General features: G+C 41.0%; 1 protein-coding gene and 1 long non-coding RNA gene across 19 annotated transcripts; one reads left to right on the top strand and one right to left on the bottom strand.

Moving 5' to 3' along the window:
- Window positions 1–20,232: 20,232 nt before the first annotated feature.
- On the bottom strand, window positions 20,233–21,540 carry LOC123577088. The gene is made up of 2 exons (XR_006701706.1): window positions 21,348–21,540; window positions 20,233–20,528 (listed from the first exon to the last, which is right to left on the bottom strand). It is a non-coding gene; the product is annotated as an uncharacterized LOC123577088 (long non-coding RNA).
- Window positions 21,541–39,978: 18,438 nt separating this feature from the next.
- Window positions 39,979–71,164, top strand: ZNF131 (zinc finger protein 131). 18 transcript variants are annotated; one of them, XM_045438903.1, is made up of 9 exons: window positions 39,979–40,227; window positions 40,450–40,611; window positions 41,136–41,274; window positions 42,289–42,390; window positions 49,077–49,221; window positions 60,120–60,480; window positions 60,583–60,805; window positions 68,416–68,546; window positions 69,245–71,164. In XM_045438903.1, the coding sequence occupies exons 3-9, from the start codon at window positions 41,151–41,153 to the stop codon at window positions 69,929–69,931; spliced, it is 1,773 nt and encodes a 590-aa protein (XP_045294859.1). In that variant the 5' UTR covers window positions 39,979–40,227; window positions 40,450–40,611; window positions 41,136–41,150; the 3' UTR covers window positions 69,932–71,164. The 18 variants fall into 18 exon arrangements, with proteins under 18 accessions (XP_045294859.1, XP_045294801.1, XP_045294909.1 ...); XM_045438897.1 differs by having other exon boundaries at window positions 39,992–40,227; window positions 40,474–40,611; XM_045438920.1 differs by having other exon boundaries at window positions 39,992–40,227; window positions 40,474–40,651.
- Window positions 71,165–72,089: the final 925 nt, after the last annotated feature.

Raw genomic sequence — 72,089 nt, 5'->3', positions numbered from 1 at the left:
TTAAGAGACAAATAAAAGGATTCTAATGCCCATTTACTTTACCTTTAAATTATAATAGCTAATATTTACTAAGAAATTACTATATGAGAGGCATTATATTAAGAGGTTTTATTATCCTATTTAATTAGGTGCTGTTATTAAGTGCATTTGACAGGTAAAAAATGTAGAGGTGAAAAATTTAAGTAATATTTCAGCATGAGGAACTGCCAAGCAAATGTTTGGCTGAGTAATGCGCATCCCCATTGGGAAATCCCCCCTCTGTGTGCTGTAGTCACCCAGGCACTGTCTACTCTCTACAACGCAGGTGTTCACACATTCTTGACGTCTGGAGACACACATTCAAAGTCACATGGCTAATGAGTGCCTATGCAATCTATTTAACTTCCCTTTTTTTCAATAAGGAAGGATTAAAATGATGCACATTTCTTTTTTTAATTTATGTTTTAGTTCATATATAGTGCAATTTTGGTTTCAGAAGTAGAATTCAGTGATTCATCACTTACCTACAACACCCAAACATACAACATCACAAGAAGTGCCCTTCTTGGGGCATCTGGGGGGCTCAGTCGGTTAAGCACCCGACTTTGGCTCAGGGCATGATCTCACAGTTCATAATTTCGAGACCCTAGCTGGGCTCTGTGCTGACAGCTCAGAGCCTGGAGCCTACTTGGGATTCTGTTTTTCCTCTCTCACTGCCCCTCCCCTGCTCACACTGTGTGTGTATCTCTCTCTCTCTCTCAAAAATAAATAAACATTAAAAAATCTTTTTAAAAAATAAGTGCCCTTCTCAATACCCATCACCGTAAATGATGCACATTTCTTATAAGATATCAGGAAAATAATGGGAACTTTTACAACCAGAAATGGAAAGTATCCCTGTAAATGGACTCTAGGTGTCTAGATAAAGGGTCCTGAGAGCAGGAACAGCCTCAACTGGCAAGTTATCATCTACTTCAGCAGTGATCCCCAAAAGCAGGCTTCAGCTTTCTGTGTCAGATAGCAGGGATATATCTATCCAGGTGTGAACCGTGAGTGGATGCTTGTGTTGTAGAGAGAAAAAGGGGCCTGGGTGGCTATCACTCATAAGAGTGGGGTTTCCCAATGGGAAGCTCCATTACCCAGGCGAAGACCTAATGAGCAGCCCACAAGTTCACATGCCTCTCCCTCCAAACTGCACCAAATAGGGCACCGTTCTTCTTAACTCTCCTAGGCAGAAACTGCTAAGACAGAGGATAATTTGTTAGGGGATCTGGAATTTACACCATCTAAATTTACAATGTTACTTTTAAATCAAAATTCTATGGGTCTCTAGTGCCAGGAAAGGCTTCTTGAATAGCCACTTATAACACTTTTTTTTTTTAGCACTTTTTTTTAATACTCTCTTTATTTTATATTCTACCTGGGAAGTATAGTGTCACAATACCTAAAAACTACAAAGCTCAGCGGATGTGTGTGTGTGTGTGGGGGGGGGGGGGGGTCATATAATCTGACCAAATGAAGAAAAAAAAAAAAATGTGAACACACTTTCCAACACTATCAGATCTCTCTTATCAATCCTTTGGTTATATTTCTGATCAATTTCATAATTTATTAGGTCAATATCATATATTTGAGCAGTGTTATTATCAATAATTAAATCTTTCAATCAAAATGAACTCAAAAATTTGATCCTTCTTTTAATTTTTTTTTTTCAACGTTTATTTATTTTTGGGACAGAGAGAGACAGAGCATGAACGGGGGAGGGGCAGAGAGAGAGGGAGACACAGAATCGGAAACAGGCTCCAGGCTCTGAGCCATCAGCCCAGAGCCCGACGCGGGGCTCGAACTCACGGACCGCGAGATCGTGACCTGGCTGAAGTCGGACGCTTAACCGACTGCGCCACCCAGGCACCCCTGATCCTTCTTTTAAATTATCTATCAAGTATGACTATGCAAGTAGGTCCTCTTGGATAGAGGACTCTGAGATTGTTATGGTCCATATAGATCCTATTTGGGCCACAGAAAGTCACCATTTGCCTGCCCTCTGTCCATGACTTTATTAATCTTGTTCTAGACTCAGAGTCCTTAAATTTGATGTTCTCTCTTGATAACTGCTCCCTCAGATTTTGTGTCGCGTTTTCATCACATTATTCTGATTTAACTTGAAAAGACACTCCCATATCTCTAATAATTCTATTTTGACTCTCCAAGGTAACATGGCACCCTCCCTGTTACCTTCTTTTCAATGGATTTGTAGAACATTCTTGATAGCACTTATTATACTAAAATAGTCTAATGCATTTATTTGCTGGCATGCTTACTATCTGTTCCTTCGAACAGAGGAAAAGTAGATGTCACTGAAAAAAAGAGAAAAATACCTTTCCTGGAAGGTTTTTTTTTTTTCTTTTCCATTTTGCTTCTCTGAAAACACTAGTAAGCTTGCTATGACCACCTAAATGCTAGCACAACCCAATCAGCAGACTCAACCAAAACCACACTCAACGCAGTTCTGATTAATGTCATTCAGGAAGAGCATGTTTATGTATCTCCTCTCACCAAGCCAGGCTTCCTGAAACAATCTGCACTGAAGGTTAACACCAACATCTGTTTTCAGCACCTTGTTTTCTAACGACTAAACGTCCTAGGCTAGAAGACTGCTGCCTCCTTCTCATCTCTCTTGGCCTCTTGGCCCCGACATATTGTTTTACCATCTACAAGCCTGAGGGATTGGAGCTTCACCTGTTGTCGTGCTGCAAGGGTTTGGCTGTCTGCCTGCAGGAGGCAGGAGCCCTGCCTACTGCCTGCCCTGCACACCACAGAAGCCCGGGACTGGGCCACCTCCAGCAGCTGAGAGGAGGCTCGGGGGAATGGCACACCTCCTGCAATGAGAACTGCCGGGACAGGGGGGAAAATGATGGGGACTCAGAGATTTTGTGCAGTGAGAAGCTGGAAAGCTACCAGACTGGCCTGCCTTAGAGCTGATACTTGGGTTCCTCTGTTCCAGCATTAGCCTCATGGAGCCTAATACTGGAGGTCAGGGGCTGAATTAGACCCAGAAAACACCAGGGCAGGTGGTTGTGGAGAGAACTGCAAGAGGGTATCCACATAGGGAAGAGTCCCCAGACTTTGCCCTTCTCTAAGCCTACCTGGGTGGCTGAGCCTCAGTGCTTCCCTCCCGACCTGGGTTAGAATAATACCCGCTTAGCCCCATTGCTAGTCACTGCCTTCCCAGGATTCAGAGGCCCGGAGCCTATTTAGCCTCTGGGATGGCTTTTCAAAATCATGCTTTCCATTTTATTTCTAAGGGCTGCATAGTTTGGGATTGTACAGATGTACGATGATTTTTTTTCTAATCTTTTACTGCAAAGCACCCTTGTTTTTATTCTTTTTTTAATTTAAATTTTAGTTAGCATACAGTGCAATATTGGTTTCATGAGTAGACTTCAGTGATTCTTCACTTACATACAACACTGTGCTTATCATAACAAGTGCCCTCTTTAATGCCCATCACCCATCTAGCGCATCCCATCTCCCTCTGTCAACCCTCAGTTTGTTCTCTATGGTTAAGAGTCTTTGTGGTTTGTTTTCCTCTCTTCTCTTTTTTCCCCCTTCCCATATGTTCATCTGTTTTGTTTCTTAAATTCCACATATGAGTGAAATCATATGGTATTTGTCTTTCTCTGGTTGACTTATTTTGCTTAGCATAACATTCTAGCTCCATCCATGTCATTGCAAATGGCAAGATTTCATTCTTTTTGATGGCTGAGTAGTATTCCATTGTGTGTATATATGCCATATCTTCATTTGGGCTCTTTCCATAGTTTGGCTATTGTTGATAGTGCTTCTGTAAACATTGGGGTGCATTTACCCCTTCAAATCTCTATTTTTATGTCCTTTGGGTATCTCTAGTAGTGCAATTATTGGATCATAGGGTAGTCTTATTTTACTTTTTCAAGGAACTTCCATACTGTTCTCCAGAGTGGCTACACCAGTTTGCATTCCCTCCAACAGTGCAAAAGGGTTCCCCTTCTTCTGAATCCTCGCCAACACCTGTTTTTTCCTGTATTGTTAATTTTAGCCATTCTGACAGGTGTGAGTTGGTATCTTATTATGGTTTTGATTTGTGTTTGCCTGATGATGACTGATGTTGAGCACCTTTTCATGTGTCTGTTAGCCATCCAGATGTCTTCTTTGGAAAAGTGTCTATTCATGTCTTCTGCCCATTTCTTCATTGGATTCTTTGTTTTTCAGGTGTTGAGTTTGGTAAGTTCTTTATAGATTTTGGATACTAACCCTTCATCTGATATGTAATTTGCAAATATCTTTTCCCATTCCATCGGTTGCCTTTTAGTTGTGTCAGTTGTTTCCTTCACTGTGTAGAAACTTTATATCTTGATGAGGTCCCAATGGTTCATCTTTGCTTTTATTTCCCTTGCCTCCAGAGACATGTCTAGTAAGAAGTTGCTGCAGCCGAGGTCAGAGACATTGCTGCCTGTGTTCTCCTCTAGGACTCTGATGATTTCCTGTCTCGTAGTTAGGTCGTTCATCCATTTGGAATTTATTTTTGTGTATGGTGTAAGAAAGTGGTCCAGTTTCATTCTTCTGCTTGTTGCTGTCCAATTTTCCCAACACCATTTGTTGAAGAAACTGTCTTTTTCTATTGGGTCCTCTTTCCTGCTTTGTCAAAGAATAGTTGACCATATAGTTGTTGGTCCAGTTCTGGGTTTTCTATTCTATTACATTAATCTCTGTGTCTGTTTTTGTGCCAGAACCATATTGTCTTGATGACTACAGCTTTGTAATATAGCTTGAATTCTGGACTCAGGATGCCTTCAGTTGTTTTTTTCTTTTTCAGAATTGCTTTGGCTATTCAGGGTCTTTTGTGGTTTCATACAAATTTTAGAATTGTTTCTTCTAGCTCTGCAAAAAATGCTGGTGTTATTTTGATAGGGATTACATTAAATATGTAGATTGCTTTGGGTAGTATCGACATTTTAACAATGTTTGTTCTTCCAATCCATGGGCACGGAATGCTTTTCCACTTCTTTGTATCCACTTCAATTTCTTTCATACATGCTCTGTAGTTTTCAGAGTACAGATCTTTTACCTCTTTGGTTAGGTTTATTCTTATGTATCTAATTGTTTTTCATGCAATTGCAAATGGGATCGATTTTTTAATTTCTTTTTCTGCTTGCTTCATTATTGGTGTATAGAAATGCAAAAGATTTCTCCACACTGATATTATATCCTGTGACTTTGCTGAATTCATGTATTAGTTCTAGCAATTTTTTGGTGGAGTCTTTCACGTTTTCTGCATAGAGTATCAGGTTGTGTGAAAATAGTGAAAGCTTGGCTTCTTCCTTGCCAATTTGGATACCTTTTATTTCTTTTTGTTGTCTGATTGTTGAGGCTAAGACTTCCAGTATATGTTGAATAGGAATTGTGAGAGTGGTCATCCTTGTTTTGTTCCTGACTATGGGGAAAGTTTTTCCCCATTGGAGATGACATTAGTTGTGGGTCTTTTGTATATGGCCTTTATAATGTTAAGATATGTTCCATCTATCCCTATACTTAGTTAAGGGTTTTTATCAAGAATGGGTGCTGTGTTTTGTCAAATGCTTTTTCTGCATCTATTGACAGGATCATCTGGTCCTCATTCTTTCTTTTGTTAATGTGCTGTATCATGTTAATTGATTTGCAAATATTGAATCAACCCTGCATCCGAGAAATAAATCCCACTTGACCAAGGTGAATAATTCTTTTAATATAGTATTGAATTTTATTTGCTAGTGTTTTATTGAGAATTCTTGCATCCATGTTCATCAGGGACTTAGGCTTGTTATTCTCCTTTTTAGTGCGGTCTTTGGTTTTGGAATCAAGGTAATGCTGGCTTCATAGAATGAGTTTGGAAGTTTTCCTTCCATTTCTATTTTTTGGACAAATAGAGAAGAATGGGTATTCATTCTTCTTTAAACTTCTAATAGAATTCCCCTGAGAAGCCATCTGGCTGAGGACTTTTGTTTGTTAGTAGATTTTTTATTGCTATTTCAATTTCTTTGAATTTCTTTCTTTCAATTTCTTTCAATTTTTATTTTTCTTCCTGTTTCAGTTTTGGCAGTTTGTAAGCTTCTAGAAATTTGTCCATTTCTTCCAGATCGCCCAGTATGTTCGCATGTAATTTTTCATAGTATTCTAATTGCTTTTATTTCTGTAATGCTGGTTGTGATCTCCCCTCTTTCATTCATGATTTTATCTATGTGGGCCCTTTCTCTCTTCTTTCTGATAGGTCTGGCTAGCGGTTATCCATTTTATCAATACTTTCAAAGAACCAGTTTAGTTTTTAGTTTCGTTGATCTGTTCTACTCCTTTTTGTTTGTTTCTATATCATTTATTTCTGTTCTAATCTTTATTATTTCCCTTCTTCTGCTGGCCTTCTTTAGGCTTTATTTGCTGTTCCTTTTCTCCCAGCTTAAGGTGTAAGGTTAGGTTGTGTATTGGGAACCCTTCTTGCTTCTTGAGATAGGCCCGAATTGCAATACACTTCCCTCTTAGGATTGTCTTTGCTGCATCCCAAAAGTTTTGGAATGTTGTGTTTTAATTTTCATTTGCTTCCATGTATATTTTTATTTCTTCTTTACTTTTCTGGTTAACCCATTCATTCTTTAGTAGGATGTTCTGTAACCTCCATGTATTTGAGGGCTTTCCAAGTTTTTTCGTGTGGTTGACTTCAGGTTTCATAGTGTTGTGGTCTGAAAATATGCATGGTATGATCTCAGTCCTTTTGTCCTTGTTGAGGACTGATTAGTGACCGGATGTGTGATCTCTTCTGGAGAATGTTCCATGTGCACTGGAGAAAAGTGTGTATTCTGTGCTTTAGGATGAAGTATTCTGAATATATCTGTTAAGTCCATCTGGTCCAGTGTGTCATTCAAAGCCATTTTCTGCTTAAATACTCTGTCCATTGTTGTAAGTGGGGTATTAACATCCCCACTACTGTTGTATTATTATCATTGAGTTTCTTTTCGTTTGTTATTAATTGATTTATATATTTGGGTGCTCCAAGTTGGGGAAATACATATTTACAATTGTTAGAATCTTGATGGATAGACCCCTTAATTATGATACAAGGTTCTTCTTCATCTCTTGTTACAGTCTGTTGAAAATCTAGTTTGTCTTATATAAATATGGATATTTTGGCTTTCTTTGATATCCATTATACAAAATGATATAATGGATAATGATATCCATTATAATGGATATCCTTGATATCCATTAACATGATAGATGGTTCTCCATCTCCTCACTTCCAATCTGCAGGTGTCTGTAGTTCTAAAATGAGTCTCTTGCAGGCAGCATACAGACAGATCTTGTTTTTTTATCCATTCTGATACCCTATGTCTTTTGATTGGAACATTTAGTTCATTTACATTCAGAGTGATTATTAAAAGATATGAATTTAGTGCCATTGTGTTACCTGTAGATTTGGTGCTTCTGGTGATGTTCTCTGTTCCTTTCTTGTCCTTATTGCTTTTGGTCTTTTTTTCTCCCCTCAAGGAGTCCTCTTAAGATTTCTTGCAGGGCTGGTTTAGTGGTCACTCACTCCTTCAGTTTTTGTTTGTCTGGAAAACTGTTTATCTCTTCTTCTATTCTGAATGACAGCCTTGCTGGATAAAGAATTCTTGGCTGCATATGTTTGCCATTCAGTATGTTGAATATATCCTGCCACTCCTGTCTGGCCTGCCAAGTTTCTGTGGACAGATCTCCTGTAAACCTGATCTGTCTTCCCTTGTAGCTTAAGGACTTTTTTCCCTTGCTGCTTTCAAGATTCTTTCCTTGTCTGTGTATTTTGTGAATTTGACTATGATATGCCTTGGTGATGGTCAACTTTTATTGGATCTAATGGGAGTTCTCTGGGCTTTTTTTAATTTGATATCTGTGTCCTTCCCCAAATTAGGGAACTTTTCAACTATACTTTGTTTGAATAAACCTTCTGCCCCTTTTTCTCTCTCTTCTCTTCTGAGACTCCTATGATAGGAATGTTATTCCATTTTAATAAGTCACTTAGTTCCATAAGTCTGCCTTGGGGATTTATTACCTTTATTTCTTTCTTTCTTTCTTTTTTTTTTTTCAGCTTCATCTCCCCCCCCCCCCCCCCATAATTGTATCTTCTTTTTTACTGATTCTCTCCTATGCAAATCTTCTTATCTATCCTCTTTTGTATGGCCTCCATTTGGGTTTACATCTCAGTTTCAGTATTTTTAATTTCAACCTGACTAGATTTTAGTTCTTTTATCTCTGCATAAAGGGATTCTCTAGTGTCTTCTATGCTTTTTTCAAGCCCAGCTAGTATCTTCACAATCATTGTTTTCTATTCTAGTTCAGACATCATACTTATATCTGTACTGATTAAATCCCTGGCTGTGAGATTAACTTCCTGTTCTTTCTTTTGAGGTGAATTTGTACGTCTCCTCATTTTGTCCAGAAAAGAAGAAGGGAAAAAAACAAAAAGGAAAAAAGAAAAATTTTAAAAAACCTAGATCTTGGGTGTGTGTGGTCTGTGTGTTAAATGAATCTAGATCTGAAATAAAATAAAAATATATAGGGGCACCTGGGTGGCGCAGTCGGTTAAGCGTCCGACTTCAGCCAGGTCACGATCTCGCGGTCCGTGAGTTCGAGCCCCGCGTCAGGCTCTGGGCTGATGGCTCAGAGCCTGGAGCCTGTTTCCGATTCTGTGTCTCCCTCTCTCTCTGCCCCTCCCCCGTTCATGCTCTGTCTCTCTCTGTCCCAAAAATAAGTAAACGTTGAAAAAAAAATTTTTTTAAAAAATAAAAATATATATAAGAATTAAAAATAATAAAGAAAATAAAAAAGGGATTGAAAAAAAAGAAAGGAAATAAAAAACCCATAATAAAAAATCACAGAATAAAAGTGAAAAGGAAGCTAGATCCTATTTACCCTAGAGCGGAGGTTTTGCAGCACTCTGTGATCAGTAGACTCGGTGCAAGCACGTTGTTTGTGCTGGTCTCTAGAGGAGGGGCCTGTTGCACTGATTCTCAGGTGGACTTGCCCTAGTGGAGATTCACCTGTGGGGTGGGGAGTTTGGTGTAAGCGGCTCTGGCCTCCACTAGGTGCCGCTGTTTTGCTTCCTGAAGGTTTCAGCGCCGAGGGGTGCGATGAACGTGGCGGGACCGCTCTCTAGCCCCAGAGCTCAAAGTTTCCGCACCCCCAACGTTTCGGGAACCCTCACAGAAGAGCAACCAATCACGCCTCTTGTGTCCCTGATTTCGGTCAGAACCCTGCATTCACCCTGCCTATGTTCTGAGCTTTTTTATCTCAGGCGCGGGACTGGGTTTCAAAACACCCCATCTTAGGGACAGCCCCGGCCTCGACCTGTGTGACCTGTGTTCCCCTGGAGGAGGGTATCACCCTGTTTTTGCTGCTTGCCGGGTGTGCAAGGAAGACGGTCCCACGACCAAGCAGCAGTTCGGAACTTACGGCAAAACAGAGCAGAGAGCAGACACCCCAGCTCACTGCTCTCCGCCCGAGTCCCTGCTCCGATGCCTTGGAACAGCGCGGCACATTGGAGCCACCCTTTCTTCTTGTGACCCAGGGGATCCTCAGGCCATGCTGGCACTCCTGGGACTCCATGCCGCTTTGCCACCTGAGCACGTTTGAGCCAGGCATGTCCTCACAGGAACCGACTTCCCAAAGTTGAGATTTTGTGTTCCACGGCTTGTGATGGTTGGCGGTGGCTTCCCTCCTTTCCTGCAGCCACACCCAGTGCTCTGTCTCCACCAAGCAACCCTCTCCACCTCCTCCCTTCCAAACCAAGGACCCTTTTCTACTGGTAGACTTGCAGTTTTTGTTCTCTCAGACCTCTGATTGGTTTCTTGGGTCTTCTGAATGATTTGATAACCATCCAGCTGTCTTCAAGGAAGGAGACAAGCTTAGAGTCCCCCTCCACCATCTTAACTCCTCCAGCAGGCTTGTCTTTATAATTTCTTGCTTGTAAGAAGTAGAATTTCTGGGCCCAATTAATGCTCATTGAGATGTTTAATATAAATTTGCCAGATTGCCTTCCCAAAGAGCTTTTCAAATTCATTCCCAAAGTGAGTAACTGAGAATTACTTCTTTCTATATGTTTACCAACATTGGATAAATTCTCCACATTACTCAGTGCTCCTTGCTATAAATGAACTCAATCTCCTTCACCTATTTCACCCATTATCCCCCCTCCCCTCTGGTATTCATTGTTTTAATTTGCATTTCTTTGATTTTAATGAGCTCCCACCAGCCTTTCAGCCCCGAACCCACCACTCCCTTCGGGTCCTGACCACACCCGCCCAAAATTAAATCCACAGGCTGAGAATAAGGGGAAAAGGCTTTAATTGTCGTGTGGAACTCGAGTAAGATTAGAATTTGTGTCGATTCTCAGTAGCTCTAGAAGTTTTTCAAGATACTGATTCCATGAAGAATGTTTTCTAATGTAAAAACCTGTAGGTAATTGAGTACAGGTAAAGTAAATAAGGAAGGTTCTCCACCAGAGACCTCAAGGTTCATCTCGGTCCGGCCAGTCCAGCGAGGAGAAGTCCACACAGACAGAATGAGGGCCCCATAGGGTGTCTCGGGCTCCTTCCAGCGCATCAGTTGAAGGGGCGCTGTGGGCCCCGACGACGATGCTGGAATTCTTTCCCTCTCCGGATTCCACCTTGCTTTGAGCCACGGTTTTCAGCAGCTTCCGGGGACGGCCTGGGCTCCTGGAGGCGGTCTGGCCGTGGGTCTGTCCACCTCCGCTGGCGCTGGCATCTCCTGGCCGGTTCAGGGTCCATCGGGCAACACGGTCTGTCGCATGTGCCTCTCGTGGAGGTGACTGTAGCTCCATCGCGGTCTCAGCCGGGACGTGAGGGTCTCGGCAGCGTTTCTGGCCCCTCTCAAGCCGGGGACCATCTCCGTGCCAAGGGCAAGCGTGGCTCAGCCTCCCGCACGCACCGGGGTTCCAGTCCCCGCACAACTGGGGGCGTTGGCAGGAGGGGCGGCTCAGCGCCGGGAAGTTATCCAGCGCCCAGGCCCAGGCCTGTTCTCGGTTCAGGCCCGGGGGCATGAGGGGCTCCGGACGTGCCCACCTGCAAGACGGCCCTAACAGCGTGGGCAGATGGGGGTCCATGGCTTCAGCCTCTGACCAGGCCGAGACGTGCAGCCAGTCTGGGAGAAAGAAGATGCATCCAGCGCTGGGTGTGCCCTTTTATAGAGCTCTGTCGCGTGTAGGATCTCAGAAAGGACTGTCCTGATACTTGGGGCTGATCCTCATTAGCCTTGCAAATTACCTCGGAGCCGGATAAGATTAAGGAGAAAACTGCATCATTGTGGGAGGAGCTTTTGAGAGTTTGAAGGGTTTCAGTGATGGACTTAAGGGAGGAGCAGGGAGAAGGAAGGTCTTTGGGGAGAGAAGTCAAGTTCCTGGCTGTTTACAGTCGCTGTAGAAAGCCTCTCTCCTTGTCAGGCACACGTAGACAAATCACACTTCTCCTGTCCCTTCTTTTAGAGTATCAGAGACGATTGCCTGGTGTTAGAGATGAGACCCTGAGCATTAGATGAAAACAAGATCATAAACGTAGTTTATGCTGGAGCTGAACTGAGAGTATATGCAGGTCAACGAGTAAAGAAGTAATTCTTAGAGGTGGGAAAAGGAAAGTCCCATGCCTTCCTTAAAATTGTAATTTTTTAGTATTTTCCGTTCATTTGCAAGTTTATAAAATTGTGACATGTACATTTCTGTCTTATTTTTTCTTTGTAAGTAGGCTTCACGCACAGAGCAGAGCCCAGTGCAGGGCTTGAAACCACACCGTCAAGATCTAGACCTGAGCCTAGATCAAGAGTTGGACACATGTAACCGACTGAGCCACCCAGGTGCCCTACATTTCTCTTTTTTAAAATGTTTTTAGGGGCGCCTGGGTGGCTTAGTCAGTTAAGTGTCCGACTTCGGCTCAGGTCATGATCTCGTGGTCCACAAGTTCGATCCCCGCGTCGGGCTCTGTGCTGACAGCTCGGAGCCTGCTTCCGATTCTGTGTCTCCCTCTCTCTCTGACCCTCCCCCCATTCATGCTCTGTCTCTCTCTGTCTCAAAAATAAATAAACGTCTCAAAAATAAATAAAACGTTTTTATTTAAAAAAATGTTTTTAAGTTTATTTATTTATTTATTTTTAGTAATCTCTACACCCAGCATGGGGCTTGAACTCATTACCCCACGATCAAGAGTCACATGCTCTTTGGACTGACCCAGCTAGACACCTCTGTTACATGTACATTTCATCTGTGGTTTCCACTGCTGACATACTAACCTCCCATGAGCCCCTGCCACATTTTACCTATCTGCTGCCCCACGGTAGACACTCAGAACGTCAATTACCCAACTTCACCACATATGATAGTCCTTGTGAGAGAATTTCTCTAAAATATATACCCATGAACAGAGTTATGCCATGAAAAAGTGCAAAAACCTGAATTCGTTGAGTAATGCCATATTCTTCAGGAGACAGGCAACACGTACCCTCCAACAATAATGCCTGAGGATTACTCCATGCATACATGCCGCACAAACACTTGGAATGACCCAGTATGCTAACACTTGCCAGGGATTTGGTGATTCTGAACAGATCAACAGTGGTAGTAGTTGTGGATTTGTGTTTTCTGATTACTCTTTGGGACCCACTTTGCTCTGTGGTTCTAAAAGCCATTACTGTTGTTCAGTCTAAACTATGTCCTCATTATTCCATTAAATTAAAAAAAAATTATCCCCTAATAAGTTATTTGATGCTTCAACTATTTGAGCATATTTCATTTCTGTTCCTAAAAAGCATAAAAAGAATACAACAGTGATATCACATTCAACATTATATTTACTTATTATAATCTTTTCCTTTTAACCATCTTAGAAGAATGATTTAGACTTCCTTAATAACGTGTAAATATTGGAAGTTTTTCTTTCGGTTTTCAGAGTATTTTAAGAATGTTTGTTTTATATTGATTGTGATTTTTTAGATGAAACCATAAACTTTAAAGAAGAAAAATTTCTCTCAATATTTCATCTTGAAACCTGACATCTTTCCTTTCTTACACATCCTTCCATCAAGAATGAAATAAGCCATTTTAGGGGTGCCTGGGTGGCTCAGTTGGTTAAGCATCCGACCTCAGCTGAGGTGATGATCTCCTGGTTCGTGAGTTCAAGCCCCTCATTGGGATCTGCACTGACAGCTTGGAGCCTGCTTCAGAATGTGTCTCCCTCTCTCTCTCCCTCCCCAGCTTGTGCACGCGCGCTCTCTCTCTCTTTCTCTCAAAAATAAATAAACATTAAAAAAAAGAAATAAGTCATTTTAATTAAGAATTTGAATCCCTTCTTTATGTGTTCATTTTCTTAGCATAGGGGTCCTGGGACAGGAACAAGGAGCTTCTCCAATCCCCTTTGGCACAAAGTAGTCCAAAGATGGAATCATGCAGAGTCCGATGTGGTTAGGAGCTGAGACTGGTGCTGCTGGTAAGGGTGGAGAGTTGAGAGGACCCTGAAACTAAAGACCAAAGTGTAGCTCCCTAGCTAGAGCAAGCAAGAAAATTATCCAGGAGAAAGACTCCATGCTTAACCTGACTCCTGCCTCAGCCTGCTCACACGGCCTCTCCCGGACTTCTCTCTGGGGCAGGATCTCTTGTGACCAGCCGACCTCTGCAGGAGCCCACTTGGCAAGGAACTCAGGGCAGCTTCCAGCCAATATCGCTCAGGGAACTTAAACTTCATCTCAAACAAGTAAAACTTAGTTCCTCAGTTTTGTTGAAAGCAAAATACCATTCATATTACATAATTTTCTTATTTTAAAAAAGTTTATTAAACGAGGTTCAAACTCCTAAAAACAAAAAACACAGACATTGAAACAAGAGCACGTATCTTTCGCCTACCAAATTGAAAAGATATTTATTACCCATTGATATTACCAATGACTGTCACATTGTAGGGTAATACATATTTCTTACACTGCAGTTAGGACTGTATTTGGTAGAGTAACACAGTGATGAAATTTACAAAGCACATATTCTCACACATATTCTCGAAAAACAAAACAAGTGGCAGTCTGTTACACACAGTGCACGAACAAGCACACATCTCCCCCTAGCACACACGCAATCTGCCCACAAGATCGGCATGTTTATAGTCAAAACTAAGAACTGGGAAAAGCAATAGGAAGTACGAAGTAAGTCGTTGTAAACCCCCAAAGAAATGTATCTAGGGTAAATGAAATTGAGAAAGTTCATTTTGTAGGCAAAGCTGGCTACATAAAGATATGTATATTATTGTTCAATTTCTGTGCTACATACTTACATACAGATATACTGTAACTAGAAAATTGACAGGTTCACAATAGCTTCTCAGAAACCTTGGGGGTGGGGCAGATGCGTGTTAGAATTCATCTAGTTGGGGAATTCTAAAGTGGCCGCACCTGCTGAGCCCGACACTCTTGCCTTATTGTTCGGTATTGTTCTCAAGGGAGAGTTCCCTCCCACCTGCAGGATGGAGTCCCTTCGGTGTTGGGAGTTAAGGCACCTTGAGAAAGTCACCTCGCAGAGACGCAGATTGCAAATGAGCACTCCCGCTCCACGACCTCCAACCCTCCTTGACCTCAAACCCTCCGGTCTCAGCAGGGGGGCCGGTTTCTCAGGTCACGTGTCCAGGTCACGACGTCCATCACCTTGCACCTCAGCGACCTTGAGGCAGGTCAGCTCGGGGGACACTGGCAGGCGCTAGGCAAAAAGGCTGCAGAGAGTCGAGGGATAAGGGGCACTCGTTGGGCTCTGGCCGGCGCCTGAGGGCCCCTGAACTTCTGGGGGAGTTAGGAGAGGGGTTGGGGGAGTGCGGTGGTGGCGGGGGCAGAGACACGTGCGGATGCCCGAGGGCTTCTGAGACAGATCCCAGCTCCGAGCGGCCAGGGCCCTGCGGCGGGGGCGTTCCCCGGCTGAGCGGAGTCCTGGAGGCCGCCGGCCGCCTGCCTGCTGTTCCAGGAGCCATCGTTTGCTGGACCTACCAAGCGCCACGCTGTACTCCTGGCCGCCCCCGCTGCACCCCAATGCACCGCAGACCCCACCGCCTTCCCCGCGCGCAGCAGAGCCCGCCGGCCGAGGGTCGGGCGCGGGAACCGTCACCGGCCACCCGCACCCCTGCGCCTCGTCGCTCCCTGGCAGACGAACCGGGGACACGAGGGAGAAATAAAGACTTTGGCGTTGTTCTTGGTCAGTGAGTAGCGGAAAGAAAATTGTCTACGGACTCCGAAGACAAGACTGCTTCCGTGGTTATCCTGCAAACGCACAGGTGTCACCGTAACGCCTTCCGTGCGCGGAGGATGGTGAGCGGAGAAGAGTCTCGGCAGAAATCTCAGGGCTCCTTGGTGGCCAGGGGCGTCTGGGCCACAGCGCTTCGGATCCAGTGCCTTGGGACGTGCGGTGGTGGCTCCTGGGGTCAGGAACAGGGCGACCCTCTGAAGGGTCCCCACCGTCAGAGGCCTCGGGCTCCTCTCGTGGGTCCCGGAGAGAGGCGACCGCGCCGCGGGAGGCTGCGGGGGCCGGCGGCGGCCTGGCTCCTGGCTGGCGTCCGGCTGACGCGGGGCGCCTCTGGCTCCTAGGGGGTTTCCTGGTGGGGCGCGGACGTCCTGGGTCATGTCTTCCAGGCTCTGCAAGTGTCGGTTACCGGAGCAGCGCCAGCGCAGAAGCCCACGGGGACTGGAAAGCGTTTTTCCCAGGGGAAGTCTTGGCGGTCCCATGAGAGCCCTCCCAGGTCCCGAGAGAAGGGAGCGGCTGAGCTCAGGGTGGTGGTGCACTCAGCTCACACCAGATAATTGCATCAAAAGACCTGATGATATTCATACAAAACCCAATCACCTTGGGTGAAATTATCCGGGGTCAAATTCTCTTCGCGATAGATTGAATTGGGTTTGACAATAAGAAGGACTAGTGCACCTGAGAAAACTGGGGGGGACATTGGTTTGTAGTGTTGGAACGGACACAGAAACCTAGGTTTCCAGGCTGAACACTCTGAATGGGGGGAGCGACAAGGGAATTTGTGACGTGAAGGAGGTTGCAAGGGTGGTGAGCCAGTTCTTACATTGGACTTTCACTTCCCAGTGTTGCCTTCTCCTGGTGATTGCTCAATTCCAAGGACCTCAGACTGTGTTTGGACCAGTGTTTCTCCCAGAAGCTGCAGAAACTGGACGGCTTGGGTGAAGGGGAAGTTCTCCTCAGCAGATTATCTCACCTCTCTAGGCCTCCTTTGGTCATCTGTGAAATGGGGACAAATCACCTCTCCTTACAAGGTAGCTGGAGCAGTGCAAGCGTGCACGTCCATGAATTTAATTTGCTCAATTATTACTGTGATTATCATCATTCTCAATATTGTCATGGGTAGAATTATAATCTTAATGAGAACAAATGTTAAATACTGCCTCTGGGGGAATTTTCTTTCTCTAAATGGATTATGTTTTTCCTTAGTATATCATGTCTATGGTGTATTGCATTGTAATACATTCCTCTTCATCTGTGTCTAACAACCTGTTGACAAAAGCATCTGTGAATACATTATAGGTTTCCTCAACTAGATATTCATCTTACTGTAATAAAGTCTAGTTATCCCCAACACTTAGGAAGCAAATTTTGATATCCTTCTGTGTTCCGGGTGCTGTAAGGGGAGCCACCCAACACAAAGACAACTGGCTGTAGCTTTCAGACCCTACCTTCTAGGGAGAGAGCAAAGACACAGTCAAGAGAACACAGCCAATGCTGTGAGCATCACCAGACGTATATTCCAAACATGATACCTCCCTTTAAAGTGAGACTTGTATTGTTTGTTTAATTGCAGGGGGGGGAAATAGGCTACAGTAGAATAATAAATGAGAAATAACAAAACAGGAAAATCGAACAATAGACAGTAAAGATGGCATATTGAAAGCTGTAGCTAGTTGAAAGGTTTATGAAGCAATTTCGGATTCTCATAGCTGAGGTGAAGATCAGAACAAAGATACACAGAATAGGAGAGCTCAGCCTGGGTTCTTAGAAGGGGGAGGCCAAGTCAGAATTGTCTGAACCCAGTGACTGCTGAAATCCAAGGGAGAAGGAAGGCATAGCTGGCCCGTGTTACGGGTGCACCAGAAAGAAGTCGCTACAGAGAGAACCAGCAATGGCGTCCCTCTGCTCCGCATCCATTACCAACAAGGTACAATGGCAAAATGCATGATAATATTTCAGGGCCGGAACAAAGAGGTATCTGGGCTCTCATACTGGGTTGTAAACATTGACCTCCCTTTCGAATTCAGATGAATAGTACGTGCATATCATGTTAGAGATTTGCTGAATCTGACATTGGGAGGTCAACCAATTTTTAAACATATTTGGAATGTATCTTTTACATACACACAGATAAACTGTGTCATCAAGTTTTGAATTACTTATATTTATATATCTTGGACACCTTTTGATATGGTTCTAAGTTTAAAAATTTCATTTCAAATGTTTATTATGGAGAAATCCAAATATACCCATGGAGAAAAATAGTTTAATGAACCTTAATGTATCCGTCAACCAAGTTTTAACTATTTTTCAACGTTTGGCAATCTTATTTCACCTGTCCCTCACATTTTTCCCCCAGAGTATTCTAAAGCAAATAATAGACATCGTATCATTCACTCTGTCACTACTACAGCATCTATCTAAAATACACCAGGACTTTCTTCATAATCGTGTTGCTACTATTACATTTTATAGTTCTAACAATAATTTTAGTATTATATAATCAGTATGTGTTCAAATTGCCCCCAGTCTTAAAAATGTCCTTTTTTCACCTGATTTCTTTAAATCGGGATTCAAAGAAGATCCACACATTACAACACATGTAGTTGATTTGCCTCATAAATATTTTTTATTTGTGGCAATTTACCAAGGCCTTTTTTCTTGCCTTTTATTGTTGAAAATGTAGGTAATTTATCCTGTAGAATTTTCCACTTCCTGGATTTGACTGATCTCTTCCGGTGTTAATTGTTCTTTTCTTATTCATAACTATAAGAACATAAGATCTTGATATTTGTTAGATTTAGTTTGAATTTTATAGGCAAAAATACTTCATAAGTGATGCTGTTTACCTGTTAATTAAAAGGTATATAATATCTTACAGTGAGATTAAGAATTATAGCTGGATTTAGGCGATATATGTTTGATCCCTCAGTTACATATTCTCCCATTAATGTGTTAATTAGTGTCATTAGCATCTGTTAATGATTATTACCTAGATCCATTATATCATGGGGGTTGGGGACGTGTTACAAAATGATGATTACTTCATCCTATCTTTCACCTTCATGTATTAATAGATGTCTACTATAAATATGTACTTTCTCTTACTAATTGTTTTCTTAGACTAAGATGCAATTCATATGGCAATGACTGAATAAATGCTTAATTCTTTTCCTTTATCAATTTGCAGAGAAAAGGTATGTCATAGCAACATCCAATGGTGATTAATAAATGTTCTGTTAGTTTATATATAGTTTATATAGTTTATAGTTCTGTTAGTTTTTAATGTTTTTATTTATTTTTGAGACAGAGAAAGAGCATGAGCAGGGGAGAGGCAGAGAGAGAGGGAGACACAGAATCCGAAGCAGGTTCCAGGCTGTGAGCTGTCAGCACAGAGCCCGACACGGGGCTCGAATTCACAGAGTGTGAGATCATGACCTGAGTTAAAAGTCGGATGCTTAACTGACTGAGCCACCAGGGCGCCCAGTTCAGTTAGTTTTAAGTATCAGTATGAACACTGGTTTTCTGGTATATTTGATGAGTTTGATACTTACTGTTCAGTTCTCCCCTGAATAAAAAGACTCGATGCCCAGCTGTGAGGAGCATAGCTATCTGACAAACCTCCAGCTCTCAGCTTCAGCAGAGACTGACTCAGCTTTTGAATCTACCCAGCTATATTTGGAAGAAAATCACCAGGTCCAGCCCACCTCAACAGAAGATGAAAAGACAGACATGAATACTAGGAGATAGTGATCATTAAGGCCTGGCTTAAAGGCTACCTGCCCACTGGGAGAGGTTCTGAGCTCAAGTGGTGTGAAAAGAACATCCATTCATGAAAGCAATTAGGGTGTGAAGGTGGGGGGTGTGGGGGGGTAGGAACTGGGAGGGACTGGGAGTGCCATAGATTAGGCATTGATTATATGCAGAGGAACTCTAAAATTTTTCTTATTTTAACATATTGGGAATCAGGATAGGTCTCACAAATAGTGCTGTTTCTAGTCTATGAGACATGTGGTGTCCAGATTGTGCAGAGCTGTTTTTAGGCTCAATATTATGTTCCATTGGTCTGTTGGTCATGTCTCTCCATTTACATCACTGTAAATGGCATTTATATCATGGAATCTATTCTTTTCCATAACAGTGGACTCAGGTGTATCTGTGAGGGGCAGAGAGAAATGATAAAGAGAACAGGGTAGAATATGGGCTCATTTTATTATTTTTTTAAATATTTAAAGTTTATTTATTTTGAGAGAGAGGAAGTGGGGCGCCTGGGTGGCGCAGTCGGTTGAGCGTCCGACTTCAGCCAGGTCACGATCTCGCGGTCCGTGAGTTCGAGCCCCGCGTCGGGCTCTGGGCTGATGGCTCAGAGCCTGGAGCCTGTTTCCGATTCTGTGTCTCCCTCTCTCTCTGCCCCTCCCCCGTTCATGCTCTGTCTCTCTCTGTCCCAAAAATAAATAAACGTTGAGAGAGAGGAAGTGTGCATGCACAAGTGGGGCAGGAGCGAGAGAGAGAGAGAGAGAGAGAGAGAGAGAGAGAATCCTAAGCAGGTTTTGTGCTGTTAGCATGGAGCATGATGGGGGGGGGGGTGAGGGGGGGCTCCATAAGATAGATCATGACCTGAGCCAAAATCAAGAGTCAGACACTTAACTGACTGAGCCACCCAGGTGCCTCCATGGGCTCATCTTGAATACACCTGCATTTATGCCACAACCCTTCAAGGCTGCACGAGTCTTGGTTCTAGACTTGGAAAAGAAGATGGCACCGAGGCTTAGAGCTATCAGAGCAGGTGAATCGAGGGAGAAAAATAAGGTGAAAAAAAAAATGGGAGAGAAGGAAACCATAAGCGGGGTACAGGGGTGCAAGAGCACCTGGCTCGGGGGCCCCAAACAGACCAGGTTTGGCCACACTGACAAAATCCAAAGGCAGAGAGACCAGCAGTGGTGAAACAAGAAAGGAATGTATTTCAGTGAGGCCAGCACTGGGACAACAGTGGACTAATGTCACACAGCCTGTCCAAAGTGCTGGAAATACTTCTAGGTTTATATAAGGAAAATGTGAGACGAAGTTGCTGGGTATGTGCAGGTGGGCAGTAAAGGTCAGATCGGTCATCATCTTGGGATCGATCACGGGGTCTTGCTGGCACAGGGCAGTGCTTATTGCTTGAAGGGGTAATTTCGGTTCCCACCACAGGATGCTCTATCCATAGGGTCTTTTGTCTAAGTTAAGAGATACGCTGGAAAGAACTTAATCAATTAGAAAGTACAGACTGGGGTCAAAATGGGGGTAGTGGAAGTCCTCTTTCAAAACCTAGGGCTGGGAAGCAAAACCAAATAAACAAACAAACAACCCCAGACTAAAACAACCAAAACACCTGTAGAATTGAAAGGCGAACTAGAGGGGCGCCTGGGTGGCGCAGTCGGTTAGGTGTCTGACTTCAGCCAGGTCACGATCTCGCGGTCCGTGAGTTCGAGCCCCGCATCAGGCTCTGGGCGGATGGCTCAGAGCCTGGAGCCTGTTTCCGATTCTGTGTCTCCCTCTCTCTCTGCCCCTCCCCCGTTCATGCTCTGTCTCTCTCTGTCCCAAAAATAAATAAACGTTGAAAAAAAAAATTTTTTTTAAAGAAAGGCGAACTAGAGTGTGACGCACGTGTCACTTTTGATCCGTTAGAGACACCCGCCCCCGCAAACCAACAGTCACCTGAATTCATTTGGAAAAAAAAGAAAAAGACCATTTGGCCCTGGGTCACTGCGAGCAGATGCGCTCCGTCCTCTTTCTGAGTCGTGTTCATTTTGCATACACACAAGTAGGGGAGTGGCACCGACAGATCCTGCAGCTCCCCCGAAGAACCATATGTCAGCCCTCTTCCCAGTGCAGGCCCGGACGATTCCTCCTGCCTGACTCCAACATCTCCCGAGGCTTGAAGGGAGGATGGTGGACTGTGGCTGGTTTCAATAGCCCAGCCAATTTCAACGTTTGCTAACTTTCTGCCTGGAAGTTTCGCATCCCCTCCAGCCTTAGAGAAAAGCTGTGAGGCCTGTGCCTGCTCACTCACCACTAGGGGGCAGCAGCAGGGAGGGCTTCAAGCGGGACCTCTTGGTTCCCTGGAGAACCTGGGACTTGCAGGGGCCTAATGCTACGCAGTCTTGAAGATTGATCAACGTTGCCATTCTTGACATAGCCACTAGGAGGCGATGCTGCCTTCCCCCCAAAAAAGTGGAATTGAAAACTCGTTTTGTTTTGGTTTTTCCAGCTTTACTGAGCTGTAATTGACATATAACATTGTGTCAGTTTAAGGTGTACAAGGTATTGATTTGACTTATATATTGCAAAATGATTATTACCATAGCCTCAATTAACAGTTCCATTACATTGTATGATTACCATTTCTTTTTCGTGGTGAGAACATTTAAGATTTACTCTCTTAGCAACTTTCAGTACATAATATAGTGTTGTTAACTATAGTCACCATGCTGTAGATTAGATTCCCAGAACTTTTTCATTTCTAACTGGACACTTGTACCTTTTGACTGACATCTCTGTATGTCTCCCTGCCCCCCAGGCCCTAGCAACCACCATTCTACTCCGTGTCTTTTTTAGATTCTACATGTAGAATCTACCAAACAATATTTATCTTCTCCACCTGACTTATTTCTCTTATATAATGTCCTCATGGGGCTCCTGAGTAGCTCAGTCGGTTAAGTGTCCAACTTTGGCTCAAGTCATGATCTCACGGTTCAGGAGTTTGGGCCCAGCATTGGGCTGTCTGCTTCCTGTTGACTGGGAACCTACTTCTCATATTCTCTCTCTCTCTCCCTTCCTCTCTCCCTTCCCTTGCCCCACTTGTGCCCTCTCTGTCTCAAAAATAAACATTAAAGAATACTTTAAAAATAATATAATGCCCTTAAGTTCCATTTATGTTGTTGCAAATGGCAGGATTTCCTTCTTTTTCATGGCTGAATGGTATTCATATATGACACGCACACACCATATCTTATCCACTCACCTTTTGAAGGACACTTAAGTTATTTCCATAGCTTGGCTATTGTGAACAATGCTGCAATGAACATGGGAGTGCGGATATCTTTTTGAGGTCCTGATTTCATTTGCTTTGGATGTATACCCGGAAGTGAGATTGATAAATCATATGATAGTTCTAGTTCTAGTTTTTTTAGAAATCTCCATACCATTTTTTATAATGGCTGTACTAATTTACATTCCCACCACGAGTGCACATCCACATCCTTAGTAACACTTATCTCTTGTTTTCTGATGACAGCCACTCTAAGAGCTGTAAGGCAGTATCTCACTGTGGTTTGGTTTGCATTTCCCTGACGATTAATAATGGAGTATCTTTTCGTGCACCTATTGGCCATTTGTATGTCTTCTTGTTCAGTTCCTATGAACATTTTTTAATGAGTTTTTTTTTCCATTGTGTTGTAAGAGTTCTTTATATATTTGGATGTTATCCCCTTATAAGACCTATAATTTGCTAATATTTTCTTAGATTCTGTAGGTTACCTTTCATTTTGTTGGTTGTTTCCTTGGCTATGCAGAAGCCTTTTATCAGATATACTCCTACTTACTAATTTTTGCTTTTGTTACTTGTGCTTCTGGTGCCATATCCAAAAAATCATTGACAAGACCAAAGTTAAGATTTTCCCCTATAGCTTTTCCTATTTTCCTCTGGAAGCTTTAAGGTTTCAGGTCTTATGTTTAAGTCTTTCATCCATTTCGAGTTAATTTTTGTGAGGGGTGTAAGATAGGGATCCCATTTCATTCTTCTGAACGTGCTTTTCTTTAGACATAACACATATATAATATTTATATATTTATTTTATATTTATTATATATGTTTATAACATTACATATATATGTATATATACACACACATATATATATAATCATCTGTAAACAAAGACAGTTTTATTCTTCCTTTCATATTTAGATGCCCTTTATTTCTTTCTCTTGCCTCATTATTCTGGCTAGGACTTCCACTACTATGTTAATACGAGTGGTAGGAGTGAGCACCCTGTCTTCTTCCTGATCTTACAGTAAAAGGTTTCAAACTTTCACCATTATCATATTGGCATGGGCTTGTCATATGTGGCCTTTATTATGTTGAGGTATGTTCCTTCTACACCCAATTTGTTAGCAGTTTTTATCATGAAAGTATTTTTCTCACATGCTTTTTCTGCATCTACTAAGATTATAATAATTTTTACCTTCCATTCAATTAATGTGGTATATTACATTTATTAATTTGTGTATATTGAGCCATCCTTGTATCCCAGGGATAAATCCCACTTGATCATGGTGTATGATCCTCTTAATGTGCTGTTGAATTCCGTTTGCTAGAATTTTGTTGAGAATTTTTGCATCTGATTTATCAGGAATATTGGCCTGTAGTTTTCTCATGTTGTTCTTATCTGGCTTTGGTATCAGGGTAATACTGACCTCTTAAAGTGAGTTTGGGAATGTTTCCTCCTTTTCAATTTTTTTTTTTTTTTTTTGAAAGAGTGAGAAGGATTTATGTTAAATCTTCTTAAACATTTGGTGGAATTCACCAGTGAACCATCTGGTCTTGGGCTTTTCTTTGTTGAGAGGTTTATGATTACTGATTCCATCTCCCTACTCATTATTTGTTCAAATTTTTAACTTCCTAATTCAGTCTTGGTAAACTTTATGTGTCTAGGAATTTATCCATTTCTTCTAGTTTATCCAATATATTGGCGTACAACTCTTCACAGTAATTTTTTATGATCCTTTCTATTTCTGTGGTATTCATTATAATGTTTCCTTTTCATTTCTGGTTTTATTTATTTGAGTGTTCTTTTTTTCTTGGTTAATCTAGCTAAAAGTTTGTCAATTTTGTTTAACTTTAAAAACAAAATCTGCTCTCATCAGGCACCTGGGTGGCTCATTCGGTTGGGCATCCGACTTAGGCTCAGGTCATGATTCAGAGCTCGTGGGTTTGAGCCCAGTGTCGGGCTCTGTGCTGACAGTGCAGAGCCTGGAGTCTGCCTCAGGTTCTGTGTCTCCCTCTCTCTCTGCCCCTCTCCTATTCATGCCGTCTCTCAAAAATAAATAAAAAGTTAAAAACAAAATCTGCTTTCAATTTCGTTGATTCCTTTTGTTGTTTTTCTGGTCTCTATTTCATTCTTTCTGCTCCGTTTGTTACTTCCTTCCTTTGCTAGCATGGGCTTAGTTTGTTCTTCGAGTTCCTTAAGATATGAGTTAGATTGCTTATTTGATAGATTTATTTTTTCTTAATGTAGAAGTTTATTTGTCACTGTAAACTTCCCCTAATATGGGATGTCTGGGTGGCTCAGTTGGTTAAGTGTCTGACTCTTGATTTCGGCTCAGGTGGTTCCTGGGATTGAGCCCCGCATCAGGCTCTGCACTGAGTATGGAGTCTGCTTAGGATTCTCTCTCTCCCTCCCTCTGCTCCTTCCCAGCTTGCACTCAGGCATGCGCAATCTCTCTCTCTCAGAATAAATAAATAAACTTAACAAAAAGAGAGAGTCTGTTTCTTGGTTTCCATCTCTTTATAAATTAAAAAAAGAAAAAGAAAAAGAAAAAACTTCCCTCAGAACTGCTTTTGCTGCATCCTACAAATTTTGGTGTGCTGTGTTTAATTTTTGTTTCAAGATTTTTTTTCTAATTTCCCTTTTAATATCTTCTTTGATGTGTTGGTTGTTTAGCTGTGGAATGTTTAATTTCCACATATTTGGTAAGTTTCCCGTTTTCATCCTGTTATTGATTTCTAGTTTCATAGCATGTGGTTGGGAAAGATATTTAGTATGACTTCAATCTTCTTAAATTTGCTAAGACTTGTTTTGTAACCTATCATATGGTCTATGCTTGGTATAGATCTTGTATTTTGGTGTATCCAAAATACATCACATGTGCTTGAGAAGAATGTGTTGGATTGAATATTCTGCATATGTCAATAAGGTCTATTTGGTCTACAATGTAGTTCAAGTCTAATGTTTCTGTAGTGATTTTCAGTATGGATGATCTATCCATTGTTAAAAATGGAGTATTTAAGTCCCCTACTCTCACTGAATTGCTGTCTATCTCTCTTCAGATCTGTTAGTATTTGATTAATATATTTAGGTGCTTGATGTTGGAGATATATATACATATATACATATATATATACATATATATATATATATATATATATATATATATATATATATAACATATATAGTGTTGTATCTTCCTGATGAATTGACCCTTTATGATTATATATTGACCCTCTTTGTCTCTTGTTACCACTTAGCTCAAAGTCTATTTTGTCTGATGTAAGCATAGCTAGTCCTGCTCTCTTCTGGTTCCACTTGCATGGAGTATCTTTTTCTAGCCTGCACTTTGAGCTTATGTGTGTCTTTAAAGTTGAAAGAGACTCTTTGGCAGGCAGTATAGAGTTGGGTCTTATATTTTTATTCATCCAACCTCTCTATACCTTTTTTTTTTTTTAATGTATATTTATTTTTGAGAGAGAGTGAAAGCGCGCGCACACTAGTGGTAGAGGGTCAGAGAGAGGAGGAGACAGAAAATCTGAAGCAAGCTCTGTGCTGACAGCAAAGAGTCCTATGTGGGGCTCAAACTCAGGAGCCTCGAGATGATTTGCTGAGCCAACATCAGATGCTTAACAGATTGAGCCACCCAGGTACCCCTCTATACCTTTTGATTGGAGAATTTAATCCATTTACATAAGTAATTATTGATAGGGAAGGACTTACTAAAGCAATCTTATTCATTGCTTTCTGGCTTTCTTGTACTTCCCTTGTTCCCATCTTTCTTGCTTGCTGCCTTCCTTCGTGAATTGATGACCTTCTGTAGTGGTATGCTTTGATTCCTTTTTCTTCCTCTTTTGTGAAATCTACTATGGATTTTTGCTTTCTGGTTACCATGAGACTTATGTAAGACATCTTATAGCTATATCTGTATTTTATGCTGAGAACAAGTGAACTTTATTCACATACAAAAACCCTACCCACTTACTTCCCTGTTTTATGTTTTTGAGGTCACAACTTACCACTTTGTATGCTGTGTATTCATTAACAAATTATAGCCATGCCTCATTTTGTTGCACTTTGCTTTATTGTACTTCATGGATACTGTGTTTTTTACAAATTGAAGATTTGTGGCAACCCTGCCTTGAGTGAGTCTAATTGGTGCCATTTTTCCAACAACATTTGCCCCTGTCATATTTTGGTAATCTTCACAATATTCCAAACTTTTTCATTATTATTTGTTATGGTGACCTATGATCAGTTATTATGACTTGCTGAAAGTTCAGATGATGGTTAGCATTTTTTAACAATGAAGTTTTTTTTTTTGTTTTTTGTTTTTTTTTTTAGTTTGAGATAGAGCACAAGTGGGGGAAGGACAGAGAGAGAGAGAGAGAGAGAGAGAGAGAGACAGAATCCAAAGCAGGTTCCACACTGTCAGTGCAAAGCCCAACGCAGGGCTCCATCCCATGAACCAAGAGATCATAACCTGAGCTGAAATCAAGAGTCAGATGCTTAACTGACTGAGCCACCCAGGCGCACTAATAAAGTATTTTTTAAGTCTATTTATTTATTTTGAGGGAAGGGGAGGGGCTGAGAGAGAGGGAGAGAGGAATCCTAAACAGGCTCCTCACCACCAGGTTGGAGCCCAATGTGGAGCTTGAACTCAGGAACCATGAGATCATGACCTGAGCTTAAGTTGGACACTTAACCAACTGAGCCATCCTGGTTCCCCCTCCAATAAAGTATTTTTAAATTAAGATATATATATTAGAATGCTATTGCATAGTTAATAGACTACAGTATAGTGTAAACATAAGTTTATATATGCACTGGGAAACCAAAAAATTCATTTGAGTCACTTTGTGATATTTGCCTTATCATGGTGGTCTGGACCTAAACCTGCAATATCTCTGAGGCATACCTGTATCGTAGCTATAGCTATTTTTAATATGCTTAGCCTTTATACTAGAGCAAGGGGTTAACATACCACCATATTACAGTTTTAGAGTATTCTGAATTTGACCATGTATTTGTGTATATTTTCATATTTTTCATGTTATTCATTAGTGCCCTTGCATTTCAGTTTACAGAACTCCTTTCAGCATTTCTTGTAAAGCAGGTCTCATGGCAATGAACTGCCATGAGTCTGGTCTCAGCTTTTGTTTATCTGGGAATATCTTTATCTCTCATTTCTGAAGGTTAACTTTACCAGATGGAGTATTCTTGATTGGCAGATTTTTCTTTCAGAACCTTGAATAGTATCATTCCACTCTCTCCTAACCTCTAACATTTCTGCTGGGAAATCTGCTGATAGCCTACCAGGCTTCTCTTGTAAGTGATGTTTTATTTCCCTTACTACTTTTATGATTCTCTCTTTGTCTTTGATTTTTGACATCTTTATTCAAATGCATCTTGGAGAACAACTTTTTAGGTTGAATTTGTTTGGGGTCCTATGAACTTCCTGAACTTGGATGGACAAATCCCTCCTTCAGATTTGGGAGTCCAGTCATTATTTCTTTCAATTAACTTTCTTCCCCTTCTTCTGATTCTCCAATAATTTGCAGATTTCTTCTCTTCTATCAAGAGAAAGCTTTCTTCACACCTTCATTCTTCCTTTGTTCTTTTTTGTTCTCCTCTGAATTTCTCCTCCTGTTATCTACCTCACAGATTCTTTATTCTCCTTGATTCATTCTGCTATTGGTGCTGCTCTCTGTTGCATTTTTTAAAATTTTATTCCCTGTACTCTTTACCTCCAGAATTTGTTTTGTTCCATTTTGTTTTTTATCTCTTTATTAAACTTCTCATTTGATAACACACTGTTTTCCTGATTTCCTTGAATTGTCTATTTTCTTATAGCTCAGTGACCTTCCTTAAAATTTTGAGTTCTTAATCAGGTAAATCACAGATTTCCATGCCTATGGGATTTGTTACTGGAAGATTAGTGTGATCCTTTGGTGGTGTCATGTTTTCTTGATTTTTCATGTTCCTTGAAGTTTTGCATTGCTGTCTTCCCAATTGAAATGGCAATCACTTTCTCCAGTCTTAACTGTTTTTGGAAGAGAAGTGCCTTGTCAGCTGTGCTAGAGATTCTTAATCTCTCTTAGACCTGCTAAAGGCACACCTGCTTCATGCTTTTTGCTCCCTATTGTGGCAGAATTCTTTAGTTAGTATGCCTTCTCTGGATCCTACAGTGAACCTCGCCCAGTGCTGACCTAGTGCTGAGAGTTTCTCTTTTGTTTTCCCAAAGGTGGCACTAAAGCTCAAGTTTATGGTCTCTGGCTTGCTGATTTGAACTGGCTTTCTGTGCATGCTCACTAGCCACCAGCCAAAACTTGTTCTTGCTGCCACAGTAGGGAGAGTGCCTCCTTCTGGGCATCCTGCATAGCTGGGGTGGTGTGGCAGGCAGGGCTCACTCACATGCGCATTCCCTGCCCCCACTCCAGAGAAATCACAGGCCAAGATCTTGGCCCCAAGCTGTGCTCGCTTAGGGGAGGGATGATGAAGATAAAATCAAGCTGTTTTCTTACTCTCTCCAATGCATCCAAACTTTTTTTTTTCTTCTCCAACATCATGGTAGAACTTCTTCAGAAACCTAGATTTCCACAAAAGCTCTTTTTGTCTGTTGGTGATTGTGTAAGACAGTGTTCTCCAGGGTCTCCAGGACCACAGATGAGAGGGGCTGGAGCTGGTTCATGGACCATTGCAGGGTCCACAGTCAGGACCAAGGTATGTATGCCTATTACCTCACATATAGGTGGGCAAGACTTCGCCTGGGTCCCTTGGTGTATGGTGCTGCCTTCCACAGCTCCCACAAACCACTTTTGTCTGTGGATGGATGTTGAATCAATGTTGTTGAGAGGGCAGCCAAAAAACAAAGGAAAATCTCTTATTCCACCATGATGCTAATGTCACTTCTCTGAAAACTCATTTTGGACCAATCTGCTTAGCAATGCCTGCAGAAGAACTTGAAAGGAAAGAATAGAGGGCAAATACTTGTAAGGTTGGGCAGAAAAAAAAAAAAAAAAAAAACAAGAGCCAGGAACCACTTCTGCAGGCATGGCCACTGCTGACCATTTCAGCTACAGGTGATCTAAAGGAAAGGATGAATAATTTATTAAAATAAGATACAATCCAAGAAGAGGATGAAATGGAATTTTAGTACATTTAATAATTTTCATATGACTTTTTACATGATAAAGATACATTCATTCGGGGCATCTGGGTGGCTCAGTCAGTTAAAGCATCTGACTTCGGCTCAGGTAATGATCTCGTGGTCTGTGAGTTCGATCCCCATGTCAGGTTCTGTGCTGACACTTCAGAGCCTGAATTCTGCTTCAGATTCTGTCTGCCTTTCTCTCTGCTCCTCCCTGCTCACATTCTGTCTGTCTGTCTCTCTCAATAGCAATCATGAACACATAGACTGAGAAACATAAAAAAAAAAGATTCATTCATTCAACAAACAAATATTTATTAAGCACCTGCCATATATAAGATACTGTTCCAGAACTTCAAATACGTAAGTGAACAAAAAAATTGTATCTGACTTCATGGGACTCACATTGAATAACACATACTTGGTGTAAAACATTTAGAAAATACTGAACCTTGTAGAAAGAAAAATATTCTCTTATTCTACCATCAAAAGACAGCCAGTATTTTTTTTTTCAATTTTTTTTTTAACATTTATTTATTTTTGAGACAGAGAGAGAGAGAGCATGAACAGGGGAGGGTCAGAAAAAGAGGGAGACACAGAATCTGAAACAGGCTCCAGGCTCTGAGCTGTCAGCACAGAGCCCAACGCAGGGCTCAAACCCATGGACCGTGAGATCATGACCTGAGCCAAGTCGGACGCTTAACCGACTGAGCCACCCAGGCGCCCCAAAAGACAGCCAGTATTGATATATTGTTGCATTTTCTTAATGCCCACTCTTGCCATGCCCATACTCACATCTATATACTTTAAAATTGGGGATTTTACTGTACCCTTGACTTACATAACACTGTACAAATTGTGGGGCACCTGGATGGCTCAGTCAGTTAAGCATCTGACTCTGGATTTTGACACAAGTCACGATCTCACAGGTTCGTGGATTGGAGCACTGCATTGGGCTCTGTGCTGACAATAGAGCCTACTTAGGATTCTCTCTCCCCCCCCCCCCCATGTGCTCACAGGTGCTCTCTCTCTCAAAATAAATAAAATTTTAAAAAATATTATACAACTTGTGGAAGGATATGAAACTGTCAAACTTCCTCCATAAAAATGGCCAAACATCTTTCCAGAAATACCGTTAATCAGTTGCCTGAGAGTTATTAAGGTTTAAAATAAACAGGACTGGGTAATATATCAATTAGATGTTTGTGTGGGAGAGAAGTAGGGAAAAAAAGAAAGTTTCAGGTTTCTGAATTATTCTACTAATGGGTAAAGGTAGGTATCAATAACCAAGAATATAATTTTAATGAGGGTAATGAATCTTAATGTACATCAGATGTGGTTTTGAGGTACCCTAGGGGCATCCCAACAGAGCCACCAGCCTGGGGCTGAATATTAATGTCGAAGCTGGAGATATAGGTTTGGATTATATATTCAGCAAGACCAAGAATGAGCTTACCAGGCAAAAGTGTATGGAATAAGATGATAGAAGCTGAGTTTCAGGGAATTCCCACTGTCCCAAAGACTTGGTGTTGGTCTTCCTAGTCTGGGGGAGCCTGGGATGGCTAGGATGTATCTAGTACATTCCAGAGTCTTTATCTACCCTAACATACATATAAGATGGCTCTAGAGTTCCCTGATTCAGTCATCCCTTGGATTTATCCATAATAACATGGGCTCATGGGGTCAAAAGTTGAGGTAGAGATTTTCTGTGTTTATTTGTTCCCCTGCCCCTTTCTCATTACACATACAATCCTTGAATTCAGCTTAGATTTTTCCAAAGGAGAATTATGAATCATGCTAGGAAAGCCTGAGGGAAAGTCATGCACTGGAACTATAGTAAAAGCACTTCAAAGTCTCAAAATCATGTGTAAAATGGAATTTTAAGAGTCCTAATAGAAAACTCATATTCTGGTACCTTGACTTTCAGAAGTAAAATGAATTGAATCATTCTTGAAAGATTTGGTTTCAGAAAAAATGTCAACAAACATTTGTTAAATGTCTGCTATGAACCAACCACTATCCTAGGCTTGAGAGTTGGTGCCAGAGGAGGCGGGAGGCCCCTCTGAAGCGAGGCTTCATCTACCTGAAAGGCCTCAACCACAGAGCTGCAGTGACAAGAATGATATATGGTAATTCTACAACTTTACATTTTCGTGCCTGCTTGGCACTATGAATTAATATCTTCTTTCCGAAAATCCTGTCATTTATCTTTCGAAAAGCATAACTACATTGTATTATATTTTGATTTGTGAAAAAGTAGAAATCTGTTAAATATTTTAAACAGATCACAGTTTTTAGAAAGTTGTTTTGAGATTATTTAATTTTTTTAATATACCTGGAACCTCCAAAGGTGAAAGTGGTCATGCCCTGTTGACTTCTGAGAGACCACAGATCAGACATATTATCAATCCTCAAGGAAATTCCAATCTCGGGGACAGACATATCAATAGGTCATTTCAGTATTGTGTGAACCCTATGCACAAATAGGGTTCTTTCTTAAGCCCTATGCACAAATCTTTCAAGAAAAACCAATAGCAACAACAATGACGAGTGGGTCAGAAACAGATCTTAAATTGCAGTGTTGAGGGCTGCTCACCAACTTCTACTGATCCTATCAATGCTACTGTGATATTACTATGCCCAAGATCCATTTCAAATCTTTTCCATTTTGTTCTGTGATAGGCAGCTTCAAAGATTGCTTACAATGATTATATCTCCCAGAATGTGCCTTCCTTTGGCTATGGGCTGCACACAGTGACTTGCTTTTAACAAAAAAGATACAGCAACAGTCGTGGAATGCCACTTCTCAGATTAGGTTACAAAAAGACTTTGGCTTCTGTCTTGCTCACTTTCTCTTGCTCTTTGATGGAATCTAGCTGTCATTCCCTATGGTGAGCCCCACATGGAGGGAGGCCTTGCAAAGAAAACTGAAGTCTTCGGTCTAATAGCCCAGGAGAAACTGAATTCTGTCAATAATCACTTGTTGTTCCAAGTGACCTTGGAAGCAGATCCTCCCCTAGCCAACCCTTGAGGTCACAGCAGCTGACATCTTGACTGGAACCTTGTTAAGAGACCCTGAAAACCCACCTTAGTAACATCCACACTCCTGACTCACAGAAATTGTGAAATAATAATGTTTTAAGCCACTACATTGGGGGGCAATTTGTTACACAGTCTTAAATAACTAAAACATCTTCCAATCTCAAACTTCTCCCCAGTACGTGCACACTAGTGTGCGTATGCGCACACACGCACACACACACACACACACACCTCCTAATCTTGGCTTTTAGTAGATAACAGCCACCTATTTCATGGAAAAAGTAAATGTTTTCAGTTATAGAGGAATCTCAACCTCTTGAAAGCAAATCTACACTCCTAAGAGCATTCACTCTATTAATCTTTTCAATAAGACATGTCCTTCCTTCTGTCTAAGGCTGATTCATTCACATATCCTCTCAACATCACTTTCTCTAGTTTCTTCTTCTCTTACACAATTAGCCCCTTTTCCTTATGTATTTTCATCATCTTCCTTTGCTGGATCCTTTTCCATCAGCTTTTAAATTGCTTAAGTTTCTCCCATCCCCAAACACAAAACTAGCTTGACCCACATGTACCCCTCTCTTTCCTCCCTCATTTTTTAAATGAGAATTCCATCATTATCCTTTCATTTTATTTTTCTAGTTATTCCTTAACCTACTTGGATACAGGCTTCTCACCACCACTATCACCTTCCAGAGAAGTTAACTAAAAACTGTTCTTGCTAAGGTCTTCTACCAAACACATCATGATACTAAATCTAATGGACCAAACCTTGCTAATCTTTATTTAGTTAGCTTGACCACTTGGCAGCATCTGGCACTGCTGACCACAACCTCTCTTTTGAAACATTGACCTGTTCTTCCTCCTTTCTCCAGCTGCCATATTGTCCTTTGAAGTTCTTTTGTACTCAACCCATAAACATCGATACTTAGCAGGGATAAAATTCTACACCCTCTTCCATTGTGATCGTGTGTACCAAGAGTCCAAACTCATATGCTCTAAAAACAAGGCAAGTAAAAATGAACAATATGAACTAGATTTAAAACCTTAGAAAGTGATGAAGACTGTGAACTAGATAGTTCGAATCCCAAATAGAGAGAGAGTTTCTATTTATCCTAACCCAATTGTTGTATAGGAAAGTAGTCCTATAGACTAGAATTTTCAAAAGCCTATTTCTGTGTGCAGTTTCTTCGCCTTGAAAAACACCATGTGAATAATGATGATAATTTTAAACAACAGCCAAGAATACTCTTTCCAGCAAAGCTATTATTCAGAATAGGAGAGATAAAGAGTTTTTCAGACAAACAAAAACTAAAGGAGTTCATGACCACTAAACTATCCCTACAAGAAATATTAAAGACTCTGTGGTGGAAACTAAAGGCCATACTTTACAGTAAGAAAAGAGAGTATAAAAAAAAGGAAACACAAAAGCAGTAAAAACAAGTATTTCTGTAAAAACTCAAAGGATTCACAAAATAAAAGGATGTAAAATATGAAATACAAATACATAAAATATTGGGGAAAGAGTAAAGAATGTGTTCAAACTTAAGCGACCATCAACTTAATATAGACTGCTATATGCAGAAGAGGTTATATACAAACCTAATGGTAACCACAAATCAAAAACCACTAACAGATATGCAAAGAATAAAGAGAAAGGAATCAAAGTATATCACTAAAGAAAAAGAGCAAACCAAAAGGATCAGAGAAAAACTACAAAACAACCACATAACAAGTAACAAAATAGCAATAAATACATATCTATCAATAATTACTTTGAATGTAAATAGACTAAATGTTCCAATCAAAAGACATAGGATAAAAAAAAAAAACAAGACCTATCTATATGCTGCCTACGAGAGACACATTTCACACCTAAAGACACCTGCAGATTGAAAGTGAGGCTATGGAAAAATATTTATAATGCAAATGGATGTCAAAAGAAAGCCCGAGTAGCAATACTTATATCAGACAAAATAGATTTTAAGACAAAAATTGCAAGAAGAGACAAAGAAGGACTATATAATAATAAAGGTGACAATCCAACAAGAAGATATAACAATTGTAAAAATTTATTCACCCAACATGGGAGCACCCAACATAAAACAGTTAATAACAAACATAATGAGACTAATTGATAGTAATACAATAATAGTAGGGGACTTTAACACCCCACTTACATTGATGCATAGATCATCCAAACAGAAGACCATCAAAGAAACTGGGGCTTTGAATGGCACACTCAAATGGATTTAACAGATATGTTCAGAACGTTTGATCCTAAAACAGCAGAATACACATTCTTTTCAAGTGTACATGGAACATTCTCCAGAACAGATCACATATTAGGCCACAAAACAAGCCACAACAGATTCAAAAAGATCAAAGTCATACCTGCATTTTTTCTGACCACAATGCTATGAAACTAGAAATCAACCACAAGAAAAAGTCTGGAAAGACCACAAATACATGGAGATTAAGTAACATGCTACTAAATAATGAATGGGTCAACCAATATATCAAAGAAGAAATCAAAAAGTACATACAAATAAATGAAAATGAAAACACATGAAATGGTCCAAAATCTCTGGGATGCAGCAAAGGTGGTTCTGAGAGGGAAGTTCATAGCAATATAGGCCTACCTGAAGAAGCAAGAAAAATCTCAAATAAACACCTTAACTTTACACCTAAAGGAGCTAGAAAAAGAACAAAAAAAACCCAAAACCAGCAGAAGAAAGGAAATAATAAAGATTAGAACAGAAATAAATGATATAGAAACTAAGGAAAACCATAGAACAGATTGATGAAACCAGGAGCTGTTTCTTTCAAAACATTAGCAAAACTGATAAACCTCTAGCCAGATTCAGACAGACAGAGAGAGAGAGAGAGAAAGGATTCAAACAAAATCACAAATGAGGGAGGAGAAGTAACAACCAACACCACAGGAATACAAACAATTGTAAGAAAATAGTATGAAAACCTATATGCCAACTAACTGGACAACCTAGAAGAAATGGATAAATTCCTAGAAATATATAACCTACTGAAAGTGAAGCAGGAACAAATAGAAAGTCTGAACAGACTGATTACCAGTAAGAATATTGAACCAGTAATCAAAAAACTCCCAACAAACAAAAGTCCAGGACCAGATGGCTTCACAGGCAAATTCTACCAAACACATTTAAAGAAGAGTTAATACCTATTCTCAAACTATTCCAAAAAATAGAAGGAAAACTTCTAAATTCATTCTATGAGGTCAGTGTCATCCTGACACCCAAACCAGATAAAGATACCACAGGAAAAAATAACTACAGGCCAATATCTCTGATGAACATAGATGCAAAAATCCTCAACAAAATGCTAGCAAACTGAATCCGACAATACATTAAAAAAAAAATCATTCACCATGATCAAGTGGGATTTATTCCCAGATTGCCAGGGTAGTTTAATATTCTCAAATTAATCAACATAATACATCATCTCAATAAGAAAAAAGGGTAAAAACCACATGATCATTTCAATAGACACAGAAAAAGCATTTGACAAAGTACAACATCCATTCATGATAAATGCCTTTAATAAGTAAGTTTAGAGGGAACATACCTCAACATAATAAAGGCCATCTGTGAAAAACCCACAACAAACATCATACTCAGTGGGGAAAAACTGAGAGCTCTTCCCTTACGGTTAGGAAGAAGACAAGGATGCCCACTGTCACCACTTTTATTCAACATAGTACTGGAAATCCTAGCCACAGCAATCAGACAAGAAAAACAGTACACATTCAAATTGGTAAGGAAGAAGTAAAACTGCTACTATTTGCAGATGACATGATACTCTGTATATAGAAAACCCAAAGACTCCACCAAAAAACTACTAGAACTGATAAATGCATTCAGTAAAGTTTCAGGATACAAAATCACTGGACAGAAATCTGTTGAATTTCTATACACCAATAATGAAGCAGCAGAAAGAGAGATTAAGAAAACAATCCCATTTACAACTGCACCAAAAATAATAACATACCTAGAAATAAACTTACGAAAGAGGTGAAAGACTTATACTTCAAAAACTACAAAATATTGATAAAACATATTGAAGATAACACAAAGAAATGGAAAGACATTCCACGCTCATGGATTGGAAGAACAAGTATTGTTAAGATGTTTATACTACCCAGGGCACCTGGGTGGCTCAGTCGGTTGTGTCCAGCTCTTGGTTTCGGCTCAGGGCATGATCTCATGCTTTGTGAGTTCAAGCCCTGCATCAGGCTCTGTGCTGGCAGTGCACAGCCAGCTTGGAATTCTCTTTCTGACCCTCCCCAGCTCACACACACACCTCTCTCTCAAATAAATAAGTGAAAACTTAAAAAAAAAGTCTATACTACCCAAAGCAGTCTACAGATTTAATGTAATCTCTATCAAAATACCAACAGCATTTTTCACAGAAAGATAACAAACAATCCTAAAATTTATATGGACCCACAAAAGACCCCAATATTCAAAATAATTTTGAAAAAGAAAGTTGGAGATTTCATGATTCTGGACTTCAAGTTATATTACAAAGCTGTAGTAATCAAAACAGTATTGTACTGGCACAAAAATAGACATATAGACCAATGGAACAGAATAGGAAACCCAATTATATGGTCAATTAACCTTTGACAAAGCAGGGCAGAGTACCCAATGGGAAAAGGACAGTCTCTTCAACAAATGGTTTTGGGAAAACTGGTCAGATAAATGCAAAAGAATAACACAGGACCACTTTCACACATCATAAACAAAAATAAACTCAAAATGGATTAAAGACCTAAATGGGAGTCCTGAAACCATAAAAATCCTACAGAGAGCACAGGCAGTACTGTCTCTGACATTGGCCATAGCAACATTTTTCTAGATATGTCTCTTGAAACAAGGGAAATAAACGTAAAAATAAACTATTGGAACTACATCAAAATAAAAACTTCTGCACAGTGAAGGAAACATCAACAAAACTAAAAGGCAACTTACTGAATGGAAGAAGATATTTGCAAATGACATATCCAATAAAGGGTTAGTATCCAAAATATATAAAGAACTTACATAACACCAAAAAACCCCAAATAATCCAATTTAAAAATGGGCAGAAGACATGAAGAGACATTTCTTCAAAGAAGACACATAGATGGTCAACAGACACATGAAAATATGCTCAACATCACCCATCATCAGGGAAGTGCAAAGTAAAACCACAATGAGTTATCACCTCACACCTGTCAGGATGGCTAAAATCAAAAACACAAGAAACAACAAATATTGGTGAGGATGTGGAGAAAAAGGAACGCTCCTGCACTGTTGGTAGGAGTGCAAACTGGTACAGCCACTATAGAAAATGATATGGAGATTCCTCAAAAAATTAAAAATAGAACTACCCTGCAATCCAGTAATTGCACTAGTGAGTACCCACAGAATACAAAAACACTAATTCAAAGGGATACATGCAGGACAACCGCATGGCTCAGTCAGTTGAGTGACTTCAGCTCAAGTTATAATTTCATGGGTTCTTGAGTTGAAGCCCCACATTGGGCTCTTTGCTGTCAGTGCAGAGCCTGCTTCTGATCCTCCGTCCCGCCTCCCCCCACCCCCGTCCCTCCCCCACTTGTGTACTCATTCTCCCCAAAATAAAGAAACATTTTTTAAAAAAGGGATACATACACCTCTAAGTTTATAGCAGCATTATTTACAATAGCCAAATTATGAAAGTGGCTCAAGTATCCATTGATAGATGAAAGGATAAAGAAGTGACACACACACACTGGAATATTATTCAACCCTAAAAAGAATGAAATCTTGCCATTTGCAATGACATGGATAGAGCTACAGAGTATAATGCTAAGTGAAATAAGTGAGAGAAAGACAAACACCAGACGATTTCCCTCATGTAGAATTTAAGAAACAAAACAAATGAGCAAAGGAAAAGAGACAAACCAAAGAATAGACTCTTAACTATAACTATACAGAACAAACTGATGGTTACCAGCGGTAGGTGGGTGGAGGATCAGGTGAAATAGGGGATGGGTATTAAGAAGTGCACTTGTCTGATGAGCACTGGGTGATGTATGGAATTACTGAATTACTATGTTGCACACCTGAAACTAATACACTGTGTGTTAACTATATTGGAACTAAAGAATGAATGAATAAATAAATAAACAAAATTTGCATTCGGATAGATGAAAAAAAAAAATCTCATCTGTTTCCATGGCTTTAATATCCACTTTATGCTAAAAATTTCCAAATCCCTATGGCTAGCTCTCTCCTCTAAATTCTATACAGGTCCATATATAAAATGCCTTGTTGACATCATCTGTATTTAGTTGTCTCCTTAAAATCATCTCTCCCCTTCCCATCCTTTCTCCCCAATCATTTTTTTCCAGTTATATTCTCTATTTTGGTAAATTGTACCAACAATCCATCCACTCAAGCTAGAAATCTAGGAGCCATCCTTGAGTGTTTTTTCTCTTACCATGAATATATCCAACATTATTTATTTAGTACCCATGACATGTTTCCAGTCAATGTTGATTCTATTTCTAGATTCCATCCAATTCTCTAATCCCATTTGCCACCACGATTTAATCCAGATTACTAACAGCTTCCCTCTGGTCTCTATTTGCATCTTCACCTATTAGACTATTCTCCATATTGGGGCTGGAACTACCTCTTTAAAAAGTAAATCTTCGTATGTCACTATCCTGCTCAACCTTCAAAGTTTCTCTTTGTGATTATAAGAAAATCTATCATCTTTAACACTGTTCACCAGGCCCCGGTGGGTCTGCCCCACCAACATTCTTTTTTAGTTCTTAGAATGCTATAATCTCGCCGTCTCTGAACGCGCTGTGTACCCTTGCGTAAAAACACTCAGACTTCATATTGCTTCTTACAGGTCACTAGTTTTCCTCAAGGAGCCCTACTCCCCACCCCCGATTACCTTGTTCTTCACATCTCACATAACACTCAGAAATCTGCATCCAGGCAATTAACTGTACAAAAGATCTATCTACTCCATCAGACCAGGATTAGAAAGGAACAAACTACATACGCCTTATTCACCACTTAATTTCTCAGTCCCTTAAACAGTGCCTAGCACAGCGCTGGCTCTCAATAAATGTCTGTTGAAACAATGATTACACTCACCCTTGCATACAGCCAGGTATTTTGAGTCTTTCCCTAATCCTCACTCTATTTTCTTCTGAGAGAAAAAAGTAAATCTCGACTGTTACCCTCCGAAAGCATTTTTTTCGGATGAATGAATGAATGACCCAGGGAAGAGAGGCTGATTGTAGGTCACTGGTCTCTTTAAGCGCAGGGGTTGGGAGTGGAGAGCTGTAGTAATAGCATCATGTGTAAATAATCCGAGCAGATCCAGGTCCCAAGCCTAGCAAGCACGTGCCGCCTGCAGAGCGCGGAGAGGGCGGGCACCGGGGAGGAAGGTCCCAGGCGGCCGGAACGTGCTCGCGCCCGTGGCCGCCGCCCGCGCCGCGGCCGCCCGGGTCTCGGAGCGAGCGCACGTGTGCCGGTCGGACCCAGCAGAGGCAGTGCCCGGGCAATCGTCAGGAAATGGAGGGCGAGGCGCTATTTAGGGGTAGGGAACAGTGTGGGTTGGGTTTCGCCCAGAGAGGTGAGAGCGGGGAAGATCCGAGGGCCAGAGAGGAGAGAGGGAGGATCAAGAGCTAGGTAAGGCGGGCCCACCCAAGGCTTGGGAGGGAAGGGGGCGGGGCGGGAGGAGCCGCGGAATAAAAGCGCACCGGGGACGACTTGTGAGTTTATTCGGAGGTCCGGGTCGGAAGCGCTCACACCTGGAGTCCTGCGAAGGTGGGTGGAAGGGCGGGGTTTAGGATTTATGATTTAGGATCCCTGCCCCGGGTACAGCCTGGCCCACAACTGGCTCTACCCTAGCACAGCCCGACTTCCTCCTCCCAGCGTTGGCCGCCTCACCCTCGCCGAGCGCCAAATCCGCCACTAGCGGGGCGGTGGAGGTGTGGCCTCTTCGCTCCGTGGTCGGCGCTTGGTCGGCGTCCGCGTCAGCCGGAGCCCAGCGCGGTGACGCAGTACGTCGACGTAAGTGACGCGCAGGCCCGGGCCGCTCCTCCTTCGCTGAGTGAGTGCCGGCCCGGTCGGGGCGGGGGAGAAGAGGGAGGGCGGGGGAGGGAGAGGCGACCCGGGAGTCGTTGTGGGCCGCGGGCCGGACCGGGTCCGGGGCCGCAGGAGCCAGGGCCGGGCAGAGGGGCTTGGCGGGCCGTTAGGGCGCCGCCACGGCTGTCGGGTCCCTTCCCCTGCCGGACTTGCGCGCCCCGGCGCCCGGAGCCTCCGGCGCTCTGCCCACCCCGCTTCAGCTCGCGTCTCCCGACTCCAATTAGGTCAGGCTCGGAGTCCCGCGGCCGTGGCTCCGGCCCCCAACGCGCGGCGGCCACCCGACTCGCCTTTCTTTCTTCCCTCGCCTTCCTCTCCTCTTGCCTCATCCTCCCCCCCCCCCCCCTTCTTTTCACGTAGCTGGGGTTTTGGGTTTTGTTGTTTTATGCTTTAGGGGTTTTGTGCCTCGGCCCGAGCTCATGGGTGTACATTATCATGCTCCTCTTTTGTAGAGCAGCCCGACGGCCATGGAGGCCGAAGAGACGATGGAATGCCTTCAGGAGTTCCCGGAACATCATAAAATGATCCTGGACCGATTGAATGAACAGCGAGAGCAAGATCGGTTTACTGACATCACCCTGATTGTCGATGGTGGGTAGGGTGGTGGGCAGAGCAGTGAATTTGTGGCTACCGTTCTTCTCTCCCCTTCCCCCGCCCGCCTTTTATACCCAATCCTCTGTGGACTGTGCCTATTGAGTGTGCGCTGGGACGAGGGGGGACTTGTCAGTGGCCACTCACATAGACCGTGTTGCAGAAGGCTAGTTGGCTAGTCATGCTTTCAACATAATCATCACATCTTAACTTGTTGCAGCCTCTTGAAGTTTCCCTATTGCACACATTAGCGTAAGATGATGGCGTGGAGATAGAGAGGATGTCTCTAAATGTTTGGTTAATAGCTTTCTGCTCATAAACTTCTTTGAGGAGCCTTTCACAACAATCATTTGAGAAGTGTTGATTGTTTCTACCTTCCCACATGGTCTTGGAGGGAGAACGTGAGACATACCTTTGCAGCATTTGTACCCTCTTTGGGTACAAATCAAATGGGGTCTTTATCAGTGTTAGGAGTTGTCATTATAATGGAGACAAACGTAGCTTGGGTATCTTTTCTATTTAGTGAAAATAGACTCCTCAAGGCAAGCTATTTATTATAGATCTGCTGCTTCCAAATATTAGGCATATTAACATGTTTTCCATAGCAGATGCATCCAGCATTATGTTTATTCTATGTTTTTTTTGTCTCTTTCCAAGTGATGTATAACTTTTTGGGTTGTGTTTATATTTAGCAGTTTAAACTGAATCCGATATGCCTTTCACTCTTTAAGTAGTAAGAAGCTTCTCTTATCTCTTTTAGTTTTATAAACTGGGTTTTATAAATTGACTTTATGAGGTCTTTGAGGTAAAGATTTGGGTTCATGTCTAATTGAAATTGAAATTTATCAAGATAGCTGCTTAGAATGTTCTGACTTTAGTTTCGTAATTTATATAGTCTTATGATTGTATTATGAAGAAAGATCTTTATATAATTTACTACTTTGTTTTATGGTTTTACTTTTGATTTTTGAATATTATATGATACTCTTTTTTTTTTTTTTTTTTTTAATCTAGGACACCATTTTAAGGCCCACAAAGCTGTTTTGGCTGCTTGCAGTAAGTTCTTCTACAAATTCTTTCAGGAGTTTACTCAGGAACCTTTGGTAGAGATTGAAGGTAAATGCTTGTTTTTGTTTGTTTTTTAATTAATTTACTTATTTGGAGAGAGGGCCCATGCGTGTGCACACATGCAAGTGGGGGAGGGAGAGGCAGAGAAAGGGGAGGGAGAGAATCCCTGGCAGCCTCCTTGCTGGCAATGCAAGCCCGACACAGGGGACAGGGGACACAGGGCTTGGGACTGGATCTCACGAACCCATGAGGTCATGACCTGAAGACGCTTAACCAACCGAGCTACCCAGGTGCCCTGGTAAATGCTTGTTATAAATACAATATTTAGCAAACATTATAATTAATGAAGAAGTGTTAATTTAGCAAGGTACTGTAGGAAATAGGTATCAGTGGTTCCTATTACTTGACTGGATAAATTGTTCTTTTGACACTTGAGAATTCTTGCTTTCCGTAAAGTGCATGGTAAAATGATCCGCCAAGGAAAACCCTTACTTTAGATGGTAGATGTTGATCTCATAAAAGAGTCTTTTTCAACTTCTGAGACCAGTGCTCACTCTTTTGAAAACGTGTATTAGAAGTGAATTCCCATTTTTGTTCAGTGGGCTTATGTTTCAGACTGGTGGGGATGCCGCAGGTTACAGTAGAGCTGCTTTACTAGCAGAGGTACTTACGACATGCGCAAGATGAAGTGTACTGCCACAATATGGAAAAGGCTAGGAAAGATGAACCGAAGCAGCATTCAGAAGTTGTAGTGGATATAGAGTCTGGGATGGAAGGAATCGTTCAGTAGATACACCCTTAAAGTAGAAAGTGATTTTTGCACTTGTTTGACTTTTGTGATCATAGCTTCCCAAGTGCTAGCTATAGTGCTATTTAGGTGCATTTTCTGAGGTTTAAAGCAATCCTTTGAAGTAAATGGTATTATTTCCAATTTATACATCAGGGAACAGGCTCCAAATGGTTACTTGCTCAGTGTTGCCCAGCTAGTAAGGGATTCACTTTGTGTATTAATTACCATGCTTTTGTCTTTTGATATGACATTACTTACCCCTCCCCACCATCCAAAACTGTAGGAAATACTTGTCTACATAAATACAGAACTTTAGCTTTTCCAGTGTTCTTGAGCTTTGGTTTTGTATCTTCTTCACTGTGTGTGTGTGTGTGTGTGTGTGTGTGTGTGTGTGTGTGTGTATACATATATATATATTTGTTATGAATGAGTTGCCTAGAAACACTGTTCCCTTGGGAAAATTTGGTGCCCTGGGGAGTAAAGAAAATGTGAAAACTTAAACATATTCCTTTTGGGGAGGTGGCTTTACATTCCAGTTTAGCATTCTGGCTGATACATCCATAGATAATCTTTTCATTATCTGTGATGGACAGCCACAGGCATAATGGAAATCCACGAAGCTTACTAAAGTGAGAATCTAGCTGCCTATACGGTATTAGTTTCTGTTACAGGGCAAGATTTCATCCATTTATTTACCTGAGGTACTTTGTGACGCCAGGCAGGTTACTTTACCTTAGTTGCATAGACAGCTCGCCTTGAGGCAGGGCTGAGAGGAATAAAATTTTCATCTGAAAATTCCTCATTTCTTTATAGGCTTGTCACAATTACTTGAAATAACATGTGCAGAGCACTGAGCATAGTGTTTGGTACATTGTCAAAGTTTAATAAATTGGGACTGTTTGTCAGAATTAATACTTGTTATGTGTTATGTACTACTGTACTGGACCCAGGAAGTGAAAAATTGATGAATGAGACAGACTTTAAAGAATTTGCAAATTTAATCACAGGTGAGCAACAGATGCAGAAAAGAGAGCAAAGAGTGTTGCAGAGACTTTTATTGTGGAATGGTGTCGCCGAGGAGGGAGGACGAGTGGTTTAGTCTACCTTGGTGAGATAAAGATTTCAAAGAGGAGCTGACTTCTGCTTTTTAAGCAAATAAGTGGCCCAGTCTAGAATATGCATTGCTTTTGGAACAAGGAATATACCTGGAGAAGTAGGGTCTTTTCTTCTGGAGACTAATCACCTTGAGATTCTCTCGTACTTCTTAGTACCTCTGACCTGCTGCCTTCATTATAGGATAGCACATACGAGCCTTCAGTACTTAACATGACAAATGAGAAAGTGTAAGAGCATTTTCTGTTTTTGTTATTTGCCAGGTTCAGGTTTAAAGAATCAATTTGGCTCAGTGTGTTTTTGTTTTTCTTTTGGTGTTTTTTTTATTATTAAAAAATTGTTCTTAATGTTTTTATTCATCTTTGAGAGAGAGCACATGCACACGCGCATGTGAGCAGGGGAAGGGCAGAGAGAAAAGGAGAGAGAGAATCTCAAGCAGGCTCCACACTGTCAGTGAGGAGCCTGAAGTGGGGCTCAAACTCATGGGCCACAAGATCATGACCCAAGCTGAAATCAAGAGTTGGACGCTTAAATGAGCCACCCAGGAACCCCTTGGCTTAGTGTTTTCTTTCTTTCTTTTTTTTTTTTTATTTTTTTTTTAACATTTATTTATTATTGAGAGACAGAGCATGAGCATGAGCATGGGAGGGGCAGAGAGAGGAGACACAGAATACGAAGCAGGCTCCAGGTTCTGAGCTGTCAGCACAGAACCCAAAGTGGGGCTTGAACTCATAAACTGCAAGATCATGACCTGAGTCGAAGTTGGACACTCAACTGACTGACCCACCCATGCACCCCTTGGCTCAATGTTTTCTTAAGCCCTTAACTTCAGGATCACTGTACAATCTGTCTAGGTCACTTGGCTATAAAGAAAGCCCTGGACATGTCATTAGACAACCTGCCTTGTAGTCCTGGCTTCACTGTTTTGTCAGTTATATAACCTTGGACATGTTGGCTTTTCTTTTTCTTATCTGTGAGATATGTCAAGTAAGTTTTCACTATGTCACGGACATTTTAATGTTATGACATGCTGTGCTGTTAAAATCCTCCGGAGAATGCTGCTGCTGTTGTTTTGATTTGGTTTTGTTTTTAGCAGGCAGTCAGCCTGGTTTAGGTTCAGTCTGGGCTTATGTGGGCTGTGGATGCAATGCCAGTTTATTTTTCAAAACCTTTGTTGTGCTGCTCGGGTGCCAGGTGTGCCAGCCTGGGTCCACATCATAGTGCAGGTCTCAGACCCTTTACTGTGCTGCCTCAGGTCAGTTCCACATGTGTAGCTCAGTGGCTAGTGCTAGGCTGCATTCACAAGGACCTTTCTCTAGCTCCCTCTTCTGACTTCTGTACTTTAGCTCCTCGGGGCAACTTTTCCTGATCCTCTGGCTGGAAAACTGGGATTTTTTAGCTTCTCTGTGCTGACATAGACTTCCCGTAGTGGGATCCATTTTCTAGACAAAGTGATGAAAGGGGGGAAAAAATTCTCTCCATGTTCTTGGAGATCATTGCTAGTTTTCTGTCAGAAAGAAGGACGTTTTCTAATAATTAGTGTCTGCTTGGCGGCCACCAGCCACAGGTGTGCAGCATCAGAACTGGGACTTGCCTTGAGGCAGGGCTGAGAGGAATAAATCCAAGTGTCCCCGTCCCCCTCCCACCCCCCCCACACACATATGTACTCTCTGTTCCCTTTCCTGATTCTCTAGCCAGAGTTTTCTTCTGTACCTGCTACACAGTTACAGGATTTGGGCTGTCTTTAAGTGTAAGCTGGGATATGTGAGAGGAAAAATGAAAACCAGGAAACTCACTGCTGCTCTTTTGAGTTTTGATTTCTGTCCCCAGCCTGCTTGTTTCTATTTATGTTTCAGAGTCCTTATGTATTTGCTTTATGTATTCTGCCCAGGATTTTTAATTGTAATCAGTGGACAAGATAGGGTGGAGTGTGCTTTCTCCATCTGAGTTATAATTTTAATCTCCCTCCGTAAAATATGAATAATGACCTCTATATGTCTAGAATGCTGCCCTGTTTTGCTTCTTCCTAAGGGAAAAAAAGAAGATTCAGGCTAAGGTGTTCATATTAACAGTTTCCTTAGATAACTCAGAAAGACTATATTCTCTTGCCCACTTCTGTTACGAAAGGAGCAAGGGATTAGACTGAGATTTGGAAGTTACCAAAGTAGTCCTGATAGAGAACCAAGTGTTTTCGCAGCTGTGCATCATCTGTCACCACATCACTTCCCTGGGCACATGTTAGCCGTTTGGTCCATGTTAGCTAATTAGGTCAGTAGTTTATTCCTAGGACTAGTGCTGGACTGGCGACTTAAGCACCTAAGGTGCTTATAAAAAAAAAAAGTTTCCTATCCTGGTTTTGATTCTAAGGATCGGAGACCCATGCTTTAAGTCTGCAATGATTCTAATTAACCAAAATTGGGAACTAAGTCTGTAATTCCTTATTCAAATCCTTGGAGGCCAGATGTTTCTTGAAATTACAAATTTTCTAAAGATAATGCAGTCTGTGTAGTATATTATACTCCCAGTGGGGTCTAGGGAGGTGACATTCTATAATCAAATAATATTTCAGCAGAGTAGCATATTAATATTTACTCTAAGTGGGATAAAGACTAAAAATAGCCTAATGTCCATTCAGATCAAATATTGCTGCCAAATTAATGGGAAAACTTCTGGTCTTAAGAGATTTGGGGGACTTTGGAATTGTGAATAAGAGATTGTGGGCCTGTAGTGAATTAAGCTGTGGATATTCAAACTCTTCCAAGCAGGAGTGTTTCCTGCCATCATCTTATTTAAAAATCTTATGTTGGGGGCGCGTGGGTGGCTCAGTTGGTTAAGCATCTGACTTCGGCTCAGGTCATGATGTCACGGTTTGTGAGTTTCAGCCCTGCGTGGGGCTCTGTGCTGACAGCTCAGAGCCTGGAGCCTGCTTCAGATTCTTTGTCTCCCTCTCTCTCTGCCTCTGCTCTCTCTCCCAAAAATAAATAAACATTATTTAAAAAAAAAATCTTATGTTGGGCTTAAGAGTCAAGCCATCTGTGTTTGATTCTAGTTTCATCTCTTCAGTAACTTGCCAAAGTCACAGTTATTAACTTCTGTGTGCCTCGGTTCTCCTGTCTGTGAAATGGGGATTGTTATAGTAAGTTCTCCATAGGATTGATACGAGGATGGAGTTAATACTTGTGACGTGTTTAGAGTCATGCCTGGTATTTGTAGTATTATATGTGTCATTCCATTTCGAGAAAAATACACATTTAAAAAAGTTTTTTTAATGTTTATTTTTGAGAAGGGGAGGGACAGAGAGAGAGGGAGACACAGAATCCAAAGCAGGTTCCAGTCTCTGACCTGTCAGCACATAGCCCAGCGTGAGGCTTAAACTCATGAAGGGTAAGATCATATCCTGAGCTGAGATCAAGAGTCAGACACTTAAACGACTGAGCTACCCAGGCACCCCAACAAAGGTGTTTTGTTATACTTTTAAACATTTGATCAAAACTCCTTAAATTTAGTTATCTGTACCTCAGGCTACTCTCATATAATAATGAATACCATGGTGAAAAGACAACAGGAAAACAAAGATTTAGGGGAGACCCAAATAAAAGCAACCTGAAAAGAATCCAGTCATTTTTAGATTGTTTATTCAGGTATATAAAGTGCATAAGAAGAAAATAAAAGTATTTTTGTATTTGCAGTTATGCAAATTGTGTGCAGTTTAGACTTGGGCATTTCTTAGTGTAAAAATTCAGTGTTGAAAGTAGCTTTCTCTTGGAGTGCCTGGCTGGCTCAGTCGGTTGAGCATGTGACTTTTGATCTTGGGGTTATAGGTTCAACCCCCCACTTTGAGTGTAGAGATTACTTAAAATCCTTAAATAAAAGTGGTTTTCTATTTGTTTCTTTCAATAGATTTTTGTAGTCTTGCATTAGCAGACTGAAACAATAATATATAGCATTGAAGAGAACAAAGAAATAGAGTATCCTTTTGGGCCAAAATCTAACCATAAAACTTGTAAAGAAAAGTTGGAATCATGAAAATTTAATTTTGGAAGTGACTTTAGCCCTTATTCACTCCTACTTTGTGTGTCTGCATTTTAGGGAGCATTGTTTTAGATACTGGGAGGTGAGTGTACAGAGACAAAAATCATTTCCCTCGTGTAACTTAGAGTCCAGAGATGCCCATGGGTTTTAATTACCAGAACAGGTACAGAGTTCAGCCTGGGGGAAGTATTAGAAAGTTTCATTAAGGGTGTGGCATTAGAATTGGGCCTTCAAGGGTGATAGGACTTATACAGATACAAACTGAGCATTCATTAAGGAAGGTGAGTGTTAAGGCAAGGAAACTTTTAGAAGTGAAGGGTTTGTTTAAAGATCAGTATATAGTATGGGATTGATACAGTTTAAAATTTGGAAGGGAAAATAGTGGTAAATAGAAAAATAACGTGAAGTACCTTGAAATAAAGGCAGACTGGTTTGGAACTTTTTTGCTGAGCTGTGGAAAGCCCTTGAAGATTTGGAGCTGAGTTGATGTAGTGATCCCTGGCAAGAAACATAGCATGTCTGACATGTAATAGTTAGCCAATTCATGTATTTAAGTGATAGATTTTACTCTTCATAAGAGTATTAGGAAACCTTTGGGAAAGATCTTAAAGTAGTTTGGTAGGAACTTTGGCTATAGTATTACTGTACTGTTAATGAGAATTCCACCAGGAAATAATTTTCTGAAATTCAGATACTAATCAGGTTTTGAACACTGAGCTTTTTTTTTTTTTCTTTACTAAATGTTAGAAGTTTTGAATCAATGGGCAAACATGCTAATGCACATCTTTTTTTTTTACAGGTGTTAGTAAAATGGCCTTCCGTCATTTAATTGAGTTCACATACACAGCAAAATTAATGATACAAGGAGAAGAAGAAGCCAATGATGTATGGAAAGCAGCAGAGTTTCTACAAATGCTAGAAGCTATCAAAGCCCTTGAAGTCAGGTAATTACTTATTTTCTTAGTAATGCACAGATAGTTCTGTTCAGTCATGTACATCCTATTAGTCAAGAATTTATTGTATGTGTTATGCCATAAAGGATTGACATTTTGAAATTAAGAATATTTAAGGATCTATAAAATTCTGGATACTGATTGCTCTTTCTCTCACACTTGATTTCTTGTCCTTCTGTAAAAACTGCTAAGGGTAATTAAAGTAGCATCTTTTGTATCTAATAAAATCGGAAAGACTGGCAGCTTTTAAGGAGTTGTTTTGTTGGGTTTGAGTTGTTAATTGTACCAAGCTTTATTCTAAAAAGAATTTGGCTTACAAAGATTAACATAGTCCTGTTTAAAAATAGTGAGGAAATGGATGAAGATGAATAGGCCACATGAGGTGATAATCAGTGAAGTTAGAAATACAGTAGCCAATATGCATGGCATTCAAGTCTATATACTTGCTAGGTGGGCTAAATCTAGCTCTGAATTCTGAAGCACCTAATGGAAAGAAAAAGGAAAGAAAAACCTTAAGTTACATTACTCATGGCTATGAGAACAAATCAGTTGCTTCGGAGCCATTCCTGGCATTAAGACACAAAATTTCTCAGAAAGTATTAAGAAAACATTAAATGACATGACAAAGACTCAACATCTTGCATAACAAACGGTGGCAATATAACAGTGACCAGGGTGCCTGAGTGGCTTAGACGGTTATGCATCCGACTCTTGATACTGGTCAGGTTGTGATCTCGCATTTGGGGAGATCAAACCCCTCTTGGGACTCCGTGCTGAGCGTGGAATCTGCTTAGGATGTTCTCTGCCCCACCCCTGCTCATGCACATGTGTACACACAGTCTTTTTAAAATAAAGATAATGCATATGTTAACAAAAATAAATACAGGGACTGAGAGCAAGAGTTCTGGAGTCAGGCTGCCTGGGTAATAGCCTAGCTCTCTACCACGTAATGAAGTTACTCAACTTGTCAGCACCTCAGTTTCCTCATCTGTCAAAGGGGGTAATAGTGGTACTTTCTACACAGGATTATTTATGGGCATTAAATGAATTAATGCATGTAAAGTGCTCAGCATGGTGTCTGGTATAAAGTACTCCGAATGTGAACTGGCATTGTTATTAATATCTCCTGGCTGTGTTTCTTGTGATGTCATTGGCGTAACACTAAAGTGCAGTTTGGTAAAATCCATTTGCACGTGGGGCAAAATAATTTAGTCCAACCCACTGGTATGGTTTAGTCAAAAGATGCAAATTAGAATAATTCTAAGAAATAATTGAATTATAATTATCCGTAAGTACCATTTCTCCTAATGAACTTGTAATTAGTTTGATGACAGAGTTCAAGATTAAACTTGGTATGTATGTATTCTCTAATGCCTCGTGCCTGGCACATAGTATGTGTGTGTACATTTGTGAATGGATGGGTGGGTGCATACCAGTTAAAACCAGGTCAACACTCCTGCAGAGAGAGCTGAGACCTGGGTAGCAAAATAGAGGTATGTTGAAGATAGTACCTGATGTCATACCTTTTCAGAATGAAAGTAGAAAGGGAATATAATACGGATAGGGCAACATCAGATGTGGTTAAATCCTGGCTGAGAATCTACTGAAAAAGTGTTCTATCTGTGTAGTTCTCCTTGCTGCTCATACTAGTAAGTTAGTATCCAGCTGTGGGGAAAGTCCTTGGCAGCAGAACAGTGGAACACATTCTGACAGCCTAGGTTGGATTCGGGAGAGTTAGGACTTGAGTTCATTGTGTATAGTCACTGTGAGATGAAGGTAAGAACAACTGGGCATGGCTCTTTTCCCAGGCCTATTTAGAAACTTTGGGAAGATTTATTATTATAAGAGTGGGATCCTTATAAGTAATTACAACCATCAGTGAATGCTTTTCAATGTAAATACAGTAACATACTGAATTGTTTCTTGAAGCAGTTAGGCATGCAGCGTCCTCTGAAGAGTTCTTTAAAGACAAGAAGACAGCAAGCAGCATTACATGTTGGCTGTTACGATAATGCAATTAAGGAATAAAAATTAATTTAGTTGTGGTTAAATTGACTGGTTAAGGCAATTCTATACTGAGAAGATTATTGTATAATTGTTTTGTGGATACAGAAGGTGAAATAAGTGCTCTTCTCACATTCGCCTTATGCAAGTATTTTTGGCATACGGTGTCAACTTTTTGAATGACACTGAGGAAAATATTAGGGACTTATTTTGCTTTGCTAGAATTGCATTATTGTGTATTTAAAGCTGTGTATGAGAAGCTTCCTGATACTTGTTAGGGAGCAGCAGTTGCCTTATAGATTTTTCCTCGCCAGCCTATTGAAGTGTAATTTACATGTCAAACAATTCACCCAGTTAGGATAGAGTTTGAATTTTGGTGTTTGTATACAGTGGTGTAATCACCACCATAATCAAGACATAGGAACGTTTCCATCATTCTGAGTTTCTCATGACTCTCTAGTCAGCCCTAATCCCCAGCTTCAGTTATCCACTGCTTTGATTTTTATCACTGTAGTTTTATCTGGGATGTCATATAAATGGATTCCTACAGTGTAGTTTCTGGTTGACTTTTTTCACTTAGCATTATGTTTTAGAGATTTGTCAGTGTTGTTGTGGGTATTACTATTTCATTACCTTTTATTGCTGAGTAGTGTTCCCTTGTATGGCTATACCACCTGTTGATGGACATTTAGGTTTCCACGTTTTACAAATAAAGTGGCTATGCTTTCATTTCTCAGTAAATACCTAGGAGTGGAATAGCTGGGTTGTATGATAGATGTTTTTAATTTTTTTTAAGAAACCGCTAAACTGCTTTCCAAATTGCTGTGCCATTTTGTATTCCAAATTGAAGTGTATGAGAGTTCCTGTTGCTCCACAGCCCTGCTGATACTTGACATGATCAGGCCTTTTCATTTTAGCTGTGCTGATGTAGGTGTGTAGTGGTTTTAGTTGGCATTTCCCTTACGACTAATGATGAACATTACTTCATGTGCTTATCTTCTTTAGCAAGGTGTCTGTTCAGATCTTTTGCCCATTTTAAATTGGGTTTATTGTCAAGAACTGTGAAGGGTCTGGGATTTTATCCTATTTGCAAACTAATAAATTGTCCTGCCACTGTTTTTTGAATGCTGGCAGAAGACAGGAGACTCCTGAGTCAGAGAAAAAAGGACTTCATTTCTCTCACAGCATAAGGAGCAGCATGAACTCTCACGTTCACATCAATTTTACTTATCCTCCTTAGCCCACATGCAAGTCCCATGGGGGTGACAGGGTGGCCTAGGTGTGTTCTGTACTCACAGTGGTTTGCATCACATTTGAGGAACACTGAGCTGTAGGAAACCCAAATCTTTTATAATGAGCTATAGATGCACCTGTCCCCCACTTGGGGGAAGACCAGTTCTCTCTTCTAAGGCTATTTGCTATACAGGCAGCATTGAAAAGATCCAGAACAAAAGGCTATCAGTGTCTGTTTACAAGACATGCAGAAACATGAGGGATCCATAACTATCTTCAAAAATATCCTTGTTTCTATATTATTTTAGCTTCTGGTAAATTGGTCCATGAGTACACTAAACTCTGTGACCACTCTGATTAATCTGACCAATAGGGACTGGGTCCTAATCCATTGAATTTTTTTCACACTGGATTTAATGAAGGCAACTATAAACAGAACTTGAAGCAGCAGGATGTGGCCACCCTGCACCACTGAGCTTACCCATCCACCCATTTTCCTAAGGTCCTAGACTCAGCCAGCTGAACAAATTCGTAGAAAGCCAGGTAGCTTTATTCTTTAGCCCTAAGTGAAAAGTGACCTTTTTCACTTAGCCCTAAGCATTAATCCAAGTATGGCAAGATCTTTTAGCACTTGCACAGTCCCTCATTGGCCCACAGGGAGGAGGTCTAGGGCAAGTCTATCCATAATAACTCTGGCCAGTGATTTGAAGCTGACGTGAACGCCTTCCAGGGCCCAAGTGGTGTCCTTGATTACATAGGCTTACGTCAGGCACAAATTTTGTGCCACCTTTTATATAGATGGTTCGCATTGTTGGGAAAACTATGCGAGGAGCACACATAAATAACAAGTCAGTTATTCCTCCAGGAAGCTCCCCCAAATAACCAAAATTTTGCCTCGTTTTGGGGAGATCTCTGCAGTCATCTGAGAACTAAACTGATCTACTGGTGGTGTTTTGTTTAAACAGGATGATCTCTTCTACCCACTCCTGAAGTGCAGGTCATCATACTTTAGAGAGGGAAAGAAGTTAGTACCTGGCTTGCACATGAGAAGTATGGTCCTAAGGGATTATAGGTAGGTTGGAAAGAAAGTGGTGTTTACAGTTGTTTGTGCCCAGTAGGACCTTCATCAGTCAGGGGCACAGGCCTCAAATGTGGCTTTCCCCTTTCCGTGATTGAATCTGGTCCTTGTTTTTAGAAGGGATTGTCTAAAGGTGGTCAACACCTGAGTTAATTACCTGAGTGGTAATTAATTATCCATCTCACAAACTGAGCCTCAGCTTTGGGAATGGTAGTGGGGCAAATACTTGTTTTTGCATGGAACATGCAGGAACTTGGCCATCCCCTGCTGTTTGCAGAAGACTTCTTGGTAAAGTTAAGGGAGATGATCGTCAAATCATAGTCCGAGTCACCTGGCAGGGGAGAGCAGATCTAGCAGTCAGTTTAAACATTGGCTTGCGGGGCGCCTGGGTGGCGCAGTCGGTTAAGCGTCTGACTTCAGCCAGGTCACGATCTCGCGGTCCGTGAGTTCGAGCCCCGCGTCGGGCTCTGGGCTGATGGCTCAGAGCCTGGAGCCTGTTTCTGATTCTGTGTCTCCCTCTCTCTCTGCCCCTCCCCCGTTCGTGGTCTGTCTCTCTCTGTCCCAAAAATAAATAAACGTTGAAAAAAAAAAAAATTTAAACGTTGGCTTGCAACAGATAGGGAGAACTGCATCAGAGCATTTTCCTACCCAAGGAAGGCTGTGGGGGCAGTTTGGAAGGATAAGAGAAGGACAAGTCTCCTCAGGTGCCAGGATTGTTGCTCTCTCTCCACCTCCACAGAATCATTGTGTTACATTCTGGTAGCTATAACCTCATTCTTTTCCAGTCATCCATTCCTCTTACCCAGACCTTTCATCCAGAAAGGTCAGGGACACAAGGGCATTTTCATAAAGCTTCTAGACCCATTGTGTCTTCCACTTTGGCTCACAAGGGCAGTCTTAAGTGTACTTGGCAACCAGTATATTCAGCCAAGTGGTCATTATTTTAGGATGTAAGATGATGTCAGTTCAAAAAGAGACTCTAGATGGCTGAACTAGAATTAAGTTTGAATCTCCTAAGCCCACTTTTGACTGGGCTGTCACCTGGAAGAGATACCAACCAGGCTGTGCCGGGGTTGCCATTGTGGTGGGAAAGGAAAGGATTGTGTCTAAGAATGGTCAGGGCAGAATTCAAATTTCCAATTAGGCTTCTATAACTTTCCACCCATTTTTGTCTTGATCATTACCCAGGAAGCAGATGAGAAGAGATAATCCCTTTCTGGGGACAGCTGAGTCTGGTCATCACAAAGTGCCTTACTCAGATTTTTGGACAAAGGATGGGAGGGAAGTAGAGTTAGAAATCTGCCTGAGTCAGTGTTTGAGGAGGCTTTGCGATGCTGTCTGTATTACAAGTGTCTGTGGATGGTGGGGAGCTTAAAGGGTTCCTCAATACCTTGACTGTTAGCCAATTATTGAGTAGGTTTTGGCACAAAATTATCAGACTGCAAATGATCTAGAAAGCTAAACAAGACACATATTAGTCTCAGGGGCCACAGTGGGGTGTCCAGAACCAACAGATCAGTCTGGAACCGCAGCATTGTGACCTTAAAAAGTGTCAACACTGGTGAGGCAGTACTGATGGCTCTAAAATGGGGTCAGAGGTCCAGTGGCCTCCTTCATGGTGAGGCAAACAGGCCAGCTTTCGGTGGGTGTCACAAGTCTGGCATCCAGTGGCAACTTCCACATTAGAAACATAGGCTACTTTATGCTTAATCTGTGATGGTGGATATGTCACCATGTTCAGAATAATATTGGATCCTAGGAGTCCGTGATGGAAGTCTAGGCAGTGCAGCCTTGATCAGCCTCTTCCTTCTGGTTGGTATCTGGTTGGTAGAGAACGGGCCCTTACCATTGGCATGAATCAGTGATCCAGATAGTTTTGATCAGTAGCTGCTATTTGTTTCCACAGTTGTGGTCCTGAAGATAGAGGTCTTTAATCTGCCAAGATTTCTGTGTCTTCCAAACAGCTAGGCCACTGGCAGCAGCCCAGGAGTCAATACAGTATAACATGGTTCATTGTGGAGAATGTTTTCTAGAGCTATGAAGAAAGCTTTTGAGTTCTGCCCTCTGAGCACAGCAACCGCATCCACTTTTGGTTTTGTGTAGTTGGTGCTAAAGCTGAGCATTTGCAGCAGCCCAGGGAATACCATCAGTCGTGAGTTTAGCCAAACCATTAGTGAATCAAAAACCCCATTGATCTAGTGGCTTTCTTTGGGCATCAGAGTGAGGGAGCAACCTTTTTTTTTTTTTTTTTTTTTTCCCATGTAGAGCCAGGAGGTCAATTGCTTTCTTGAGTATCTTATTTTGAGAAATGAGCCTTGTTTTGAGAAATGAGACTTAGTGGGCTTGTTTTACCTTGCTATTCGTTAAAGTCCTAGTTGACGTGCTCCCAAATGGCAATATCAGGCTAGAGAGCCTCAAAGCCTCACTGAATCAGGCATCAGTTTCAACAAGAGCCCAACAACACACTGATCCTTTCTTTTCAAAGGGAGTGTGCCGTGCAGATGTGTCAGGCAATTAACCAGTACAAAACTACAAGGTCTACCTTGTGGGTGGAGCCTGCCTCCCTTGGTCAGAAGCTCTACTCTGCAAAAGCATCAGTGTCAGACTTGTAGTTCAGAGGGGTCATTAAGAGTCATAGGACCTCCGAAGTAGAGAATGTACCACAGCTTGATGGACAACTTCCAGTGCAGCCTTTTGATTAGAGCTCCACTTAGAAGATGCTGATTTGCAGATGAGCCGATACAAAGGAGTAGGATGCCCGAGTGAGGTACATGCTGTCTCCAGTAACCCCAAAAAGTACAATAAGATGCTGATCATCATTTTTAGTAGGGAGAGGAAGGAGGTGAAGGAACAGTTTTTCTTCTACTGCTGGAGGGATTGGGTGCTGTGAATCTACTCACTTAGTCCCAAGAAACGTCACTCGGTGAATAGGCCTCTGAATTTTGTTGGGGGTTTATCAGCAACACCTACTGATGGAGGTGTGCTAACACTGAAATCAGGGCCTTTGAGACAGACTTATAGCTTATAAGTCAACAGGACATCCGTATAGTGTAAACTTTAGGCATCACAAGATAGAGACACTTGTGCTAAACCTTGACCAGCTGTTGGTGGCATCTGTCAGGGGAGTTTCTTCCAATAGCTCCTCTCTACCTGTGGCTCTTTTCCGTTTGGGACAGTCTATCTCTGGTACTTACAGAATAGAGCAATGTAAATACCATACCAATTCCTGCTATACATTCAGATGTCAAGGCAACACCAGTATGTAGAATCGGCTCTACCCACAGGGTTAAGACAGCCTCCCTTTCCTGCTGTGAACTTTGCCTAAACCCCTAAACCTTGAATGTAAGTGCCTCCTCTCCCTGTGATAGGATGGTTAGTTGGACACCTGAATCTAATGGAGCCATGAAAGTTTGAGTCTCTTCCATTCCTGAGTTTCCCTCAGCATACTTGGATAGGTATATGGGGGTCTTCACTATACCCTTGGAAACAGGGAGACCTTGGCTCCACCCCTCATTATCTTTCTCCAAGCTGGTGAAGTCAAGGCATCAGGCGAGGGGAGGTAGAAGAGAAAGAGATGGAGGGAGAAAGTAACTCCATGCCAGTGAGCTTTAAAGTGTGTACGTTCAGGGTGCCTGGCTCGCTCAGTTGGTTGAGTGTTGGACTCTTGATTTCAGCTCAGGTCATGGGGCCAAGCCTCACATCAGGCTCTGTGCTGAGCATGGAGCCTGCTTAGGATTCTTTCCCTTCCCAACTCGCACTCTGTTTCTTAAAAAAAAAAAGTATACCTTAATCCTAGACATTTGCTGCCCTGTTGTTATAAACACCCCTCTTATGTTTTTACCTGGTTTAACATAAAAGTTGGGATTTTCAGGAGGCTTGACCACAGGAATTTATATTATTTTGGATTCTTATTCCCCAGTGACTCATCTTCATGAGCATTGTAAAATCCAGTTGGCAAGAAGACTTACTAGACAGTGCTTCATCACGGGAGTTTGTCTCCGAGAAATCTCCCCAAGAGCACCGTGGCACCTTTATGGCAGCCAGGACACACTGCAGGAAAAAACCCGAGACCTTTTACTGTCCTCTCCAAATGAATCTAAGGTAGATGTGACACTGCAGGAGAGAGAGCCCTGCCCAGGTGTTGCCATTCTTCCTTGGCAAGCATCGTGTTGCCCTTCATCTCTCATGTGGACCAGCCAAAGTTCTAATGACTCAACTTGTTTTTGTTAGTAGCAGTTGCAAATTTCCCTCTTGTCACCCTTGGTTTAGATAACTTGTCTGTAAAGGGGTGGGACCTTCTGTCTCCACCCCTGTTCCCACCTGTGGATCTTAGTTGTTTTGATGGATTGCACTTATGACAGACCACTAGGTTGGCAGAGAGGTCCTCTCCCAACACTGGGAGAGTTTGCAACAACCAAGAACCATTTGAGCAGCTGTCCTTCAACTTACTGTCTAGTATTCATCCTGCAACCACCCTCCTAGTTTTTCCTCATTAATAGATGTTTTAGTTTTCTGAGGCTGCCCTAACAAAGTACCACAAACTGGGTATAACAGAAATTTATTGTCTCACAGTTCTGGAGGCTAGAAATTTTAAACCATGGTATTGGCAGGGCCATGTTCCTTCAAAAGCCTGTAGGGGAAGATCCTTCCTTGCCTGTTCTAGCTTCTGTGAGCCCCAGGTGTTCTTGGCTTGTGGCAGTATGACTGCAGTCTTTGCCCACATCTTCATTCACGTTGCTGTCTTCTGTCTCTTTGTATGGCTTTCTCGTGTGTGTGCCCAAATGAACCTCTACTTACAAGGATGGAGTTGTATTAGAGGAGGCCCACTCTAATGACCTCATCCTTGATTACATCTACAAAGACTGATTCCCAAATAAGGTTACATTCACAGGTATGAGGGGTCAGGACTTCAGTATATCTTTTTGAGGGACACAGTTTAACTCAAAGCAGTCGGCAACTAAATGGAAGACGACGCATTGCCCACTTGATCATGCAGTTTGGTCAACATGTTTATTGCCAGCTCCAATGGACTTCCTCAGATCCCATTAATTGCTCAGTGAGGCCTGATTCTTTGTCTTCTGGTAAACCTGCTCTTTTTCAGCATCTTGTCCTTGTTGCCAAAACCTGGCAAGAACTGTGACAGATCTGAGATGTTACCCTATTTGCAAGCCAACAGTTTATCCTGCACAGTTTTCATAGATACTGATAGAGGGTATGAGACTTTTAGGTTAGAAAGATTTTCTTTTTTGCACAGCAAGCAGCATGAGTTTTGTATTTGTGCCAGTTTTTCCTTCTCCCTCACAGGGGTGACATAGAGTGGCCCAGGTGAAAGCTGTGCATGTGGTTGGTTTACATCACAGCCGAAGAAACTCCAGCTTAGGAAGCCCAATCTTAGATAACGGGCTGCAAGCAAACCTGACTGACGTTGCCCAAAGGGGGATATTATTATATGGACAGTAAGCACAGCTGCCCTCTGCTCTAGAGGGAGCCATACTCTCTGTCTTTCCAGATTGCTGGCTCTACTGCAGACATCTTTGAAGAGAGTCCAGAACAAAAGCTGTCAGTTCAGAAGATGTGCAGAAACATGAGACTCGTGGATAATCGTCACCTAATAGTTATCTTCTTTGACTGTGTTTATTGGATTGTGGCAGTTCTTTTTATACTGTCTATATAAGACCTTTGGCAGATATACATGTGCCCATGTTCTGGTCTGTGGTTTGCCATTTGTTTGGTTTGTGGCTTGCCTTTTTGTTAACTATTTCAAAGGGCAAAAGTTTTTAATTTTGATGAAATCTCTTTTAATTTTTGCTATTAAGGTTTCTGTTTTTGTGTGCTATTTAAGAAATCTTTTTTTTTTTTAATTTTTTTTTTTAAACATTTATTTATTTTTGAGACAGAGAGAGACAGAGCATGAGCAGGGGAGGGTCAGAGAGAGGGGGAGACACAGAATCCGAAACAGGCTCCAGGCTCTGAGCTGTCAGCCCAGAGCCCAATGTGGGGCTCGAACTCACGGACCGCGAGATTATGACCTGAGCTGAAGTCGGACGCCCAACTGACTGAGCCACCCAGGCGCCTCTAAGAAATCTTTTAGTAACCCAATGTTACAAAGATTTTCTCCTATTTTTTCTAGAAGTTTAATTGTTTTAGTTCTTCCATTAAAGTCTGTGATCCATTTTAATTAATTTTGGGGGGTATGATTTGAAAGTGATGGTTGAGATTTATTTTCTCCATTTAAAGACCAGTTGTTCCAGTACCACTGTTAAAACATTCTTTCCTCCATTAAATTACCTTGGAGCCTTTTTTTCAAAAATCAGTTAACTGAATAAGTGTGGGTCTATTGATGAACTTCATTCTGTCCCACGAATCTTCACGTCTTGTCTGTCCTTTAACCAGTGTCGCATCTTAACTCACTGCATTCTATATTAAGTCTTGAAATCAGGTAGTATAAGTCGTCCAAGCTGGTGTTTTGCCTTTCCATATAAATTTTACTTTGAGCTTACCAGTTCTTCCCAAAAGCCTGCTAGGAATTTGATTGACCTTACAGATTTTTAAATCCATACATTATGTATTTCAGGAACAAAGAAAACTCAGCTCCACTAGAGGAAAATACCACAGGAAAAAGCGAGGCAAAAAAAAGAAAGATTGCAGAAACTTCAAATGTTATCACTGAGTCATTGCCATCTGCAGAGTCAGAACCTGTTGAGATTGAGGTGGAGATTGCCGAAGGCACAATCGAAGTGGAAGATGAAGGCATCGAAACGTTGGAGGAAGTGGCTTCTGCCAAGCAGTCCATAAAGTACATTCAGAGCACAGGTTCTTCTGATGATTCCGCCCTGGCACTGTTGGCAGATATTACCAGCAAGTACCGTCAAGGTGATAGGAAAGGGCAGATTAAGGAAGAAGATGGTTGTGCATCTGACCCCACAAGCAAACAGGTAGAAGGTATTGAAATTGTGGAACTTCAGCTGTCACATGTGAAGGACTTGTTCCATTGTGAGAAATGTAACCGTTCATTTAAATTGTTTTACCATTTTAAGGAACACATGAAATCACACTCCACTGAGAGTTTCAAGTGTGAAATATGCAATAAAAGGTATCTTCGGGAGAGCGCATGGAAACAGCACCTCAACTGTTACCACCTCGAAGAAGGTGGAGTCAGTAAGAAGCAAAGAACTGGGAAAAAAATTCACATATGTCAATACTGTGAAAAACAGTTTGACCACTTTGGACATTTTAAAGAGCATCTTCGAAAACATACAGGTAATTAGCAAATACTTTATGTTAAAAGTATATTTTTCCACATTCACTTCAGGTCTCAATGTCTAAATCCTTTTTTTTTTTTTTTTTTTTTATTACCACAGAAACCATCTCCTGTTTTTTCTAATATGCAGGTTGAGTTCACATTGTTCTTTTGGTATTAGTTTGTTGAAATATTGATACTTTAAAAGCAAAATCAGTATCAACTTTGAAAGTAGTTGTCACTCTTGCACCTTGCCAATTTTTATATATATATATATATTTTTTTTTTTTTCCTGGTCCATTTTAATTTTTTTATTTTTTAAATACAATTTATTGTCAAATTGGCTTACATACAACACCCAGTGCTCATCCCAAAAGGTGCCCACCTCGATGCCCATCACCCACTTTCCCCTCTTCCCCACCCCCCATCAACCCTGTTCTCTGTATTTAAGAGTCTCTTATGGTTTGCTTCCCTCCCTCTCTGTTTGTAACTATTTTTCCCCTCTTCCTTTCCCCCATGGTCTTCTGTTCAGTTTCTCAGGATCCACATATGAGTGAAAACATACAATATCTGCACTCAGCAGACTGACTGCACTTAGCATAATACCCTCCAGTTCCATCCACATTGCTGCAAATGGCCAGATTTCATTCTTTCGCACTGCCAAGTAGTAGTCCATTGTATATATAAAGCACATCTTCCTTATCCATTCGTCAGTTGATGGGCATTTAGGCTCTTTCCATAATTTGGCTATTGTTGAAAGTGCTGCTATAAACACTGGGGTACAGGTGCCCCTATGCTTCAGCACTCCTGTATCCCTTGGGTAAATTCCTAGCAGTGCTACTGCTGGGTCATAGGGTAGATCTATTTTTAATTTTTTGAGGAACCTCCACACTGTTTTCCAGAGCAGCTGCACCAGTTTGCATTCCCACCAGCAGTGCAAGAGGGTTCCCGTTTCTCCACATCCTCTCCAGCATCTATAGTGTCCTGATTTGTTCATTTTAGCCACTCTAACCGGCATGAGGTGGTATCTCAGTGTGGTTTGGATTTGTATTTTCCTGATGAGGAGTGACATTGAGCATCTTTTCATGTGCCTGTTGGCCATCTGGATGTGTTCTTTGGAGAAGTGTCTCTTCATGTCTTCTGCCCATTTCTTCACTGGATTATTTGTTTTACAGGACCAGTTTTTATATTTTTAAAAGAAATACATATAACACAGCTTGTGATCACTTACCAAGGATGATAAATTATGAAATCCTAATTATAGGGAAACTTCACTGTTCCTTTTTTTACATTTCCTATCTCATTTTATATGTTACATAGATCAATATGTTTACAAAAATCCCTGGCATGTTTATCCATTTGTGTACACTTGGTCACCTGTTATGACCTGGTGGTGAAGTAGTCAGCATATGTTCATCTTCCCACCCCTCTCCGAGGGCACACAATGTTGGCACTGATGGACAGCAAAGGGGAGCCCTTTGCTGCCCTCCTCGTGGGAGCCATCTCAGGCACGCAGGAGTGATTCCAGGGAGTGTCCCACTCGGCCTCTGGTCCTTATAGCTCTGCATCCATCTCCTGTGCCTGTTTTTGTCCTATCAGACACCCCGTCCTTCTGCCTCTCAAGCCTCTTTGCTAAGTCTCCTGTGCCACACACAGGAGCTTCTGCCAATGCTTTGAATCTCGGGTGTGGGGAGAGCAGTGGATAAGATGTGCCAAGTGTCAGACTCTGGACGCATGTTCCCAAGTTCTCTGTGGTGGCTGATGCTGTCTAGATTGTTTAATACAGTGAAGACAACACAGGCGTTCCATACTATTCAAAATCTTTCTCTTTGCTGGAGTTTGGAGAATTTTGAAGCAATTTTTTCATAGATTTCCTTGCTGTCCTGAGTTGCTTGCTGTATACTACTTGAAATTGAGGAAGCGGATAGATTCAGATAAATGTGGCATCCCTCACTTAAATGTTTAGTATCCATACTCGGGGACTGAATAAATGCCTAGGATCAATACTTAGTGGTTACATGAATAGCAAGAGAATCTCATACTTTAATTTCATCTAGTATAGATGTAAAAAGCTTTAGGGTACTGGTTTGGGTAACTAATAGGTGTTTATGAAACCTTTTGGGAAAATGCTTTCTGATTTTCAAATATAGAGGTATATTGTATATTTAGAAACTGCTTATAGTAATAGTTTTTAGTCCTTAAAACAAATACTCATCTATTTTTTTTTTTAATTTTTTTTTTCAACGTTTGTTTATTTATTTTTTTTGGGACAGAGAGACAGAGCATGAACGGGGGAGGGGCAGAGAGAGAGGGAGACACAGAATCGGAAACAGGCTCCAGGCTCTAAGCTATCAGCCCAGAGCCCGACGCGGGGCTCGAACTCACGGACCGCGAGATCGTGACCTGGCTGAAGTCAGACGCTTAACCGACTGCGCCACCCAGGCGCCCCTATATTCATCTATTTTAATGTAGTTTTGCAAAAACGATCGCTATACCATTAAACTAGTAAATAAATGTTAATTGGTAACTAGTGTGTTTTTTTTTTTTTTTTTTTAAATTTTTTTTTCAACGTTTATTTATTTTTGGGACAGGGAGAGACAGAGCATGAACGGGGGAGGGGCAGAGAGAGAGGGAGACACAGAATCGGAAACAGGCTCCAGGCTCTGAGCCATCAGCCCAGAGCCCGACGCGGGGCTCGAACTCACGGACCGCGAGATCGTGACCTGGCTGAAGTCGGACGCTTAACCGACTGCGCCACCCAGGCGCCCCTTTGGGTTTCCTGTGTCCCAACAGATAATCAGTCACTTTCATATTATTTTCTAGCATTGTAAAAGTAGAAGCAATTGTCTCTTTTACCTAAAACATAACCTGATAACTTGCCTGTTGAAAACAGGCAACACAGACTATTTTGGAAGTTAAAATGTGCCTTTCAAGTCCTATATGTTGTATTTTGGATTAAACACAGAATATAGAGCTAAAGCATATTATGTTGTATGTCTTTATCTTTAAAATTATGTGAGATAATTACATTGTTACAAATTATAGAACTAGGGGCGCCTGGGTGGCGCAGTCGGTTAAGCGTCCGACTTCAGCCAGGTCACGATCTCGCGGTCCGTGAGTTCGAGCCCCGCGTCGGGCTCTGGGCTGACGGCTCAGAGCCTGGAGCCTGTTTCCGATTCTGTGTCTCCCTCTCTCTCTGCCCCTCCCCCGTTCATGCTCTGTTTCTCTCTGTCCCAAAAATAAATAAATGTTGGGGAAAAAAAAAAAAAAAAACAAACAAATTATAGAACTAGATGTCAATTTGAAGAACAGTTTAACACATAAAGCAAACTGAACTTTTGTTGGCATTTAACCTCAATTGACTGTATTAGTAATTAGTAACAAGATAGTTGCAGATGTGATCAGTGACTTGGTGAATTCAAGAGGAGCATAAGTAAACAGCTTTAAATTGTGCTTATGTTAATGAAGGATGGATCGTTTTTTGCTTATAACAAACTAAGTGTAAAGATAAGGAACAATCCCATTCCTGTTTTCCTACCCTCAAAATATATATAAATCCCCCTCAGTTTCACATTTTGCATACTTTTATTAGTTTAGTGGTTTGATTTCTTCAGTGTTCTTAAAGCATGCGCTATAATCTATGACTTGAATTGCAAAATTTTGGCTGTTACTTGTCCTCTGAATTATTTTGTTTCCATTTGGAAAATAGTAATGGTAATGCCAACCTGCTAGGTCGTGGAGATAAGGAATTTTTAGAGTCTGTACCTTCAAGGAGCTCACAGTTATGTTGGGAGAGACAAGCAGGCACAGTCACATGTGACGGGCTAAGTGCTAATAGAGGTAAGCACACAGTCTTATGGGAATGCCTGCCTGTACTGTTTGTTTATGATGGAAGAGACCAGGATGGTTTCCTGGAGTATTCACCCTATAATGACACCCAAAGGAAAAGGAGTTTGCCAGGAGATGGGCATTCCAGGCAAAAGAAATGAAGCATGCACAGGAATGAAGCATGCACAGGCATAGAGGAAAGAACGTAAGCAACTTGTTTGGAATGCTGCTGGTAGTTTGAGGCTGGGGGATTGGGTCCAAGTTGAGGAATGCCAGCATGTGTAGCTGTTAGGAAGGGCTGCCCACATGACATGCACTTAGGCATCATGGACAATCTACCAGTGGTTCAAGGGCAAGAGATGAGAAAGTGATGGGAGATAAAGCCAAGATCATATAGTTATTTTTCATAAGTGCTGTAAATGAATTCAGATTTTATTTTGGAAAACTGTGTCATTTTAAAGAAGTTTAAGCCAGGATCACATTTCTGTTTTAGAGTGATGACTGGCAGGATAGAGTGGAGCGAGATGAAACCTCCAAGGTCTAATTAAGACGCTGTTGGAGCAATCTAAGCAAGAAGGAGGGGCTGAGTAAAGGCAGTGATAGTGGAAGAGGGTTGGAAATGTGAAGAACATTAAGGAGGCAGAGTCAACAGGATTTGGTGACCATTGAGATATGGGGGTAAATCCTAGCTCTTTGGTTTGGGCGGCTACATAGTTGGAGGTTTATTATTTTAGAAAAATATAGAAGGGTAAGCACTTTAGCGGTGGGAGGAGATACCAGAACTTTTGACAGATTTACCAGTGGGACACCTCATATGAAAGAGAACCTAAAGGTGACCTTTAATCGTGTCTTTAAATGATAGTACCTCGTTTGCCAGAGAGGTAATGTGGAATTATAGAAACAATGTGGGTCTGGAAATCCTGACCTGACCCGAAGTCAGATGCTTAACTGACTGAGCCACTCAGGGGCCCTGGGTGGGTCTGAAAATCAGATTGGATTGCAGCTCCAATTCCAACATTTGACAGTATGATGAACTTAAATGGTCGCTTTATCTCTGGGCCTCTTTCCTTGTTTGTGTAAATAAGGGCAATAACTTACTTTACAGGGAAAAGCACTTTGCAGGCTACAGTCCACACATCTAAAGTATAATTAATCTGTTGCTATTTCTAGACTTCATCGGACTTACTAAGTTTTTAAAATGCAAAAGCTCAAATGACATAAAAGCTGAAATGACAATGAAAAATGAATCTCTTTTCTACTTCAGTAGATCTCTCCAAAAGCAGTTACTGCCATCATTTTCATACTTATCCTTCCATATCTATTCTTTGCGTTTTTGAGTAACCATACACAGGCATGCACACAGAGGTTTTTTTGGGAAAAAAATAGAGGCATGTAGTACAGTGTGATGCCATTTTACACTATTTAATTTTTTTTTTTTTTAACATTTTTGAGAGAGAGAGAGGGACAGAGTGGGAGAGGGGCAGAGAGAGGAGAGAGAATCCCAAACAGGCTCCACACCCAGTACAGAGTCTGACATGGGCCTTGAACCCACAAACCGTGAGATTATGACCTGATCTAACCAACTGAACCACCCAGGTGCCCCTGAAGTCTTTTAATACATGAAAATTCAGGAATCTACTTTTTTTTTTTTTCCCCACTGTGGCTGCATGGTGTTTCAGTGTATGGGTATACCATAATTTATTTATATTGATACACATTTAGGTTGTTACTAGTCTTTTACTGTTACAGGCTATGCCTCAGTAAGCATACTTTTGCATATATCTTTGTGCACATGTTCAAGAGCAGAATTGCCAAGTCAAAGAATATGTACATTTTAAATCTTGGCATTGTTATGAAATTGCTATTTAAAGGAGCTATACCAATTTCTATTTGTAGGTTTTATTTATAGTGAAAAATTACGTACTACTGAAATCACAAAACGTAACCATTGTATTTAGCAGTATCTTGCAACATTGGGGGATATGATAAGGAATTTCTGTACCAGCACTAATTCTAGGTGATTAGGTCTTTCTAATTTTCCCATCTCATGAACATTATACAAAAAACAGAGGGTTTTTTTGTCAGGGAAAAACTATAGGTCGAAGTAACTTGACTAGTATGAAGGTCACAAGTAGGATCTCATCACTGGAGCCTGTTTCTCTGCAAGCGTCATGCTGTCCCTTGAATCCTCTGTCTTCTTGCCTTACTCCAGACTGCTGGAGTCTACCTGTTAGCCTGCCAGTCCTTTCATATTTCTTTCCATCTAGCTTATTGCCCTATTTCTGACTTCTCTATCTTACCTTGTCCTCCTTGTATACAACTTGAATCACTTTTTCTTGTACTCTAAGCACATTCCCTTGGCTTTTGAACTCACTTGCTCTAAAAAGGCCTCTAAAAAATCCTGGAATTATTGTAGTCAATTACCCCTACTCCCTGCTGAGCACTGTTGGAAAAAATTCATATCAGACCTTAAATTAGGCCTTTTTGGTGTCTGATTTAAAACTTTCTTTGCCAGATTGCTATTTTGGGCCTTCAGTCCGATACTCAAGACTCTGCCCACACCTCACCCCAGCAGATGACATATCTGTCATCTTTCAAAACCCTCCATCCCCTTTACTGTACTGTTTTCATGGGCTTGCCTCTCATCCCACTGTAGTCTGGCTTCTAACCCCACCATATTACTTCCACTATTCCTACTAGAGTTAGTACAATCCCCTGTTGTTATTCTACCTGACATCTCTGTTCAGTTTAGCACTGTTTACTGCCCTCATCTTCCTGAAATTTCTTAATTTCCGCAGTGTTCTTTCCTTCTGCTTCTGGCTGTTCTGCTTCTGTTCTCTTTGCTGCTTCATTTACCTGGTTTTTTAACTTGGTGTTTCATTGAGTTCTGTCCTTGATTCTGTTATCACATAACATACTTAGAGTTTTCACCACATCAAAGGTTTTTATTACTACCTAAAGTAACTCCTGATCTGTATATCAGTCCACCCTCTATTTGACTTCAGAGGAGTCTGTTCAACTATTTACCAGACTTTTCCACCTTGAGTACCTTCAAATCAACAGATACAAAACTAAATTTATAATCTTTCTCAATACACTGCATTCCAAACCTACTTGGATTTCTGTGTTCTTGATTCTGATTGGCATTCTAAGCTAGAGGTCTGAGAATCATTACTGATACCTTCTCCCTCTTACTTCTCACCCATGTTGTTCTGTACCTCTGTGTCTCTGCCTAGAATACATTTCCTTCTTTCCTTCACTTATTCCATTCCAGGCAGAATTAATCCCTCTCCTTTTGTGCTGCTGCCTTACATTTTCCATTGCCCTTTATTCTGAAACAGGTTTTCTACAGTACATTGCAGGTGTTTATTTGTATATATTTCACGTTCATAAGATACTGTGGCCTGCGATACGAAGTTTTTAAAGAAGGGCAATTGGTCTGGCACATAGTAAGTGCTCAAAAAATACTTGTGGAATGGATAGTGATGCATTTCCCCAAAATAGAGATTGAGCTTGATTTTTACCTAAGGGAAAATGTGCACGTTTAAGAAATGCTAAAACGTAGAACTCAGATCCAATTTTTATTTCTTCCTCAGAGTACAGATTCAATTATAATAATCACTGAAAACTTATTATTTTCACCTCTAGAAGAGTCTTTTGGATGTGATAGAAAACATCTGAATTACAAATTCAGACCTTCCTCTCAAGAAAGTGCTATTAGCATTAACCAAAAAGAAAAAAATTTATTTGCTTTTTCTGTTTTTCTTGATTTGCCAATAGAATTTTTTTTCTATTCGAATAGGTGAAAAACCTTTTGAATGTCCAAATTGTCATGAAAGATTTGCTAGAAATAGCACCCTCAAATGTCACCTGACTGCGTGCCAAACTGGAGTGGGGGCAAAAAAGGGAAGAAAGAAGCTTTATGAATGTCAGGTACGTGTGGGTGTATTCTGTCCTTAGCAAAGGAGTTGGGTGTTTGAAATCATTAAAAGTGAAGGGTAGCAGAGTCTAGAGTGAAAGTATAGAGCTGGCAGTTTGGAAAGAATGAGTAAAGAACATCATCCATCGTTTTGATTTTATTTATTTTTTTCATCGTTTTGATTTTAGAAGGGAGATTAGAATAGGGTTTTTTGGGTTGTTGCCTTTTTTTTTTTTTTTCCATCAATGTCAATAAAATTATGTCCTAAATAACAGGTAACCTGAAACTATTCTTCACCGTTGAGCAAACAATAGAATTAGGGAGTGGAGCAGTGGAAGGCTCACTGGCTGTGATCAGCTCTTTTTCCATGATTAGTGTATATGTATCCCAAATAATGTAATGGTTCTAAATGCTAATGATATTATGTAGGAAATTATAATATTGGTACTTTATATCCCTTGAATTTATATGACATTTAAGCAATGAAGGCAGTATTATGTTTCCTACATTGCATCTAAGTTGTTAGCTACATCAGCTAAAAGACCAAATAAACAACATAATTATGAACTCTCTTAGATCACATTATAAATGTCATATTCATAACATTTTTCAGAAAAATCTTCTAATTTTTCCCTAACAGAGAATAAATGCATTCATGCTTTCTTCAGCTTGAATATTAGTAGTGTTAAAACCATATGTTTGGTTATTTCAGGTCTGTAACAGTGTGTTTAACAGCTGGGACCAGTTCAAAGATCATTTGGTAATACACACTGGTGATAAACCCAACCATTGTACTTTATGTGACTTGTGGTTTATGCAAGGAAATGAATTAAGGAGGCATCTCAGTGATACTCACAATATTTCAGAGCGTCTAGTAACCGAAGAAGTTCTTTCAGTAGAAACACGTGTGCAAACTGAACCTGTGACATCAATGACTATTATAGAACAAGTTGGGAAAGTGCATGTGTTACCATTGCTTCAGGTTCAAGTGGATTCAGCACAAGTGACTGTGGAACAGGTCCATCCAGATCTGCTCCAGGACAGCCAAGTGCATGATTCACATATGAGCGAGCTTCCAGAGCAGGTTCAGGTGAGTTATCTAGAAGTGGGTCGGATTCAGACTGAAGAAGGTACTGAAGTACATGTGGAGGAGCTGCACGTTGAACGGGTAAATCAGATGCCAGTGGAAGTACAAACTGAACTTCTGGAAGCTGACTTGGAACAAGTGACCCCTGAAATCATGAACCAGGAGGAGAGCGAGACCACCCAAGCAGATGCTGCTGAAGCTGCCAGAGAAGATCATGAAGATGCTGAGGGTTTAGAGACCAAAACAACAGTGGATTCCCAAGCTGAAAGGGCAGGGAGTGAAAACAGAACACCTATGCCTGTTTTAGAGTGAAATAACAAATGAATATATTTTTAAATTAATGTGTTGGGTTTTTGAACTGATCATGGGCAGTGTGACTGTCCTTAAGCTAACAGACAAGTGGACCAAAGTTAAAGTCTTTCCTGTTGTGAACTGTTTCTATTGAAACAAACTGATTCCAATGCCCACCCCCCCCCCCACACACACACACTTAATGCCACACAGGAGGGATCTTTCCCATAAGTAATGGGAAGCTTTGAGAAGTATTATTTCTGGAAACTTAAATGGATTCTATTCTTATTATATAGTTGGGTACGAATGTATCTATTTTCATTGTGATAAGGGTTCTCCCTTCTCTCTTTCCCAGGTCACGTCCTTTCTCAGATTTTTTCCATGTTGTAAAATCAAAAGTAAAATCATTAGAATACAAATTCGTGTATTCTAATGCATGTTAGAAAATTGAATATATAGGAAACACAAGGCTGCATGAAGAAAAGTACATTGTTACTGTGCAGTTAAATTTTGGCTTCTGGCTTTCTTTAGTTTGAACAAACTTCTTGTCTATACTGATAGTCACAAATGTCATCTCTGCAACGGAAACAGTGGTGGTGGCAAAATTTGTAGAATGTAAAACAAACAAACAAAAAAAAACAAAACCCACACACACCCATGTGCCTTTTCAAAGCCAACTAAACTTCTATAAAACATCTCTGGTTCTTTCAAAGTTTGTGTTGTAAGGAGCGATGTAGGTGATGCTGTAGTACTTTGTTTTTGCTTATAATGGCAACTAGCAATTCTTTTTCTTGGTAACTTAAGGTAGGGTGAGAAATAGCATTTAATGGCAACTGAAGGGCCATTTCCGATTGGGAAAATTCATTTATATCTGTGGTAAACTTTTTTTTTTTTTTTAATGAAAAGTTGCACTAATATTTTACCACCAGATGAAAAAAAGGAGCATCATTTAAAAATTAATGTATTTAAAGTAAAGTACAGAGAAAAACATGTATATAATATATCAGGCTTTGTTTTGAATGAATCTTTTTCCCCGATCCTTAATGTAAAGATCTTGTGCTATAACTTTTAAAGCCATACAAATAAGAGTGCTAAACTGTGGACTTAAAAGTAGGTGTGTAAATATTTTTAATCAGTATTACTTGGAAAATAAAATATAACAACCACATAAAGTAAACCAATATGCTATTTTCTTTACCTGTTAAATATTGGGAGATATTTACATTTTTAAAGTAAAGTTTAAAATTATGTGTTCATGACTCGTTTTTCTCTTTACTAGTATAGAAGTGGTTTCGTGGTCCAAGATCTTCACTCATTTGTCTTAACATGACTGATACGTGAATTAAGATATGCCGTTCTCAGTATGCACCTCTAATCCCCAAAAATCAGTTCAGAAGAACGGGAGGAGGAAGAGGTTGGCATTTGTGGTTCTTCCACGGTGGGGCACAACAGCCAATGGAATTTTTTAGGAAGAGCCTATTTTTAATACACTTTCTCCTCTTACCTAGTGTGTTTAGTTTAAAAGATCAGTTCAGCTTCTCCTTTGGTAATCCTAGTGGTTCAGTGGTATCACATTTTTGACCTGTTTCAAAGGGAATGGCTTCCCACAAGTGGAGAGGTCACAGATTTAGAGAATACAGGAAGAGGAGATTGAGTTTTTATTTTAAGGTTAAAAAAGTATATGAATATTTCCAAGTCTGTTCTGTTTGGCAATTGGACACTTACACAAAGCTTACATAGGTGTTTTCTTTCTTCAAAGTCAGAAAATGATAGAATTAAATTATATTACATGGAATTTTCAGTTTGCCTTAAGATATCCAGGTTCCTGAGTTAGTTATAACTTAAAAAGAAAAAAAAAAAAATTCCTGACAGATAGTGGTTTCAGGTATGTAAGTTACTAGTTAGTATCTAGTGAATTTTGAATGCTGAAAATAGCTCATGATGTCCCCTTTAAGCCAAGATATGAAGCGAGGTTTATTTTTAAACATAATCTTAAAAAGGCTCTGACCACAACGTCGAGATCATGGACAAAGGCACAACAAAGTATTGAAAAGCACAACAAAATACTAAAAATTTAACATTTGAGCGTTCAGATTTGGCAAGGCCTTTCAAAACAGATTTGAAACAAAACAGTTCCTTTTACTTCTCCCAAAAGGTATATAGGCTTTATCAGTGTATC

Source organism: Leopardus geoffroyi, chromosome A1, assembly GCF_018350155.1.
Source record: "Leopardus geoffroyi isolate Oge1 chromosome A1, O.geoffroyi_Oge1_pat1.0, whole genome shotgun sequence".
NCBI classification, from domain to species: Eukaryota; Metazoa; Chordata; class Mammalia; order Carnivora; family Felidae; genus Leopardus; species Leopardus geoffroyi.
Note: the sequence above shows the minus strand (reverse complement) of the source record. Positions and strands in the feature narration are given on the sequence as shown.

Excerpts from the sequence above, each read along its gene's own strand:
- ZNF131 (XM_045438845.1), top strand. The coding sequence starts at position 41,151 with ATGGAGGCCGAAGAGACGATGGAATGCCTTCAGGAGTTCCCGGAACAT. Across the intron at positions 42,391-49,076 it reads ACCTTTGGTAGAGATTGAAG|GTGTTAGTAAAATGGCCTTC; the intron begins GTAAATGCTTGT and ends TTTTTTTTACAG. Across the intron at positions 68,547-69,244 it reads AGAAGCTTTATGAATGTCAG|GTCTGTAACAGTGTGTTTAA; the intron begins GTACGTGTGGGT and ends TGGTTATTTCAG.